We start from the raw sequence: 70766 nt of genomic DNA, 5'->3' as shown, positions 1-70766 counted from the left end.
CATCCCTCCAGAGCTCATCTACATGTCTGCTGAATGGGACATGTTTTAGATTTGAAGCAAAAATCACATTAATCAAGCTTCACTTATGGAAAAGGGCTTATCATTTAAGAATATAATAAATCAAACTGATGATTATAGCTTCCAAACATAACTGTTTGGTAGACAAATTAGTAGCACGAAAGATCGCAAACAGATTTAGAGTTTGGAGCACGATCAGTAGACTGCTGAAGAAACATAGATACAAGCAGGATTTTGCAGTTGGAAAAATATAAAATGATTCAAAACAATGTACTCTATGGTCATTTATCCTTAAAAAACAACCATTATCTTCATACAATTGTCAGGGTTAAAAAACCATTCTGGTATATAAGCCACCTTAACAACATAAGTCCCCTGGAACAAGCATTGATAAGCATGTACCTTATCAATCTTTGATTATTCTTTTGTGCTTTCACAGAAAAATAGGTACTCGATACAAATTTCAACATTTAACAAGTAACATCTTATCTCCTAGCCCGGTAGGTACTCCCAAATACAATTTTGACTTCAACAAGTAACATCATATCTCCCATATCTCCTACCAATTAATGCAAGGATGGACATATACTATTAATACCAATATTCACCTAATTGTTAAGAGATTAAATGGTATGGGAAATTCAGCAACTGATCATGGCAAAATTGTTTATTTACCAAAGTATTAGAATCCTGGATTCATAACTCTCCCATGCAGACATTTGTAAAATTAGTATTTGTTACCAGACAGCCAGGCATTCTCTAGTATATTTATCCATCAACATATAGCCTATAAGCCATTGTTCCTTATAAACACAACAAAGCAAATGAGCACAGCTCAGGCCTCAAGAGCAACTAATCAAGTTCCAACATCACTGCAAATATCATACTGAAACATCTTTGGTCCAAGAAAGAACTCATGTACATCTCACAAAATAGCAAAAGTTCAATTACCGAGAGCCCTCGGCAATTATGTTGCCCGTTAGATGGGAAAAATAAATATGATCAATAATTACTGAGTTTAGCATAGTAAATAAAAAAAGAATTTCGCAAACCATTTATAACACTTTGAACTTACCCGTTTACCTTTACCTTCACATGAGCATAAAAAAATTAGCAAAATCAAAATACGTCTCAGGTGTTCAGCATTCTATAATACAGAACAATATCAGGAATCACGCAAAGGTATCTCATCTCCAAGAAACAAGAATAGTGCAATTTCTATTCAATAGTATAGATATGGCTATGCTGCTTTAAAAACAAGAATAGTGCAATTTTCTATTCAATATTATAGATATGGCTATGCTGCTTTAAAATAGTAACGTGTGCAAACAACATTATAGCAAGTTACCCTGTCAAGTTACCCTGTCGTTCACTCACAATATTTAAAATAGTAACGGCGGGCATGGGGTGGGATTGGGGGCGGGGGCTGAAGAATGGACGGAGGGAGAGGGTGCAGCACTGCGGAAGGAGATCGGAGGGTCAAAATTGGATCTACCGCGACCCAACGGACAGGAGTACCTGGACGTACGGAATTTTTTTCGCCTCTTTGGTTTTTTAAGTAGAAGAAGAAAGCGACGGGTGTAAAACTGCAATCAAGTACGTAGTAAATTTTAGTTGGGGCTGCCTTCAAAATTCCGTATGTCTCAAAAGATGATTTAATTATTAAGTGATCATTAGCATTAAAAATATATTCTAACGGACTAAATGATCAAATATGAGCTTTTAATACTGTACGAATGCACTAAAGTTTTACTTTTACTGCACGAAGCACCACTACCACATAACACTAGCTAATCCATGTAAAGGCTAATTGGAGGTGCCCAGTGTAAAAATACAAGGCAGACTAGTAAACATGGTTAGAAAACTCTCATCCCACGATTCCATATTATATATGTAATAAGGCTGTCAAGATTACATAGAGATAAGTTACAACTTGATTCATAAGAATATGAAGCAAACTAGGTCTATCTCTAGCCTATCTCTATCCAAAAATACCTTCTGTTACATCAATGAAGCATGGAACACATTGAACACATCGGATTTATTTTTAAGAAGGTAAATCCACGTGTGTTTACTGAAGTCATCAATGAAGCTAACATAGTAGGTAAACCTTCCAACAGACATAGGTGTCGGTCCCCAGACATCAGAGTGAATCAAAGCAAGCGGAGTGGAGGAAACATTTTCTGATATGGAATAAGAAAGGTGATGGCTTTTAGCCCTTTGGCAAGAATCACATACAGACTCAATATTTTTATTACTGACAAAAGGTAGATTATGGTCTCTAATGACACGAGACACTATAGGAAAAGCTGGATGACCTAGGTGGCTATGCCACTGTTCTATGGATGGTCTGACTGTAGCTAGCACCTCTTTATTCGAACTTCCTTCTACTGGACACGGCACCAAAGGATAGAGACCCTCTCACATCTTCCTTGATGGAGAATTTTCTTCGTTGCCCGATCCTTGATAAGGAAAAAATTAGGATGAAATTCAAACATAACATTGTTATCTAAGATTAATCGATGAACAGAAGCAAGGCTTTATGTGTACTTGGAACATGTAAGATATCTTTTAGGAATAGATTGCGAGTAGGGGTTTGCAAAATAGCATGACCGACATTATTAATCGTCATACCTTGGCCACTTGCAGAATAAACTTGATCTCGGCCGCCATACTTCTCCTGAATAGTCATCTTCTCCAAGTTCCTAGTGATGTGATCTGAAGCCCCACTGTCAGCATACCAATTTGTATCAATGCCATAAGCTGCTGCTGGACCAGAGTTAGATGCCTTGTTACTGTATGCTTGATTGTCTTCGTCATATCTATACCAACAATCTATTGCTGTATGATTGGCCTGTCACAAATCTGACATCTTGGCTTGGAATTGGTTTGGCCACCGGTCCTGAACTGGTGACAACTGTCACCTCCACCAGTGCTTCGTCCTCCTCGGGAATTTGCTCCACGGCAACGATAGCTACCACGGCCATGACTGTTGTAGCCACCTCCACGTAGCGTGCCCCGGCAGAGCCGCTGGTCTCCGCCTACTAGCATCGCCGCTCGCCCTGTCACCTCGCCTGTAGCGCCCTCGCCTGCAGTGCCCCTTCCTTCCTTCCTGCCGCACGCTAACCGAGCCGCCTCCCCCAATCCGCCGCTTGACGGGACCAGACCCGCGCTTGCCCTCGCCAATCCTTCCTTCCGGCAAAACCACGCCTGCACAAGCTCTGTCTCCAGTGCCCAATGACCGAAGACCCTGTCCCCGAAGCTCTGCTTCACCGGCCAATGGAGGCGTCGACCAATCGCCACCACGGCAGAGCACTCCATCCTCTTCGACCTGATCCTCGTGCTGCCCGGACTCCTTCTCTTTCGTGCAGCTATAAAAGGGAGTACCAGAGCCTCTACCGGAGTTCCCTTCACCATCGTTGCCTTTGCCGCACCTTTCCCTGTTTCGTGCTCAAGCGCTGCCGCATAAGCTCTTGAAGAACTTCCCCCTCTCCGCTCAACACCCGCTTTTCCAAACCCACCAGCCGCTTGTTTCCTCCGCATGGTGCTAGAGCTTACTTGTTGTCCAGAAGAAGCACCACCGCTGTCGGAGCACCGTCGGACCTCGCCACCACCAGAACCTTAGCACCTTAGTCTTTCCGCCTGAGCTTGTTCCTTCCTGACCCCAAGACTTCATCAGTAGGCCCAAAGGTAAGCTGCCGACCCCTTTCCAGTTCGCCTGACCCCTTTCCATCTCGCCCGACCCCTTTTCATCTCGCCCGACCCCTTTCCAGTTCGCCCGACCCATTTCCATCTCGCCCGACCCCTGTCCATTCCGCCCGACCCCTTTTCCGTCTCGCCCGACTCTGTCTGTTTCGCCGACCCTTGTCCGCCTCGCCCGAGGGCTCGGCTGTATCCTTTTCTTTTGACCAAGGGTATCTGTGTAAAATTTTGAGGACTTCTCTGTGTTAAGTCTGAGGACCCCGGTACAGTTATTCCTTAGGTCTGAGGGTCAGATCATAAGTTTTTCCCGATCCGACTCCTTTATCTTGTTCTCTATCAACCGAGGCATGGGATTTCACACCCTTCCTGTAGTTTTGCTACAGTTTCAGAGCTAAAGCTAGCAAGTGTTGTTAAAATAACCATCTAAGTGTTAACCCCTGCATTTGCATTCTGTGTAGAACTAAACCTCGCCGACGGCACATACGAGTTGCACCCAGTGCCAGAAGACGGAGCTGTAGCCGAGCTGCCGACTGCAGGAGCTGAAGCTGAGCACCCAGAAGATCAGTTTGCCTCTGCCCCGCTCGAAGGCAAGCCCCGGAGCATAACCCAACTTTTCTAAACTTGCGCATGCCTTCTTTTGTATGTATGTGCATTTACATTATAGGAGTTGTTTGAAACCTTAGATGCATGACTTAGTTCCCTTGATCTGAACACTAGTCTGATAAGCCGAGTAGTTGCAACGCGTAACAGGACTCGGTAAAAGTTGAGTGATTCCCTGTCACTCACGAGTTATAGGAGTTGCTTGTTCTCCTTTTTGTTACAACTATAAGGACGGTGGACGGGGTAGGGCCTTGTGAACTCTTTTGGTGGTCGGTGGATTGCCCCATCTGTCTACTTGAAATTGGACTAAGGTCGAGATGTAATAGTGTTCGTGATCAAGTGTTTGAAAGTACTAATCTCATACCTAGTATGGGATGGGGAAGCCTAGTACCTGATTGAACCTGGATTGAGCGGTTTGATCCACTATCTCTAGAATGGAGTTTTCCCCTGCGGCAGCATGTGGTGGCAAGTGTGGTCACAGAACGGCAGAGGCTGGGTCTGTGGAACATTGCACCAAGAGAAGTGGGCCCGACACGGGTTAGGGGGATTGATGGGGACGGCCGACACAGGAAGCGACCTTTGTGGTGCGCGGATGTCATGAGATTAGGTTCTCCATGCATGGTTAAGAAACTCGAATCGATTCGTCTGCCTCTCACAGTTTGAGACTGCTTGATCGCTATGCTACACTGAGTAAAGATGGAACATGATGATGATATGAACTTGATGCTTGTTCTATATATATTGTTTGGAAACTATGTTTGTTTAGCATAAGTGCCAATGTAGACTGGTTAATGAACTTAGAATCGGAGCTAAAATATTGAAAGTAAGGAGCTACTGTAGTCGCTTTTGGCAAAACAAACCCCTCAGCCAAAGAGCCTTGCATGTCTAGAAGTTGGTGGAGTAGTTTTTCCCACCGGTCGGTTAAGTCTTGTTGAGCTTAGTAGCTCAGCCTTGCTTGTGGCATCTCTTTCAGGTGTTGTTGAAGCTTCTGAGTGTGCTGCTATTGGCACTTGGCCTCCCCAGCTTCCTCCTGGGTGGACGGTCGAGTGGGATCCCTCCTCGGACGGTGAGGAGAGGGATCATTGATGTCCTGATCGGCCTCATCAGGGAAGATCCGACCCGGCGTTAGCTTCCGCTGATCTGTTTTATCTTTATCCGCTACTCAAACATCTTGTAAAACTCTGATTTTCGAACCAATGTTGTAATAAAATTTGAACTTGTTTAAGGGGTTGATCTGTTGTATTCTCTGAACCACTCACCTTTGTGTGAGCTATGCTAACTTGGTCCTGTAAAGTGGTTTATCGGATGAAATCCGACGGATCGCGAGTTAACTTGATTAAAGCATATGATCGCGTGTCAGGCGACTTAAATGTGTTTTAGTTAAGTTAATCCGAGGTGTTCCGCCACACCAATGAGGATAAAAGATATCATCTCGTCGTCCTCAACTTTCTTTCCGGCGCCCGCAAGCTCGTCAGCGATAGCCTTCATCTTGTTGAAGTAAACTGAAGTTGCCATGTTTCCCTTCTTGAGGGTCAACAGCTGCATTCGTAGATGCGTTACCCTCGCGCGAGACTAGGCAGAGAACATATTTCCAAAGCCGCCTAGACTTCTACGGACGAAGATAAGGTCGCTACTTGTCCCAACACATCTTTTGTGACCAAGTTGAACAAGAAAGCGAGGACTTGCTGATCTTGCACCAGCCATATGGAGTACGCCGGATTGATAACAGTCTCCTTGCACTTGTCTTCCGTGGGGATCTCCAGAACTTCGGATGGAGCCTTGATGAATCCCTCAACAGCTGAGCTCTCCTAATGGGTGGAAGGACTTGGGCCTTCCATAGGATAATAAGCTTCTCGGTGACTTGAGGGTTGAGTGGAGCAAGGGCCGGCGCAGAGGAAGAAGATGACACCATAGGCAATAGACGCTCTCTAGATGAAGAGTGCTCTGATTAGCATGTAAAAATATAAGGCAGACTAGTAAACGTGGTTAGCAACCTCACATCCCACAGTTCCGTGTTACATATGCACCAAGGCTGTCAAGATTACATAGAGTTTACAACTTGATTTACAAGAATATGATTCAAACTAGGTCTATCTCTAGTCTATCTCTATCCAAAACAATCTTCTATTACATCAGGTTCGGACTCTAGTTTCTAAAGACAGAAACTCTATCTTGCGCCATAGCATATCTAGATCAATCCGAATCCAAGTCAGCAGCATGAAATCATGGTTCGTTAACAGTCAGAGCTCGACGAAGAGCACTCTGATTACAGTAATACATTATATCAGCATAAAGACATCCCTATAGAGACACATGGTATAATTCCTCATGCGCAGTCCAGGCCACCCTCAGATCCCTGCTCTTTCTTCTTTTTGTGGCCACCCTCAGATCCCCTGCTCTTTCTTCTTTTTGGTTCTACTGCTGGTTTCTTCTTTGAGAATGTTCATCCTGTTTCCATTTACTCCAACATTCTGTTTTGCTTTGTTTAATAAATTCTATAATTTCATGAAGATCCTATACATGAAAAGACAAGATAACTATTGAAAGAATTGGTATATAAATTTACCGTACAAGAAAAATCATTACCTTTTGTTTTCCATTCCTTGATGAAAAAGTGAAATCCCTTTGGTTATACTACTCACATCCATAACACGTGTGGCACCTATATTTTTACAGCTAATACCAACCATATCAAATGCATCATTAAAAATCGGTTCTCCACCTGCAGTATTTAGGCGGGGAGGGCAGTCATGGTTAAAATAACCCTTAGAATGTCGTGTTTCTGCAGCCCTGCAAACATTTATTTGTATGTTAAGAATAAATATGGGACCAAACACTAGAGAATGCTTTATCATTTCAATATTCACACATCCGTAGTCTGCCATCAAATAATTTATCCCATATATGCCACCCAACCGTAAAATTTAACCTTTCTAGATCATTGTTAACTCTGTAATATAGGCGTAAAAGGACCAAATCACCCTTTTAATCTTCCTCTATTCTAATTTTCCTCTCCTTTCCTGTTCTTAGCCAAGCTGCCGATGCTATCATCAACTGCCAGCAGGCTGCAACCCTTGGAGGACAGCTAAGGGTTTTTATCCAGTTCAAGGGTCATATGCTCTACATGGCACTAGCTAAGGCTGCCATAGTTTTCCCTGACTTTTCTTCAATTCCAGAGGTCGAAAATGCTGCTTTGGATATTTTGAAATGAAAACATTGATATGGGGTGTTAGATCTCACCTCTACTTTGCTGATCACTTTGATCAGAGAGCACTAGCTCTCACACACTCGCACTCACACCTTTGGCTGGGGATGAAGAAGAGGAGAGGAGCAGAGAACTAACACACACGCACACAGAGGCTGGGTGCTGCTCAACGGAGCTGCAGGTGCTCTACTGCCTTTCGTATAGCAAAAGGGAACTTTACAAGGTACGGCCTGCCCATGACTTCTACCACTACCTACTACTGTTGCCATGCTGCAACCACTTCCACCACTACCTTCTACTGTTGCCATGCTGCAACTTGTTGCTACAAGTACGACTACCACTAGCTACTGCTGCTATTCAGCATATGTAACAAGTACAGAGCAGTCCTAGGTCAAAGAAGGTGCTGGAGCAAGGCTAATTACCCATCAATCTTCCCCTAATTTGCTGCTCCTTCTTGATCTCCTCAACTCCAATCTTGATCCTCATCTCCAAGAGACGAACTCAACCAAGTGGCTTTGTGAGGAGGTCTCCCAGCTGTCGTCCGGTCTCGACGTGCTGGAGTTTGATGCGTCCTCCATCGACACAATCACGGATGAAGTGAAATTTGGTGTCAATGTGCTTGCTCTGGTCGTGGAGGATAGGGTTCTTCGCCAAAGCAATGGCAGACCGGTTGTCCACCATCAGGACGGGTGTAGGTGCCTCTTCTCTGGTGAGCTCCTGCAGCAACCGCCGCAACCAAACTCCCTAGCAACAAGCTGTCCCGGCCGCGATGTATTCTGCCTCGCAAGTGGACACCGCGACCACCTTCTGCAAGGACTGCCAGGAGATCGGGCATGCTCCAAGGAAGAAGAGCACGCCCGTCGTGCTCCGCCGCCCATCAACGTCGCCCACCATGTCGCTGTAGCTGGTCAACTCCAGCGCTCCTCCGTTCCGCTCCTCCTTGCTATTCAAGCATTCAAACATGCTATCCTTCTACGAATTTCTACAAATTTCTACGAATTTCTACGAATTTTGACGAATTTTGACGAATTTCTACGAATTTGTAACAATATCCACGTGCGGTGCCTAGGTTGTGACGGCGGCGATAAGGGCGGCGGAGGCGGGACGGCGGCGGTCAGGGCGGCGGTACGGCGGAGGCGGGGACGGTTCACCGGAACCACGGGCGGTGCCTACTAGGTTGTGATGGGCGGCGGGACGGCGACGATCACGGCGGCTACTCGGCGGCGATCACGGCGGCTACAAGACGACGATCACGGTGGCTACTCGGCGGGACGGCGGCGATCACGGCGGCTACTCGGCGATCTCTGTATCAACTCCGTCCCGCCGACCCGGCCGCCGCCGTCCCGCCGCCCCGGCCGCCGCCCCGCGCGCGAGAGGTCTGCCGCGCCGGGAGAGGGTTTTCTTTTTAAGTTAATTAGAAAATTAAGTTTTATTTTTAGATAGAATTGTAATTTTGTTAAGTTAGATTTTTAGATTTCTAATTTTGTTAAGTTAGATTTTTAGATTTCTAGTTAGTTTGTTAAGTTAGATTTCTAGTTAGTTTGTTAAGTTAGAGTTGATACAGAGATCGCCGAGTAGCCGCCGTGATCGCCGCCGTCCCGCCGAGTAGCCACCGTGATCGCCGCCGAGTAGCCGCTGTGATCGTCGCCGTCCCGCCGCCCATCACAACCTAGTAGGCACCGCCCGTGGTTCCGGTGAACCGTCCCCGCCTCCGCCGTACCGCCGCCCTGACCGCCGCCGTCCCGCCTCCGCCGCCCCTATCGCCGCCATCACAACCTAGGCACCGCACGTGGATATTGTTACAAATTCGTAGAAATTCGTCAAAATTAGTAGAAATTCGTAGAAATTTGTAGAAATTCGTAGAAATTCGTAGAAATTTGTAGAAATTCATAGAAATTCGTAGAAATTGTAGAAATTTGTAGAAATTCATAGAAATTCGTAGAAATTCGTAGAAATTCGTAGAAATTCGTAGAAATTCATACAAATTCGTAGAAATTCGTCAAAATTCATAGAAATTCGTAGAAATTTGTAGAAATTCATAGAAATTTGTAGAAATTCGTCAAAATTCATAGAAATTCGTAGAAATTCGTAGAGATTCTTAGAAATTCGTAGAAATTCATAGAAATTTGTAGAAATTCGTCAAAATTCATAGAAATTCATAGAAATTCGTAGAAATTCGTAGAAATTTGTAGAAATTCGTCAAAATTCATAGAAATTTGTATAAATATTCCGGACTTTGTACGATTCATGTTATTTTATGATTTCATTATATACATGTATGATTCCGGACTTTGTAGGACTTTGTACAAATTTGTATTAAGAAGATTTCTATGACTGTCATGTATGATTCCATGTATGTTTCCATCAATAGTTGAAATGGCAGACGATGAGACCGCAAGGTATATCATGGAGCAGATAATCGCTGGTGATGGTAGTGGCGACAACGTTCCACTATCATACACGGATGAAGAGGGCACCCAGGCGGACATGTTCCTCAACATGTCCGCCGATGGGAATGAAGAGCAACAGCCGCAGCAACAACTTGCCGTGGCGGAAGGTTCCGGCAAGGTATATACAACCATTCTTGTATTGTTTCACGCCACCGCTACTACTACGTACTAATTAACGAATCTTGAACTGTTAGCCCTCCGGATCGACACAAGGGCAGAAGACCCGAGGTCGTACAAAGGTGATGGAAGGGAGGCTTGTCATCACCGAAGTTACAGAAGAGGGCAGGCCGGTTGCTCCCGAGAAAGTAGCAAAGAAGTACGTGAGTCAAATCGGGGCAATCGTCCGGGACAACGTGCCTATCAGCATCAGATAATGGAAGGGCAGAAGCGATAATCCGTACGCCCTTCCAGAGACAGAAAAGAATATGCTGTGGGAAGACGTGAAGAGACATTTCACATTCCCCGAAGGATATAGCGAGAAGGATGTCAAAGCGTGGACGCTTAAGAAGATGGCTACTCAATTCCAGACATTCAAGAAGATGCTGGACACCCACTACATCAAGAAGGGCAAAACTCCAGACTTCAACGCGTGGCCAAAGTTGAGGGACCACTGGGATGCATTTGTTGAATACAAGAGGAGTGAAGAAGGTGTGAAAAAGATCACGACCAACACAGCAAATGCTAGTCAGAAGGGCTACCACCATCATTTGGGGCGAGGTGGGTATGGCTCAGCAATTCCCAAGTGGAGGAAGATGGAACAAGATCTGATCGAACGGGGAATCATACCTGCAACTATTGAATGGCCCGAACGATCAAAGAACTGGTACTACGCTCATGGAGGCTCCCTAAGCCAAGAGGATGGGACGCTGATTTTCAATGACACAATACGTGAGAAGGCCGAACATCTCATGAAGAACATTGAAGATTCCAAGGCTGGGAGGTTGAGGGTGGACCGAGAAAATGATGAGCTCACATTGGCCCTCGGTAATCCAGAGCACCCAGGACGTTGCCGGGGGTTCGGGGTGGTTCCGTGGAAGTTCGCTTTCCGAGGCCACAGCGCCTCTTACAGAAGCCGGAAGCGAAGAAAGGAACAGATGGAGGAGAGCTGGCGGCAGATGCTAGAACAAAGAATGATGGATGAAATCAATCGGCGGGTGGCCGACGCAGTTGCGGAGTTGGCGCAATCTGGAGCAATGCCGAATCCTCACACCGCCAGCCCTTCTCAACGCCTCGGGAGCAGTTGTGCTTCTACAGGGGTCCCCGATGCGCAGACGCCCAGGTTACCCGTGGAGGAGCAACGGTTCCCCATGGATGCCATCACGCAACGGACCTCATGTGAGCTGCATGCACCGGTCGACAACCTCACTATTAAGTTATACTTATACATAATATTTATGCAATCTTGTCAATTGATCCAGGCCTCGAGATCGGAGTTCAACTTGTTTACTTCTGCTATATGTACAGGTAGCGTACGGGAGTGCGTTACCAACCCTGGCAGGGCAGAGCAGTCATGGCATGGACATTCCAACAGGCTACGCCAGCGTCTGCGTCGAGCAAATAGTTGATCCCAGTATGAAGGTCTAGAGCTCGACTTCCCGGGAGGCGACGGGGAAAAGACATTGGCAGATGCGCTTCATGGGATCATTCTATGGAAGAAACGCTACATCATTATTCCCCGCACGGAGCCATATCCTCAGACCTCAAGACCGCTCCCCGTAGATCCCCAGCAGCGACCTTCTCCTCATACCTCGAGACCGGCATCTCCTGCTCCAGGACCGTCTCTTCCATCTATATCAAGGTCTCCATCTCCACCACATCCTGGTGCTGGGAGCGACGACGACAATAACAACACCCCTCCCCGATCACCGTCGCCGGCACCAAGAGCGGCCCCCTCGAAGGAACCTGCAGCACCACTCAAGAAGTCACGAGCACCGCCTCCCAAGCAAAGACAGAGAAAGAAGAAAACAAAGGTCGACCCTGAAGTGGCTCGCAAGGAACGCTTTGAGGCAATGTCTCATGAAGAACAGTGGGCAGAAATCCAACGAGAGGCCAGTGAGTGGTTCAAGAAACAAGCCGAATTAAAAAAGGCAAGGGAGATGGAGCCACCGCCAGTAAGTCGGCGAGATTTAAATTTTTTTATCAGGATGGAGGAAGGAGCCAAGAAAAGGATACCACTCTTGTCAAACTATGAACGGGCTCTAGTAAAGGCTGATGAAAAGGATAAAAGGAAAGGAAAATCATCCTCCAGCGGTCCAGTCCCCGACCTCAGCCATTTATCAAAAAAAGATGCTCAACGGGTAAAAGCAATGCCCTTGGATCAACAAGCAAATATATTGAAGTTCATGGAAGAAACAGGTCTGGGACTTGATGAATGCATAGGGCAAGTCGAGACGCCAACTGCACCGCCTCCTGAGCCGAGATGGCCTTATGAGCTAGGCAAACCTCTAGTAAAGCCTTCAATGGTACGGAAGCTATCAACAAAGATGTACGAATTCCATCAATGGTACATGATGGCATCCGCCAACTCGAGGGAGATGATCGGCATGAAGGTAAAACCGATAGATTTTCACGGTGAAGGGGAGAAAGTGTTGTGGCTAGACTTCAAGGATATATACGAAGTGTACCATCATAATGCCCTGGACGTCTCTCTGATCAGCGCTTGGATTCTGTAAGTGTCCGTTTATTATCTCTACATGTAAATTTTGGCGTGCGTCACCGTACTAACTTCATCTTCCATTTCATGTAGGATGCTAATTCAGACATGCCGCCGAGAGGCGTACCTACATATAGGCTTCATGGATCCATCTGTAGTTAACCAACAACAGATACAATTAGCGCCGGAAAAAACCTTTGCGGAAATATACAATTTCCTACACAAACAAACATTCAAGGATTTCATACTACTTCCATACAACTTCAAGTAAGTGTGTGTATACCGTCTACTTTCGATGTCTTTTTCCTTATCTCTACATGTTAGTTAGCTCTAATATGCATGAACATTTTACGCACGCAGCTTCCACTGGATACTTATTATAATTGAGCCTGAAAGAAGCCACGTCACTGTCTTTGATTCGTTAGGGAAAGATCCGGTGGACTACCAAGAATTGCAAGACATGCTAGGCTTGTAATAATTCTGGACCTTTATCTCTATGCAAAAATTTATTTCCTAAATTTTATCCCTGTTACACTATGTCATTCATTATTCTAATCCGCAGCGCATGGAAACAATTCATAAGGACACACAAAGGTCCATTCAAAGAAAATCTTACATGGAACACAGACTTCCCGGTACGTATGAAGTCTGCACATTTATTACATTGTATAACACGAATATTTCATAACTTATTTTTTTCCGCACTGAAGTGCTTAAGATAGGAACCCGGGAATAATCTATGTGGCTACTACATCTGTGAGCACATGCACAGTTTTTTGGGACCCAAGGGACCGAAGATGACGCCGCACAACTTTAAAGTACGTCAAATAAATATATTACTAGTTAATTATTTTCTAGCTCCTTATATATATTTGTTCATTTAACATTCACAAATTTTCAAATTATAGATGTTAAATATTCAACAAGGACTCTTGAAGGAAGAAAGAGTAGCGGCAATATGTGAAGGTCTCATTGGATTCATAATGGACCAGGTGGTAAATCCAAGAGGAGAATTTTATTACGATGGATGACAATTAGACACTCCGATCAGCAACACCACGACGGGAAGATCGTAGGAAGATACTTTGATTTATTTGTATATATAATACGCGCTAATTATGATCGATTTGTACTAAGCTAGTTGATTTGTACTAAGCTAGTTGAATTGTGTAGTGGCTCTCATCCTCATTCTAAGTTTTCATGGACAACCTCTACATATACATATGCAACACCACCATCTGCACCATTTGGTATGCATTGTAACATGTAGGAGCACTCTTTGTCATCCTTGAGAAGCCTCAAACCATTGACAAGCTCTGTACCAGGAAACAACCAAGGCAAAAAATAGAATCTTTATCGGTTATAATCATGTGTCGTTTTAAATTATCAACAATCTCACACATCGAAACCTTTCCCTCTCAATATATGACCAGGCTTCATCTCCACCAACAAAGTCAATTATGTCTCCAAGATGCACAAACTCTCCCTCCAAATGAAATCTCACTGGTAGAAACCAAGATTATCCATCCAACCTGCAAGCCAAAATTACAAAGCATCAATCACACATATTACTATTATGTGCTTGTGTGTGTATAATTAGTTAGTTTTATCAGCATGTTCTAGCAAGAAAAAACACATACATTATGTACATTTTTGTGACATGAAGATTCCAAGAATATATACTATTGGATCCTATTATCTTTTAGGAATATATAGAACAGATAGAACTAATGTGCTACACTAGCAGTCCCTTTTCTTTTTGCAGGTTATTATATGGAGTATATTAACACATGAATCCTAGTATCTTTTGCAGGTATTTTCATGGAGTATATCATTCACGATGGCATCAGACACATTTGTTTATGGCCTACCAGTCCTACAGCATGGCTCCCATACTCTTCATTAGCCTACAGGAAAAGGAATCATCCACCACCGATTAAGGGCCTGTTTGGATAGGAAGTGCTAAACTTTAGCACAGTGCTAAAGTTTAGCACCCTGAAATAGAGTGCTAAAGTTTAGCACCTTGGGCTGTTTGGATTGTGTGCTAAACTTTAGCACATTTGGTGGCAAATGACAACAATGACCTCATTTACTACCCCTCTTTACTCCTAGCTGTCCCTTTTTGGCGCCAACCTGCTCCTGCGCCGTGGCTTTTTTTGGCGCCAAGGTCCTGCCCTGCTCTGTTTTTTGACGCTGGCAGTCGTTTTGAAACTGTAGTTCATGTCTGATATTTTTTTTGGCCGGTTTCATTTGCAAACAGTGAAGTCTAATACATTCAAATTTATTTTCATTGTCCAATGAGTAGCAGTGCATTGTCAATGTCATTACAACATAACCATACAAACAAACTACGATCTATTGTACAAACTATTAGCTATTTCATCACGAAATTCATTCATATTACGGTCTTCGTCCCCTGCTTGTGTATTCGACGCATGTTCTTCAGGGTTTGATGGTTCGGCCATAGGAATAAATTTTCGTCACGATCGCACATATCAAAGGCCGTATCAGCGATAGCATTCTCTCGAATAAAATTGTGAATTGCCATGCATGCTACTATTATTTTGCTTTGCTTCTGAATTGGAAAACTTGGTATGCCTAACAAAATCCTCCACTTCATCTTCAAAACTCCAAAGGACCTCTCGATAACATTTCTAAGCAACGAATGTGCGTAATTAAATGTCTCTTTCATACCTTTTGGCATTGGGCCACTTCGAAATTCCGGGAGATGGTACTTTGTACCCCTGTATGGTGCAAGGTAACCCGGACGATTAGGATACCCTGAGTCTACCAGGTAAAACTTGCCTACAAATCAAGATAACTTTGTTAGGTACATGAACTCGTGTCCATATTAGTACAAATTAATAGATTACCGTATACGAAGTTGTTTACCTGGAGGAGGATGTGGAAACTTGTCACCATATTTGTTCACGGCATCATTAAACACCCGCATATCATGTACCGATCCTGGCCACCCACTAACAACAAATGTGAACCTCATGTCGAAGTCACAAATAGCAAGCACATTCTGTGTGGTATATCCATGTCTTCCCGTATACTGAACCACCTTTTGACTTGGCACCACAACCGGTACATGTGTCCCATCTATAGCTCCTATACAGTTGTTGAAGTACAGAGCAAACCGAGGATTTTGCAATCTTCTGTGCACGTTCTCAAATTCAGGATCCTTCGGACTAATAATTTGTACCGCTAGCTTAAGAACACTAGACAAAACATTATCAAATGTGCGGCTTATTGTTTCCAAAGACCGCACAAACCGATCCTCAACCTGTCTAAGTGACTGCGGCGAACCAATTATCCAGAGGAACATTCCTAAAGCCTCCATCGTTGACATTCCTCTAGTTGCCCTCAAACCATATGACTCGACCAACAAGTCATGAAGTTGATTAAATAATTGGCAAGACATCCTAAACATGTTGTAGCACGAGGTTCTATTTGCAAGTATTTCCTGAACCCATTCTATACCCGATACAGTGGCTACCCTCCTTGGAGCTTTGTGCATGAAAGAGTCATAGTACGTACCAATCATGAGTGCCGTCTGCACCATTTCGTGATTCCTCTTACGATTAATGATAGCCAAATTCAGGACAGTTTGAGCCTCAATTGCAAGCTCCTCATCAGAATCACTTGAAAAATAGTCAACCCCATCCTAATTCAGCAAAAACAAGTCAGTACCAATTATTAATGAAACCTAACAGCCACACATTATAATAATTCAACTTGACATGTCCAAACAGCCATACATAGGACCATATCAACCAAAACAGTAGGAATTATTAAAGGAAATTGACAGCCACAAATTGATTCAAATAGGACCATAACAACTCAACCAGCCACATATAAGTTCAAACATGATGGTTCAAATCAGCCACTTGTAGGTTCAAACATAAAAGTGCAAACAGCCACATAACAGTTCACTCATAATGCTGCAAACAGCCACATAAGTTCAAACATAAAAATGCAAACAGCCACATAGCAGTCCTAACATAACATTAATAACTAGACAATATTATGGTTCTGGCACCATCTCTTCAAGTATGTCATCCTTGCTTCAGCAGAAGGTAGCTGACAGAAGAATTCCCTGTAATATGGGTCTCTACAGATCTCGTTGCATGCAAAGAATTCCTTGCTGTCAAGGGATGCCCCACATTCTAGAGCCAACTGCTGGCAAATCTTAACATCCTCTGCCACTGACACCTTGGGCGTCCTATGCCTCCTCTCACTGATAGATTGATTCAGACTCTCCACACTCTTCAATACCATATGTGTGGCATCATCACATGCAGACATCTTAGCAACTAGGCTACTCATCATCTTAACTATTGGGCTCTTGGACCTCTTTCCAGGACTGGTGGCAGTGGACCTGGTGCTTGTGCTTGACCTTTTCTTGCTGTTAGAGCTCATTGGGCTGTAATCAAGGTCATAAAAAGACCCATCCTGTTCATCATCCTGAGAGTCTGCATCTTCCCCATCTTCTTCCTCTTCCTGTTCAACTCCAGGCACAAATGAGGTTGACCCATCGACTACAACATCTTGGAATATTTCCTTAAGCTGATCAAGGTAGACAGGAGCCCCATATTGTAGTTTAGCACAGTGTGGTTTGCCCTTCAAATCAATTGCAATTTCACATTAGACAAGTGCAAACATCCACACATTCTAAAATTGTAACTGCATGGAAATTAATCCTATGCATCTTACCTTGAGATTTTCTTCCCACCACCATTTTGGGGCAGCTACAGTACCATCAGGATGCTTGCCAAGCCCAGACTCCTTTTGCAGTGCTTTCCAAAATCCTAACATAGATTTCAACTGATATATTCGGTGCCTCAACTGGGATTTGTCATGCCTCAATCCAGTAGCAATACAATATTTGTCTGCAATTATCTTATATCCTCTTCCAGACATGGTACCTTTGTGGCAGTTTCCACATCTAACTTGCTCTACGCACAAATCACACAACAAAGCAGTATTTCTTTCTGTCCATTGAGCTTAGTCACTTTTCCTCTATTAAGAACAGGAAAGACACATTCTCAAATCAGCACTGGAACTAAAACAGGCACACATTGCACAATTGGTAGGACTCTGACTAGAATACTAGTAATTATGCAACAATCTACCTCATCGACATTAACCAAACCATGCAATCGATCTCTAGCAAAGCTACCACATCGAATTTAACCAACCTATGCAATTCAACTCAGGCAAAGATCCTATACCTCAAAATTGTGTAACAATCAAGAACAGCAAAGTTGCATCAGAATACCTTAGAGCCGGGGAAGATAACTTCAACAGGATCTGCAGCATTGTCGCCGTGTTGATCACCAATGTCAACTACATTTTCTGCATCAACGGCCGCTGCTTCACCACCAGTAGTTCGTGGACGACATCCGCGGCCACCGCCACGACCTCCGCTGCCGGCACCAACTTCAGGCAATGCACCACATGAGAACAGAGAGCGCGTTGCACGCCCTCCACCCCCACTGCTGCCACCGCCGCCTCTGCTCCCACCGCCTCCTCTTCCACCGCTGCTTCCTCTGCTGCCGCCGGCCCCTCTGCTGCCGCCAGCAGATCTGCTGCCGCCGCCTACTCTGCTGCGACCACCACCTCGTCCTCCAGCACGAGCCACGCGTAAGCCGAGGGTACGGCTTTCGCGGCCCCGGGGTACTCCGTCAGCGCGAAGGAAATCGGAGTAGGAGTGGATGTCGGGGAACTCCTCCGCCTGAGAGTTGAGGTCCAGGGCCTCCATGCCTTCACGGGGACCTCGGGGATACTCCGACTGCGACAAGAAATCGAAGCCGCCGGGGGGGATTTGTGGATCTGGCTGGGGGAATAACTCCTGCAACCCGTCGTCGCCATGCCCGTCCATGACCACCGGGCGAAGATTGGGGGCACGGTGGCGGACGCCTGGGACCGAGGAGGTCGTGGATCTAGGGGGTGGCGTGGGGAGCAGATGAAGGTGCGGCGGGAGGGGATGGTCTGCGGGTGGGGATGGCGGCGGAAGGGGAGAAGGGGCGGGAGGAGAAGGCGCACGAAGGGAACGACGGGCGGGAGGTGAAGGCGTCGGCAGTGGACGACGGGCGGGAGGGGAGGACCGGCGGGAGTGAGGGGATGACCGGCGGGAGTGAGGGGATGACCGGCGGGAGTGATTGGCGGCGCGACGCGGACGACCGAAGTGAGGGAGGGCCGGCGGGAGATCCTGACTGCGGCGGGACGGGGGTGGGCGGCGGGACAGGGATGGCGGCGGGATGGATGGCCGCCGGGAGGAGATGGCGGAGGGAGATCTGGCGGCGGGAGGGGGGGCTGTGGGAGGGGGATGCGGGAGAGGGAGAGAGAGGGGGAAGCGGGCGGGCTTGCGGGAGACGGAGAGAGAGGAGGATGCGGGAGGGGCAGCAGGGGTAAAGGTGCATTTGGGATCACTTTTAGCACCTTATAGCACCCCTTGGGTGTGCTAGAGAAAATGGGGGTGCTAAACTTTAGCACACCCCTTTTAGCACTCCTGTTTGGGAGCTCAAGTGCTAAAATGTGCTAAAAGGTGGGGTGCTAAACTTTAGCACCCCCTTTCCAAACATCCCTTAATTGAACCACCAATCCCATTCCCATGTACAAGCGCGCGCGCACAGAGGGGCAGATCGGCTTAAATCTAGTAAACAATAATTGGGTTTTGTAACTGTTCCAACGGAAGAACAGTGCCATCGTACTACCCAAGCTAATTAAGGACCAAGGAGATAATGACTGATGCCTCCACTTTCTACTAATAATGAATGGAGCCATAACGAGGATAAATCCACATAATGCAAGAAGAGGCCATCCATCGCACGGACAAACTGATCTCACGGAGAAATTGGTAGAAGATTCAAACCAATCTTTTGGGAGAAATTGGTAGAAGATTCAGACCAATCTCTAGGAGAAATTGGTAGTCTAGGGTTCGGATTACTCACCTCGATCAATCTGCTCGTACTCCAGTATCCACCGGCGTCGTTCCGATCATCCAATTCATGCGGCGGCAAAGAGGGGTGGAAGAGTCTGCGCGATGCGGTGTGGAAGTCTTGGCAGCTCGCCTATTCTGGTATCGTAGGAGATAGGTGGCTTGGCTAAATTTTAGTGGCTCGCTCTAGCAGTCTATGTCATTCGGCTTAAGTAGGTCTAAACACACGTTGACTTGTCAAAACCATTCCACGTAGGCAAATTCGGGGACAAATCCTGCTTAGGGGTTGATTTAAGCCTGTATCAATACAATGAGGCATTAAATTGAGCTGATATTTTTGTTAGGGGGTGGGACGGATAAAGTGAATAGGTGAGGTGAGTAAAATGGACTTTTTTCAAATAAATAGTAATTTTGGACGAACGGTATGTTCTATGAAAAGATTTCAAGATGAATTCAGCAACTCATTGATATATTGTCAATCTAAGTAAAAAATTTTACATAAAAAATCATGAAACGACCGACACAATAAGCAAATAAGAGGGAGTAACTAGTTGCAACAAATTTTAGAGCCGGAGGTAAATATTAAAAATTTGTTGTCCCTTAGTTGCATTCCTCATGTTGGCACGATTTAGATCATTTGCTTAGACCATGTAGTTTTTTTTTTTGAGCAAGCTCGGGCAGGTGCTCTGCCGTTTCATTATAGTAGGAAGCAATAGTTTTGTACAGGATCCCCATGGGCCAATATTTACAAAGACCTAATCAGTTTGAAAAGGAAAACATGTAACAACAGGACCGCGCTGGGAAGCAGCAGTTAGACTACATTTGACTTCGCCAGCTTGTAGGCGGCGATGTCCTGGTTGATTTTGGTCACATAGATGATTAGCTTCGATGGACTTGTTGTCGAATATTCTTCTGCATGTTTCCTTCCATATGTTCCAAGCATTAGACCATGTAGTATACTTGAACCACGTCTACATGTTGCCATGTTATGTAAGCAGAGCGTGTCAGTGCGTGTTAAGATGCGGGTCCTGGATTGTACTTTGTTCAAGAGAATTGGTCGTGGCCGGATGTCGGCTCCGTAAGCATTTAACACAGAACGGATCGAGCACAAACTTGCATCTATGTAGCAGTCTAGTCTAGAACATGTGGTCGTGGAAAAGCGCGCGCACGCTGGTGCCATCGCGCCGGACATGGTGGTCCACGATTCAGACCAGTCCACAACCGACAGCTAGCTCTTTTCCCTGCATAGCTTCGCCCTCCAAGTTCTCCATGAAAGCACCACACCAAGCAATCGCCGACTATGATTTAAATGATGGGAGCAAAATGGATTATTTTTCTATTTAAAATGTGTATAGGGAACTCGCTCATTAGAGCATCCGGAGTGTGCTAAGGGGGTGTTTGGGTACCCCTTGCTAAACTTTAGCAGCTAAAGTTTAGCAACTAAAAGTTGCTAAACTACCAAAAATCCTTGCTAAAAGTTGCTAAAGTTGAGTTACTAAAGTTTAAGCACTTTAGCAAGTTTTTGGTTGCTAAAACTTGCTAAAAGGTGGGGTGGACACCCTTTGCCCCTCTTTTATTGCCCAGTTTTCTCTGTCCCCAGCGGCACCCGCACCCGCACACTCAGCTTCTTTCCCAGCCGCACCCGCACCCCTCCTCAAGAATCCGCTGCCACCGTCGGCTCTTTCAGGCCACCCCCGCTGCCGGTACGTGCTCCCATCCCCGCCGCACCACCCCCATGTGCCATCCCCGCCGCTGTTCTTCGCCCGGATCCGCCATCACCACCGCCTCCCACCGGATCCGCCGTCCCCGCCACCTTCCCCATCGGATCCGCCATCCCCGCCACCTGCACCACCGGATCCGCCATCCCCGCCACCTTCACCACCGGATCCGCTCCGTCAACCCATCCAGCTACATCGCGAAGGGCGGGAGGGGCGGTGGGCGGCGCCGCCGCGCGGTGTAGCTCCGGCCGTCAACACCATCGCCGCGGCCGGGTTCAGCAGCCTCATCCTCACCGGCTCCACCGACGGCACCGTCAAGGTTTGGCGTCGGGAGGCGGCGGTGGCCAGCGGCGACCGGACGAGGCACGTCCTGGAGCGGGTGCTCCGGGAGGGTGACGACGCGGTGACCGCCGTCGCCGCTTGCCTCGAGGCCCGCGCCATGTACGTGGGCTCCTCGGACGGGCTCGTCACGTGCTGGCGGTGGGGCGCAGGCAACGGCGGCGAGCCAAGGCTCGTGGGTGTGCTCGCCGGCCACCAGATGGGCGGGAGGGAGGAGGGAGGAGGGAGGTGGGAGGAGAGAGGAAAGAAGGGTACCTTTAATAAGGGTACATAGGTCTTTTTACAACTTATTAAATGCTGTTTAGCAAGGGTATCCAAACAGCCTTTGCTAAAGTTTAGCAAATTTTGGTTGCTAAACTTTAGCAAAGGGATCCAAACAGACCCTAAATCAAAATCGATGCCTCATTTTGATATGAGCTACAGTGGCAAGCACCATATGCTGTGGCCCATATTAGCAAAAGAAAATACAGTACGTGAAAGCTAACTTAAATATCACTTTAATTTATTCTGTCACCTCATAATATCTCTCCTATCCTTTTGGTCACCTACAAGTGGGGGCCATGTACTTTCCTCTCAAATCGAACACCGAGGTATCGATGCTAGGATTTTCGATGCCTGCAGTGTGCTAGCCTCGAGGTTTGGATGGAAAAGGTGTCCAAGCATCCTTTATTTCCTACACTTGCGACCGCCCTTTATTTGTTTGTTGAAAGTTTAAACCTGTGCGTCCTTCACCCTGTTCGCTTCAGCTTATTCAACCGACTTATCAGTCACCAAACATTGTTTTTCTCTCACAATAAATCAGCCGTTTCAGCTTTTCAGCCGGCTTATAAGCTGAAGCGAACAGGCCCTTGTTATTCTGTCCTCAAGGGAAATTACCAGTGTCGCCGTGCCAACTTTGTCATTCAGAAACAGCGCGGGTCCCACATGAGTAGCACATAGGTGCCATCGGGCCGGACATGGCCCACCATGCTGACCACAGTCCACAATGTACATGCAGTACAGCTAGCTCTTTCCCTACATAACATGCAATGGTCCTCCAAATAGACCATGAAAGCATCGAGTCATTCGATCTCAAACGAGACAGCAACACCATCATGGAGTTCACCAATCCTCGCGATGTCGTGACGACAGCGCTCCTCGCCGTCCTCGTCCTCGCGGCCGCGGCGCGCACCGACGCCGCCCTCTGCAACAAGTTCGACGAGGCCGCCCTGCTCGCCGTCAAGTCGGCCTTTGGCAACCCCTCGGCCCTCTCCGGCTGGAACTCCACCGTCGCCTGCTGCTCCTGGGACGGCATCTCCTGCAACGCCGCCACCGGCCGCGTCACCGACCTCACCGTCTTCTCGCTCGACATCTCGGCGCCGGTGCCCGCCGCCATCGCCAACCTCACCGCGCTGCAGACCGTCAACCTCGCCTACAACCAGCTCCACGGCAGCATCCCGGCGTTCCTGGGCCCGCACGCGCTCCCGAACCTCACCTTCCTCCGCCTCGACGGCAACCGCCTCTCGGGCCCCATCCCGCCCACGGCCACCGTCTTCAACCTCCTCCTCGCCGGCAACCAGCTCACCGGGCAGATCCCGGCCAACTTCGCCGACGCTGTCTTCGGCGAAGTGAGGCTCTCCGACAACCAGCTCACGGGCGACGCGTCGATGCTGTTCGGCACCAAGAAGCAGCTGAACGCGCTGTTCCTGTCGCGCAACGGGTTTAGGTTCGACCTCGGCCGCGTGGAGCTGCCGGAGGTGATGGACATCCTGGAGATCGACCACAACATGGTGTACGGGAGCATCCCGGCGGCGGCGGCGGCGAGGAAGTGGCTGGCGTTCAACGTCAGCTACAACCAGCTGTGCGGGCCCATACCGCAGGGGAAGTACACGCACAGGTTCGGGCCAAAGCACTTCGCCGGCAACAAGTGCCTCTGCGGCCGCCCGCTCGCACCATGCACCTAGAAGGCTAGAACAGATAGCCGCTTAGTGATTTACCACTATTAGCAGCAACTTCATTGCAATAATCCCACGTGCTGCCGAACTTTATTGAATAAAGTGGATGATAGCTAATTATTCTGTTCATCTCTCAGGTTCAAAATTTCGACGAAAAGTCACGAATTTTGTGTTTTTTCGCTAGTGAACGAAAAATCCAAATTTCAGCCTAAAATTTCATTACATATGGTTTTTTTAACCATTCATATAATGTCCATAAAGGCAATTTTTCTTTCACTGGCATATGAGTCCACGCGGTCATGGGAACTAAGAAACTTAACATGCGTTGTGCATATGGTTTTTTAACCATTCATATATACCTTCCTCAAAAGGTTCCTTTTTTTTTCACTGCCATATGGATGCGTTAAAAAACCATTCATATAACGTCCACAGAGGGGCCCTTGTTTCTTTCACTGACATATGGGCACGTTGTTTGGACTCGAGCTAGGCACCTCCCACTATCGGAGAACCAACCTTTCGTCCACTGCATTAGTGCCGGTTGCAACTGGACTCAGTACTGATGTGAGCATTAGTACCGAACCTAACGACTAGTTCCCCAGAAGCCCCCTGTGATCCCCTTTAGTACTGGTTGGAGGCCCCAACCGGTACTAAAGGTTGCACATTAGTACCGATTGGAGCCTCCACCCGGTACTAATGTGCAACCTTTAGTACCGAGTGAAGCCTCCACCCAGTACTATATTCCGTCCTATAAATCCGCCTTCTTCTTCCTCCTGCCCGAGCCATTCACCACAACTTGGGCTTCATCCTATCTATGGCGCCATTGGGGAGGTGCTGCCAGATTGAAGACCATTTCGTGGGGATTTCACTCATTCAAGTGCTCTAAAGGTTAGAAACTTCATCCTCCCTTGATACATGGTTAGTATACTAAGCTTTATGATTTAGAGCTAGAGTAATTTGTGATTTCTAAAATAAGGTACAATGGAGAAAAATTTTATTTATATGCATGTGTTATTTAGAGCTCGTAGTGAATTTTTGAATAAGCTACATTTTTTTTGGATGCTATGTTTCGTAATAGTCAAAGAAATTGATATGAGGTTAGAGGAATAATTTCATAGTTTAGTACTTTTCAAGTATGAGCTAAATAAATTATGGTAAATATGAGTGAGATAAATTGTGGTACCGGTTGGTCTCCCCAACTGGTACTAAAGGCTCCCCCTTAATACAGAATTAGCAATACCGATTGCGCAACCGGTACTAGGTTACAAACCGGTACTGATGGGGCTTTCCCAGCAGTATCCTGGTTGAGTGAAACGTAGCAAACAATTGTGTTATGAGGTATCTTGGGAATTGCTATTGTATAGAATATTTAATAATCACTACATTTAACTTCTTGAAGTTTTGACCTAAACTTTTTTTACATTTTTTGGCGATTTCGCCGGTGACTGAAAAAGTTGAAAACTCAAATGGAAAACCCTGCCATCTCTAATTGTATATATTCCTCTGATCAGTTGCATTGGTGCTTAATACGTTCACGCAAGTCAACGGCGTCCCAGTATCACAGCTCGCAGGAGTTCTAGTCTAATTGTATCTTGCAGCTGAATCTGAAGTTCCGCTCAGCTTAATAATCTACCCAACGCTAAATCGAGCTCTTCAATTTGTGCAATACTCAATCGACCAGCTTCAATCAGTGGAGAGAACGGGGAAGGATAGAACGGAGCGGCGATGGAGTCACGGAGGTGGACTGACGGTTCTGTTTCCTGGTGATGGGGGACGGACGGATGGCCTCCATGTGCGCAGGGACAAAAATGGAGATATGCAAACGAGATACGCAAAAACTACGTCCATAAGGCCTCTCGAGTTAGTCTTAATTCGAGAGCTCCCTATTACAAGGTGAATGAGAAAAAATAACTAAGTGAAGGTGGGCAGGTGGCTGCATGCGGGAGGTGGGCGGTGGCGGGGTTAGAGATTTAGGGTTTCTAGGTTTTGGGCGGCGGTCGAGGCCGGTGGCGGTAGGGAAGAAGAGATTAGGGTTGAGGTCGCGGCTTACCGGAGTTGGAGAAGATGACTGACCATAGAGGTTGGGGCAGTGGCCTTTCCGGTGGCAGTGAAAGGTTGAGGGCGGCGAGGCGAGGCGGCGGGGGTGCCGATGACCGGGTGGTGGACGACAACCGGTGGGCGGAGTCTGCGACGGGGGCGACGGACTTGTGAGGTTAGTGGAGGGCGGCATAGAGGAGGAAGGGGTAGGAGGTGGGTGGCTGGCAAGGCGGCGCGGTAGCTACCGTCCGGGCCTGTGGTCGGGGGGGACGGGGTAGAGGCTGGTGGCGTTCTCAACGACTCCAGCAAAGGTGTTCAAGTCAAAAAGAAGGTTCAGCGTCCAATCTACTACATCAGCGAAGTCCTTAATGACTCCAAGGTTTGCTACTCACTGGTCCATAAGCTGCTCTACACGCTCCTGATTACCTCTCGCAAGCTACGGCACTACTTCCAAGCACACAAGATCCAAGCAGTCTCCAACTCCCCACTCGGCGAGATCCTGTGCAACCGCGATATCAACGACAGGGTCATCAAGTGGTCAATGGAGCTTGGCGAATTTGACATCACCTTCTTCCCAAATAGGATGGGTCGGACCTAGGGCACCCCCCAGGGACACACCTCATTCTAGCCCCTAAACTCACCATTGCTCCTTAAGCTTTGTCGAACAAATCAATACAAGCACCATCGAGCATAGGACGTAGGGTATTATATCTTCAGATAGCTCGAACATGTATAAACCTTGCGCCTCCTGTGTTACCTCGAGCTCCCTAGTATCGCGATTGCCTAGCCTACAAATCAACCACTCAGGTACCCTTTAGACTGCCAGACCCAAAATCCGACACCTATGATGATGAATGTTTGGCTCCTGAACTCCGCCAAGGCACAACCGCGTAGGGAGGACATGGAGGCTAGGGTTTGGCCTAAGATATCTTCTAGACAACTTCGAAGACTTGCGGCGGCTCTCAACTCCCTTTAGTGTTTGCCCTAGGTTTTGCTGACTTCTGGTGAATGGATGCCCATAACGATGGAGAATGGAGATATTTATAGTCAAGAGGTACCGTAGGGCGAAAGGCATGCCAATGGGAGCCAGAAAAGGGCCTGACCGACCGGCCTGGGCTTGCTGGGCCGATCAGCCTAGTCAATTTCTCCACCTTGCCGACCTCAAATGCCCGAACTTTCTATACAAAGTTGTACATCTTCTCGAGCTATGCAATTTAGATACCAAATTCGTCCCAACTAGTGTTCGGATGAGGGAGATATTCTTTGTGCAAGATTTGCTGCTTTTCTGCGGGCCTTCTGACCTTTCAGTCTTGAGTTTTCTTTAGCCTGACCATAAGATTGGCTAGCCAAATCACCACATACTTCGCCTCTAAGTCATCTGGAATGATGATTCCTCGAATGTGGACGCATTTGGAGGGCGAAATGAGTCAGGCCGATCAACCTATGGGCCTTGGGCTGATCGGCCATCCCTCTTTTGGGCTTCGCTAGTGCTCGTCTTTCTCGAACAGGCCCCTTGTGTTATCCAAAGTCCAAGTCCAGCTCGTACAAAAGTCGCATGTTATATCGTATTTCTTGCCATTTTGCAATATAGTCAAAAATACAACACATATGAGAATATAGGGTTATTTCACGTGCTGGGTTAGTATAAGATTTAGTTCAAAAACACCACTTAAATAGCACTAAAAAAAGTGGCAATAACGAGCACCAACAATCCCCCATGCTTAAACCTTACTCGCCCTTGAGCAAATCCAGGATACTTGCTTAATCAGAAAATCAGCATTGCCCTTCATTGTCATCCCTACACTCAGTTATACATAACAAGACATATTGCTCTCTCAACTATTTAGCATTTAAAGTTCAAGTTATAACTAGCTATTTTTCATCATGAAAGATAGACTAGCAATAAAAAAACATGCCACAAGTAAAATAAATGCAATGCTCTTGAACTTTAGTGAGCTTTAGACCTTTACCTTGTTCCATTATGGAGAGTTTTCTAAAAAGATACAAGTCCAACATAAGTGAGATTCTCTTGCAACAGTTCATGGAAACACTCATCTCATCAAGTCACTCAAGTTTATACTAGATTATTTTCGATCTACTCTACTCATATATGAAAGCAGAGGGCTTTTGTGGAGCTTGGTAGGTAAAAACAATCCTAGCAAAATATTTTATATAAAATATTGTTAAACCAAGAAAGATCTATTGAAATTACTGAGACTTATCAAAAAGTCCATGAAAAATAAGTGTTGGAGAGGGAGTGGGATAAGACACACACGTTTAGATAAGTGGACATGTGCAAGTGGCAAAAAGATGATCCCAAGACACATATGAAGTTCTTGTTATCGGATTGCACATGGTTGGAACAATGAGTATGATATCAATGGGCACGGGTAATCATAAAGTTTCAAGTACTGAGGAGTATTTTATTTTTCTCTCTTTTTTCCTTAATCTGCTTTTTTATTTCTTTCCTTTTCTTTTTCTTCTCTTTTTTCTTTTGCTCCTCAGACTTTGTCCAACACAATCAAATTGCACTTACTTCAGCAGTAGTTAGGGTTATGATTGATGCACCAACTCCCCCATGCTTGAACGATACTCGTCCTCGAGCATGAAAAGTGAAATCTAATAGCCGCTAGAGTAAGTATGAAATCATTAGGAAATTTCATGAAAGGTTTTGAATCTTCTCAGAGATGCTGCGTGCCAAAAGTTAGAGAGAATAGGGGCAGCAACCCCTAGGCCGATCGGCCTACCACCTTTGGATGTTCATTTCTTAATTTTTTTTCCATGAGCTTATAGTTGTTTTCTCTGACGATTTGCACTAGTTTGGCATAGAGAAATCCACTGGATCTTCGTCGAAAATATTTCATACTCATATAATGGGTTGTGGTCAAGGAGGTGTCACAAAAAGATGATTTTTGTTTAGGGTGGATGCCCAGCGAAGTTTGTAAAAGTTCCAGTGTAGAAACTCACAACGCATGGATAGAAAGGCTAGCAAGAAAATAGTTTACATAAAGGAGATGACTAGCTTCTAAGTCTTAAACCACAAAAAATCAATCTTAATCCAACTCATTCAGATATAAGTTTGCAATCTAAAGATTTCATCATGAAAGAATTGCATGCATATAGGCTATGGTAGGTAGAACTTTGCAAGAGATTCACAAATGTAGACACTATAAGAATTAAATTTTAAACAATACAAGTTATTAGGTCATCAGTAAACTTAAATCAAAGAGCAACATAAAGTATGTGGGTCTAGATTTAGTCATTTAACCTCTATAAATAAAAGAACCGGTATTTATATCAATTTAACTCATTAAATAGAGAGCAATTAGTCAAGCCATATACAATATTGTATAGGTAAAAGCAAAGCGACAACTTTAATCATTTTTCTATAAGAAAGAGTGTACAAAAATTATATCATCGTGGTGAGCACAAAGTGATGGTGATTAGGATTTATTGAAAACAAAAATAAAACTAGGTTGTCCTCATAGTAGCCATATTATTAGTGGTAGAGATATACAAATGTTGCATCGAGTCTATGGTTGAAGGCTTATACACAGGCATTTAGAAAGAGATGAAAAAGAGAAGGTGCAAGAGAAATTTACCGTTGATTTGTGTTGGCGGGAAATATTAATGATCTCCTAAAAACCGCTTAAAAGAGCAGACGCGAAGGCCCGGGCCCACCCAGCATAATCAAAACTCAGCCTCGCCCGGCCGCGGTCTCAGGGTCGGGAGCGTCCGACCTCCCGCCAACAAGGCACCGCCTCGCCCGACCGCGGTCCCAGGGTCGGGAGCGTTCGACCTCCCTCCACAAGGCTCTGCCTCGTCCGACTGCGACCCTGGGGTCGGGGGCGCCCAACCCCTCGCCACAAGGTTCCGCCTCGCCCGACCCCGAGCACAGGGGTCGGACTCGCTGGGGCCCCCAGGGCGGACATCCCCCTCGGATGCGGACCAGGTGGACAAGATAACAATCCCGTGGGTCCCCCTCGTCGGCCTCGTCATAAATGCGCTGCAGGCCTGGCAGGGGGAAGGATGACCGCGCTCCTCACGCAACCCGCTGCAAGTACCCATGCACAACCATACTGTACAAGCTACAGTGCTCGCGGCTCCCTTCCATTCGCCGCAGGGTACTCATGGCCCGCGCTGACCGGAGCGGAGGGAAGACTCGCCCGTCCTCGGGCCCCGCGCACCCTCGGGTCCCGCGCGCCCGGCAGCAGGGATGTGACGCCCTCTCTCCAAAAGCCATCATCAGGATGGTGGCATCCGCCGTCCACCCCAGCAGACACCGAAGTAACAACGAAACGCCTTCATCGTAACCTGACGCCTACGGACGACGAAGGGGCTATCCGTAGGGCACGACGACAGTTGGCACACGGCCGCTCCCCCTCTCCAGCATGCACGCCGGCGCTCGTCAGGGACCGGCGAAGACGTCGGGCGTCTAGGAACTTGTTCCTCCCTTCCTGCCGTATTTTTTTACCGTACTACGTTTACACTTTTATGGTCCTCTTCGCCCGATCCCAGCTGTAACTCCGACCACCCCCCTTACGATATAAAAGGGGATACCAAGGGCCGGAGGGAGGGATCGGCTTCTTCTCCCACAAGCCGCAAGCACATTACTACGCTCCCAGGGAGCACAAGAACGAAAGAGACTTGGGACCAGTCCCTCTCTCGTTGATCTGTAACCCCTACTACAGAACCCCGCGTGGGCAATACGAGCATCCTCGATACTGGACGTAGGGCTTCCCTTGCCCGAACCAGTCTAACCCGTGTCTCCCACGCCACCATCTGAAGCCTTACGCACATAAAAGAAATTTACTAGTCTAAGTCTTGATCCGCAAATCTTGACAACGACACTTTGGTTCTTTGTAATGAAGCGTAGCGCAACCTCTCCCCTGCTTAAGCATTGTGCTTAGCATAGAAGTAGAAAAATAAGCATATTGTGGCGGCCGTGATCCTTGTACTCCGTTTAGCATTTTTACCTTTTGTCTAACAATTCCTCCCCCTTGCTTAGCATTGTGCTAGGTATAGAAGAAGAAAATGAAGCATTCTAAGATCATTGAAATTCTTGTGCTCCACGTCCGGAGTTTGTCTTCATGCTTCTTCACTCTTGTATCCTTTATTGTCCTTCATTCTCTTCGCTTTTTTTTCTTTGATGAGGGCGCTTCACCATGCCTGCAAAACAATTCAACTGCACATACTACCCTAGGGTGACGGTCGGGAGTGAAAGTAATTGCCAACAAACCAACAACATCCCTAAGACTTTAACTTGTGACATAGCTAATCTAGTAAAATAAAAATAAAGACCTAGTGAGTGTACGATGTGTGCAAGTGTGAATGCCTGAAGTTAGTAACATGAAAGGTGGGGACGAAATTTGATAAAGATTACACAAAGTTTCAAACACCATGTTTACTACTAGGTTGCTGAAATTCTCGGATCAAACACCATGTTAAAGCCATAGAATTCAAGGGCTCCAAAAAATTTAGAAAACCAAACATGTCAACTTAACAAAAGTGTGGATGTTGAAGAAATGCAAAATGCAAATGCAAAGAGTTAGCATAAACAAGTGTTAGCAAGGTTTGAAAAGATTTTCGATGTTGTTATGCAATTAATCGATTCAAAAAGAATTGCTTCGAATGACAAAGTAAGACTGTAATTTCATAAGAAGACAAACATTATCAACAATAAAATTATTAATCGAAAAGACCCAATTCAACTTGCTCCATGGACATCGGATCTAGGTGTCAGAGCCATGGAGCTCAAGTGCCATCACTCTCCTCCTTTCCATGGGTGCTGCATCGCGTGCTGGATTTGGATGGAGGAAGGGGTACGCTGTTGCTTGATAGCGTACCAATTGGTGAGGTGGGCGGTGGGGTAGAGGAGAAATCAATGTTGTAGCAGGGAGGAGTCATACTTACGCTTGGAGGAGTGGTGGTGGAGTGGTGGTTGTTGCCTGATCGGCCGGGTGGAGAACAAATACCAATGCCATGCTTTTGTACATCCAAATAAGAATTGAATTGCGTAGCTTTCTAGATTCCAAAAGCTAATTTAAGTGTCATCCAAACAATATAATTTGAATTGTTGCTTTTTTCAAAACCATGACTGATTCGGTATTAAACCCAATGCAACTCTATGCACTCCCATGTCGTTTCCGCTTGGAGAGCCGAGCTCATCTCAGCTGTTGTCGGCCTCTGTCTGGTCCAGAACTTTTATATTTTTATATTTTTTATTTTAGTATTTTGTAAAAATATATAGTCGGATGAAAAAATTGCAAAACTAGGCTATTGTCGCCCGTTGGGCCGGCCGTAAGGCCCTTCCGCCGGCCTAGGCGGCGGTAAGGAGCGGTTGGGCCGACGGAAGGGCCTCCTCGCCTGCCTAGCCGGCAACAAGGGGTACACCTCTCCGCATCATACTTTCAAAAAATCATAACTAATTCATATCAACTCGGATGGAGATAAAATTTATATAAAACTTGTAGATCTCGACGAGATCTACAACTTTGTAATTAAAAAACTTTTTTCATTTGATGTCATATTGGTGCTCAAATAATCGACACAAGTTTCTGATCAGAAACTTGTGTCGATTATTTGAGCACCAATATGACATCAAATGAAAAAGGTTTTAACTACAAAGTTGTAGATCTGGTCAAGATCTACAAGTTTTATATAAAGTTTATCTCCATCCGAGTTAAATGAATTAGTTATGATTTTTTGAATGTGTGGTGCGGAGGGGTGTACCCCTTGTCGCCGGCTGGGCCGACGGTAAGTCCTTCCGCCGGCCCAACCGCCCCTTACCGCCGCTTGGGCTGGCGGAAGGGCTTTGTCGCCAACCGGCGACAATAACCTAGTTTTACAATTTTTTCATCCGACTAAAATAAAAAATAAAAAATAAAAAAAGTTCGTCTGGTCCACTCGCCACACGAGCCTTGGTATGACAGTAGAACCAGAGGTCCATCTACGTACATTCGGCCCAAGTCCACCAAGAACCTTCATTATCCAGTAACACCCCTCCGCCAGGCGCCACCGCGACAGCGCCTCGCGCCCTCGCCGCGGTGCCGCCTCCTCCTTCCACTCGGACCCTCCTCCTTCCCTTCCTAGCGCAGGACGCCGGCTCTGAGGCCCAGGGGCTAGGGCAAGGACGCCGGCTCCCGCAGCCGCCCGGTGGCTATTCCGACCTTGCCAGCTCGCCTCCTTCCAACGACGGTACTCCACCACTCCCTTTCAATTCCTACCTTTCTTGAATGCTTGATTTGTAGTTCGTGGTATTAAATCTTCTGTCCATGCATTATAATCATCTGTACCTAATGATTAGTGTTGAATCGTTTGCTATTGATGCTCAAGTATTTGTTTGCAACTATTAAAATGAATTATTCTCTGTTATATTTTCTGTTTTCTTGGAACATTTGTTTTCTGAAGCTAGAATAATTTCCTCCTTAACTTATAATTTTATTGTTTCATAAAAGTTTCGTTCTAAGTGAAAAGGTGGAATTGATACTGATGGCTTAGTATTTGGATTTTGTTCCTTTTGCTTCAGGGTTGAAAATATGTCAAAGCGAAGAGGTGATTACTCATCTAGCTCAAATGAGAAGCAGAAAGCTAACAAAAGTCATGGTATGATAAGTGTGTTGTTGTTTCACCCTTTTATTTCATGTATTTACACAACTCTGTTATATCACAACGGCCTCTCCTTTACTAGGAAATTTTGATCTGGATGATTCATCTCACAAGGAATTTGACAGCCTTGATGCGGAGGTAGAACTGCATACAGAAGTTGTGCAAAAATTATCTGAAAGTGTTGTCTCACTGTCATTCATTGGTAATAATACAAACTGGCTTCCTATATTTGCATTTGATCATCAGTTTTAGCTTTCTATAATAATGATCATTTCCAAAACTGAAATTAAAATCTTGTGCAGGAAAAAATGAACATTATCAATTCACAGGCCTTGTTATCAACAGTAACGAATACTCTAGTCGTTTTTTGACTTCAGCAACTGCGATTAGATGTAAGCAAGGTGGCAGAAAGCGTAATATGGATCTGTTGGTTGGTGCTCCCAATTTTTCTGTACTGCATTGCTAGCCTGTTTAAGGTATTGGTGATAATTCTGTAACCTGTTGTCTTGGTTTATCATTGCAGGTTCATGTGAACCTTCCAGATGGGCAAATGATGAGGGGGTACTTGATGTCACTTGATTTTGACTACAATACTGCTGTTATTGGCTTGGGCCCTGTCCATGTTTTTAAAGCAGTAAGTCTGGATCAGCCCGGGGAAGTTGGATATATTAACACTGTAACAGCTATATGTTGCAACAGTACAGGAAAAATAACGTCCTCAACTGGGGTAGTGACTAAGAAATCAAGTGAACTTTATGGTCAAAAGCTTATTATGTCCACATGTATTATTCCTGAGGTGCACTGCTGATTTCTCTCCTTATGCTCTTGAAATTGTGGAAATAAATAATTGTGTTGTGATATGATTGGCTATGAAAAATTCATTTTCTTGTGGGCTTTATTTTGTGCTATAGGTTTAGCATCACCCTTTTTTTCCCTTTTGACAGTTTGGTATTGGAGGGCCCCTTGTCGACTCTGAGGGAAACTTTGTTGGCATGAACATGTCTCAAGTGGATAATGAAGGGACTCTATTCCTACCAAAGGAAACAATTCTTAAGTCGATTGTACCATTTTTTTTACCTAGGTATGTTTGCTATAATTTCATTCTTACTTGTTCAAACAGAGGAGGGACTAGGATTTAGGCGGGGCACAGAAAACCTAAGTTCGAAGCCCAACAAGTAACCAATAGTCTCAGGTCTACTCTGAAACACATAAGTCAAGAGTCAAGACGGATGCTGTTGCACTGTCTATGAGTATTGCTGCAAGCTGGGCTGTTTGAGGGACTGAACATGGTTCTGGCACCTGTTTTCTCCCCTTAGTAATTCTTCTTACATGCAGTATTCGGAGCATTGTTTTCGCTGAAACCTGTTGGGTGGTGAGTCGGGCCCATAATCCCCTAAACAGTTTAGCATTCAAGTTTGATTAGACTGTCGTGTTGGATTCTAGTGAAAATGGTACCAGTGTTTACTGGCTTTATCGGTAATCTCGTGAGAAAGAAAATATGTAGAACTGTATCATTTTTTTTTAGAATTAGAACTGTATCATTTTGCCTAGCTTAGATATGTTCCATGATCTATTTTCCTTTGGAAACAGTACCTTTGTGGTGGGGCAAGCATCCTGCTGCAGGGCTAGTATCAAGCAAGGAAGTGATAACCAAATTGAAAGAAGCACGAGTGAGATATGTAAATCTTCAACTCTTGTTGTTCTTAATTCAGAAGGTGAGAATAGTAGTTACTCGTGTAGACTGCTAATGTGTACTGTTGTGAAATTCACTTTTATTAAGTTTAATTTAATGAACGTTTGTAGATTCTTCACCAGTGGCGCAAGGTGCGTTTCGTGGTGCCCTCTGTCCATAAACGTATTCTGTATTTTAACTTATACATAGACCAAGAAGACATTCAAATGATTAAACCACCCTCAGTTATTATCTCTTTATGCAATATGTATACATGTGAACAAAAGTAAAAAGGTGGATAAGTATTAGTGATTAAGAGTTTAAGAAATAATGTTTTGCAGTATGGAATACCAAAACTATTAAAAAATACCAGTACTTATATTGCTATAGTAACAAATATCGTATGTGCCAACTGCCCACTATGTTGACAAGCTGTATGAGAATGTACTTATTAAGCTTATGTCTCCCCTCACCATCAAAAAGAAAAAGGTAGAGGAAGTGACAAGAGCCCAGAAACGAATCAGAAGTCTTCTGTATCCTCTACAAGTGATTCAGAAAGCGAATCATCACAAGGTGAATCAAAGCTGGGTCACTTCTGATGCTGTTAGATTATCATTGCTGATATCGTGTTATACTGTTATTGAGTATTACTAATACATGGTCATTACTGATTGACCTTGTTGCACCAGACACCAGTGAATTATCGAATTCACCCTTGCCGGATAATGGTGAGTAATTTGCCTTCAGTTTTGCAAGCCATTAGTTAACCATAGTCATTAATCACTTCACCTTGTTGCACCAGAATTCATGAAGGCTTTTACTAACGATCTACTATCCCGTGGTTATCCCCTGCCAAAAATGCTTGAAGGTGAGTTATTGCTTTTGCTTCTGCTGACCGTTCTTCTGTTGCACATTTTTAGTCTTTTCTAGCACACTCAATTGTTGTTCTATGATTCTTCAACCAGGAGGCATGGAGTTGCGTAAAAATTTTGAGGAGGAATTTGCGGGAGACATATGGAACAGGCTCACAAAAAAAGTTGCTTTAGACACATCTTTAAGTGTTGTCTCACTTGCTTCATTCCGTGGTGATTTTGCTGTTATAAGATCATATTACCTTCCCATATTTACTTCTTTTATTTTAATTTCAATACCATGATTGCAACAATGATCTTTGTAGGAGAAACTAGGTTTTTTGCTTGCACTGGTGTACTTATAGGCCGCCACAAATCCATCACAAGAATCCTGACATCAGCGAGTTTGGTTAGATTTGCTAATAAAAACGAGATTGATGGCAGCTTGAAGGTTTGTACTGCAAATCATTCTATACCCCTGCTTGTTTATTTCATATTTTAATTCTAACTTTGTCATTCATTGCAGATTCGTGTGTTACTTCCAAATAAGAAACATGCCACAGGGAAACTGCAACATCATAATTTACATTATAATATTGCTGTTGTCAGCATCAGGAATTTCCATTGTCGTCGAATAGCAAAACTCCACATTGAGAAGCCAGTTTATCCTCTCAATGATAATCAGGTAGTAGCTATAGGGCGTACCTTTGATACAGGAAAACTCATGGCAACAAGTGGGGTGCTGACTGACAATTCAAGCAATCTTGTCAGCGAAGAACATGGAATCTGTACTTGTAAGATCACCAAGGTACACTGCATTGGTTTCTCTTGTGGTGGAATTAGTTGTTGCATCTAGAATTTGAGTAATTTAATACATTACATCTTTATTGCACTAAAAATGTCATCCTCACGTGTGTTAATTTCTATTCTTTTTGTTTAAGGCTGGGATTGGAGGCCCCCTTATTGATTTTTGTGGGAATTTCATTGGCATGAACTTCTATGATGCGAAAAGAACTCCTTATCTACCAAGACATATAATTCTGGAGCAATTGAAGGACTTTGATAGAAAAGGGTATGCCTTTCATTTATGTAGTTTTTCTTGTGGTATATTCATGTACATAATATTATGGTTTAAGGGAACTGCGCTAGTGCACTATACTTATCGACGACTTGTGACCGTTCCCATATTTTCTACTTGAATTTTTGGCATTAGTACCATGAACTGGAAATCATTTTCTAGGTCAGTTTGGCTGTTCTATCTTGGTTGTTATTACTTAGTTTGATGCTCATGTGCAATGTCAAGCATTTTCTTCAATATACCACTCAGTGCTGTTTGCACATAAAAGCATTTGATTTGAACTGATGTTGCATGATTTCGATCCTCTTCGTAAAGGGGGTTTGTTGATATACATAGTCTTGCTGTAAATTCTCCCAAGCCTATGATGTTGGCTTAATAACTGAGCATCATCAGCCACATTAGCCATATCCTTCTAGTTAAGTTGAAATGCTAAGCTGCTTCATTGAGTGACCAAATCTATATGTTTTGGTTAAGCAAGTATCTGAATTATTTGATGGCAACTATTTTTTGTTTATTCATAGGTCTGCTGCTGCTAAGATTAACGAAGACGGTGATCCAAATAGGTAGGTATTATTTGACAAGTCAATACCATTTTCTTGGTTTGTTTCACACAAATAATTCAGTGATTTTCATTAATACATTTTATTCGACATCAGATTTTCTGTGCCTGGGCCATATTGGTGGTATCCTTCCCTTGCCCCGCGCTTTATTTATGAACGCAGGAGAAAGCATTGAATTATCATCGATGCACAAGTCCTGATCCTCCTTGAGCTGGTTGTCAGGGTCCTAGCGTGGAGTATTGAATTGCTTGTTAAACTTCAACTCCCTTGTGAAAGATGATGCACAAGTCCTGATCCTCCTTGAGCTGGTTGTCAGGGTCCTAGCGTGGAGTATTGAATTGCTTGTTAAACTTCAACTCCCTTGTGAAAGATGTAACATGGTTTGACCTCTACCATATTTCAACTGGCCTGCGTGAATTGCATGTGACATACATCCTGAGTCAGCACATACTTTCTGGGAAAGGGATGCGACCTGAATGTTTTTGTCCTGTGGTTATCATATGAGGACTTCAATCGCCTTATTTGTGGTTCTATTATTAGTTCGTTTGTCAGTAAATATAAATCTGAGAATGGCGTGAGAACCCACTACTGGTGGTAGTCCTAATTGATTGATTCTGAGAACTCTGAAAAAGATTATTTATGCCTTGTGTTTGTGACTGTATGCACAATATTCTCTGATCATTTTTTTAATGATGCCGTGAAATAGATTGGTCGTACAAGATCATGTTTGTTTCCACGTGCAATTTTTCTCTCTCACCATTTCCAGGCTAATCGCGCTCTCAGACCCTCACATCCCCAGCCCGCCCCTCTCGCTCCGTAGTCCCAGCATGGGACGGACGTTGGGGAGGCTGCGGGGGACGGCATGGTGCCAAATTAGCACTCTTTAATGAAAACTATATCATATAACATTAGTTTTGAAAGACACCATAATCCCGTGAACAAAGTACAAGATTGGTAAAATCGTAAACAAGATATCATTGGTTTAATAAGTGGATTAGAAATAGTACCCAATGGTTTCTCCAACTACAAACAATTTTATTTAACCTTAGACACTTTCAGCTTGTGCACGGTCTATCACCACGTCAACAGCAGCAAATCTAGCAGAGATAGTTTCTACCAAAGTTTACTTTTTTTTTTGAACGAACAATACTCGACGAGTGCGTTTCTATTGATATAGCTCGAGAACCAGGCAACAAAATAGAAAAAGGCACAAAAACAACACCGGCGGGCTGGATTGGGACATCAATACGTGCCGAACTCAACTCAACTCAAACAACTCAGGCCGGTCGGATTGGGACATCGACGCAAGCCTCACAACTCATCTCCACAAGACAACTCTGTCCGGTCGGATTGGGACATCAACACTAGCCTCCATAACTCTACCCCCGGCAGATTGGATTAGGTCATCAACGCACGCTGAACTAAACACTCCTCCGACACTTAGGTTGGTCGAGTGGGGGTAGAGACACCACCTACACACCACAAACCCACTGCTCAAGAACCAACAGCAGCATTGTCGCTCCGACACAAGGCCCTCAGAGGAAACACATCGTCACCGCCAACGCCATCGATAACGACGATGTCCCACGCTGAGCTAGCCACTACCATGCAGACTTAGTCGCTGTGGTCCATTGCAAGCTGTGTAACTACCATGCATTGGGTCCACTTGCGCCTCCTTGCGAAGATGGCCTACACCGGACTAACACCCGCAAAAACAGGGCTAGTCACCATAGGTTGCTGCAAGCCGTTGAATCGACACAAGAACAACTGCATCTGGATATCAACTTTTAACTGTGTGTACCGAGCTCAGGATGAAAAATGAAGTACCAAGCAACCCAATCACCTCGTCGAAGGAACAGAACGCCGCATGGGGGCTCTAGCATCCAACAGAGGATCACCACCTCGCACCGAAGCAGTCACCGCTCTGCGGGACCGCCCAATGCCTCAACACCCAGATCCCTTTAGGGAAGCAAATCTGCCAGCCACCTCCTACCATGCCAGCCTCATGCCAAGGCACGGCCCCTCCAAACCATCGCCCTCAAACGCCAAGGAGAAGTCTTGCCCTCTGGACACTGCACCAACATCCACTGCATGGTTGCCAACCACCACCATAGACATTCGCACCCCTGAGTCTGCAACTCGGTCTCCATCCACTTCGCCGCAAGACCCAAAACCACCATGGCAAAAGCAAAGCACCGACATAGCCGCCACCAAACGTGACCGGTCACCACCAAGCAAAATAGAGAATCAATCGGCACACCACCCACCGCTATCAATACCGAGCAAAAAGTTTACTGAAACGATGCTCTTTTGTGAGTCACCTAATTGATGTTCACAAGTAAGTAATATTCATAACTGTCATAAATAATCCTTTTCTTTAGGTAGTCACAAATAAATTCTTTGGCATTGTTGCCAAAGCATAAATGTTGGGAGCATGAATTCATTCACAACGTGAAGTAGGGCCTGCGCTTTAGAAAAAAAAACATCTTCACTCCACTAACTCTATATTTTTCTACTTTGCAAATGGCACATCCTTGTCCATATGCCCAAATTTATTACAACTTTGGTTTTTCCTCTTGACAGAAGAAATAATCCCGACTCCAATTAATCCTTCCTCTTTGTACTTCCAAATCAGCAAGCACATGCCTTGCAAGTGCATGTTCGTCTCTCGTGCAAGGCCAGGTGTGCATCTAAGTAGTGTGGTTCCCAGATTTTGCATCCCTCCAGAGCTCATCAACATGTCTGCTGAATGGGACATGTTTTCGATTTGAAGCAAAAATCACATTAATCAAGCTTCACTTATGGAAAAGGGCTTATCATTTAAGAATCTAATAAATCACACTGATGATTATAGCTTCCAAACATAACTGTTTGCTAGAAAAATTAGTAGCACGAAAGATCGCAAACAGATTTAGAGTTTGGAGCACGATCAGTAGACTGCTGAAGAAACATAGATACAAGCAGGATTTTGCAGTTGGAAAAAAATAATAATGATTCAAAACAATGTACTTTATGGTCATTTATCCTTAAAAAACAACCATAAACTTCATATAATTGTCAGGGTTAAAAACCCATTCTGGTATATAAGCCACCTTAACAACATAAGTCCCCTGGAACAAGCATTGATAAGCATGTACCTTATCAATCTTTGATTATTCTTTTGTTCTTTCACAGAAAAATAGGTACTTATACAAATTTCAACATTTAACAAGTAACATCTTATCTCCTAGCCCCGGTAGGTGCTCCCAAATACAATTTTGAACATCATATCTCCCATATCTCCTACCAATTAATGCAAGGATGGACATATACTATTAATACCAATATTCACCTAATTGTTAAGAGATTAAATGGTATGGGAAATTCAGCAACTGATCATGGCAAAATTGTTTATTTACCAAAGTATTAGAATCCTGGATTCATAACTCTCCCATGTAGACATTTGTAAAATTAGTATTTGTTACCAGAGAGCCCTTGGCAATTATGTTGCCCGTTAGATGGGAAAAATAAATATGATCAATAATTACTGAGTTTAGCATAGTAAATAAAAAAGAATTTCGCAAACCATTTATAACACTTTGAACTTACCCGTTTACCTTTACCTTCACATGAGCATAAAAAAATTAGAAAAATCAAAATACATCTCAGGTGTTGAGCATTCTATAATACAGAACAATATCAGCAATCACGCAAAGGTATATCATCGCCAAGAAACAAGAATAGTGCAATTTCTATTCAATAGTATAGATATGGCTATGCTGCTTTAAAAACAAGAATAGTGCAATTTTCTATTCAATATTATAGATATGGCTATGCTGCTTTAAATAAGTAACGTGTGCAAACAACATTATAGCAAGTTACCCTGTGGTTCACTCACAATATTTAAGGCACATCAAAGCATTAGGCCATGATTTCATTAGCACTTGTAAAAACACTACTACTTGCATGAGAACTGGGAAATCAAAGGTTGTATATGAAATCTTGCCCACGGCTGAGTTTATAGATACATCTAATAAGCTATGAGTTAGAACATTCAGTAAGTACACACTATGTTGTCACAAGCAGAATGAGGATGGCAGCTTATATGAGTGACATTTAAATTTTCAGAAAGATGCCATTATAGTGTAGCAGCTGCATTTTCAGAACAATTTCAGGACTATCCATAGCAGCTGCAATTTCAGAATATTTGGTTTCTAAACTATATCTACACATCAACAGTGGCAATTGTTTTACATGCTAAGCACTAAGCAGGCAATACAAAATCGATTGTCAAACCAAGACAGGTGGGATCAATCAAAGAGCTGTGCTGACAGTGAAAGGATATTCAGTCTTGTAAGGTCCAGGTACTCATTTATGTAAAGCAAGAATCAAACTTCTTACATGAGATGATCAAGAACAGGCTGAGTTTCCCCTCACGCTCCTAGCTTGTTCAAAAAAATCAGTTGCTCCTCTGAAGCCTGCACATGACAATTTAGTACCTATTAAATGATAATGAAACCATCAATTTATATCAGTTGCTCCTATGAAAGTAGCAAAAAAAAATGAACCTGCAAATTAAGAACTTCTAAAGGCCTTCTCCTCCACCTTCTCCCATCACTTCCAGGCACATGAAACAAAATAGCATCAGGATTATAGAAAAGAAAGTGCAGCAGGACAGACTACTTGGGAGGGTTTTAATCACTTTTCTATTTTTGCAGTATGAAACCAGAATATTAATAACTGGACAGACCATTTATTTTTTGGGTTGTAGTTCTAACTCAAATGATCATGAAGCCTCTTCTTGTTTGTTGTTGTAATATCCCCTTATCCTTCCACACTTCTACAATAATTTCCAATCAGGCAGTTATTCCTTGTAGGAATTCTTAAGAAATTATTCCTGACAGGAAGGCAAGGCAAAATCAAAATTATTAGCACAAAATTATTGATTAAAATCGAAAAAACTCTGGTGTGAGCATCTTGTTTGCAAGCATCTAATGCAGTGTGTGCTTAGGGCTGATGAATGAGCCCCTTAAAAAATTATATACACGTGCTTAAAATTTTCTAAAGAAAGAAGAACAACCAGCTACTGTATTGATATTAATGAAGTTAAACTACAGAATGATATGATCAAATGAGACATTCTCCAAGTGAGAAAAGGAATTGCTCATACCCAAACTAGTGCCCAGAAGATCTGCTAACCGGAATAGGAAATTTTTATTACTCAATATTGTTGTAGTAACAAGACCATTAGAGTGCCAAGTCCAGTTATGAGAACACCACACAATTGAAAAAATAGGTCCAGATACTATAAAGAGTAAACCAGCATCTTACAAAAATAAATTACCAGGAGAATTCAATATAAGTTGTTCTTTGATATGCCAAATTGAAAAAGATTCCTATGGTTTCCAATTTATATCTAGTAAAGAATTAGTATTACACATGTGCAGTATTACTAAATGGCTGAATCTTATAATAAGCGTACCTCTTTGCTTAAATTCAAATTAAAAAAATATGCACATGGAGCTAATCTCAATACCAAATGCAATTTTATTCGCCACGGCACAAAGCTAGTATACTAAACAACCAACGAATGAAGTTATCACAAACTCTATCCAGCTGCCTTAAAAAACTCAACATTTATATACTAACTAAATTATCGTTATAAGCTAAGCTCCAAGGACGGACCCGACAGCCGCCTCTTCCTGACCGGCAAGGGGCTCTGCACCTCCTCCTCCTCTCCCCACCTCCTCCTCGCTCCGGCAGCTGCCGCTGCCGCCGCCGGCAGCGGCATCAAGTTGAGATCGAAGTCCTTCACGCTGGACCCGGACCCCGACGCCGACGCCGTGACGGACACCGACAGCCCGTCCCAGTAGTGGCACCTCTTGTGCCCGCCGAGCGCCTGCCCCGTCGCGAAGCTCCGGTGGCACACCGAGCACCGGTGCCTCCCCGCCTGCCCGCCGCTGCTGCCGCCATCCGACGACGCCGCCGCGCCTCCGGCAGACGACGACGAGGACGCATGCAGATGTAGGGGCAGCGGCACGGCCGCCGGCGGTGGCTTCCGGTGGCTGGCCTTGTGGCCGCCGAGCGCCTGGTGCGAGGCGAACGCCTTGCCGCAGACGGAGCACCGGAAGCGGAGCTCGTCGCGCTCTCGCGCCGCCGCCGTCCAGCAGGCGGCCGTGTTCTGCGGCCACTGCGTTGTCATGGTAGCAGCAGCTTGGCCACCGCCGCCCGCGGCGGCGAGCGCCATGAGGCAGAGGGAGACGTAGTCGTCGTGGGTGATGGCCATCGATGGCGGGCGAATGCAAAAGCTAATGATGCTGATGGAGTGCACGGTTAGGATTCTGGTTCGCAGGTCCGATAGATGAGCTAACCACATAAGCGTCTGCGTATGTATATAGACAACAAGCCTAGGCTAGGTGCAGCAAAGTGTGTGTGTTTTTTAATGACGGGGATGTTGGAATGGGTGGTCGAAAAGGTGAGGAGGGATGATGGGTCATGGGGTCAAAGAAGCACGAGGGCGGACGCTCCTTGGTGAAACCGTGAAGGAATGATCGATGCGGATGCATGCATCCGTACTTCACTGAATATATATTTATACATATAAGGGACAAAGGGTGCAAGTGCAATAGGCACACGTGCATGCATGGATAAAAGTTGAGCTCATTGGCCATGCATGCATTTTTCATGTGTGATTGGTCCAAACTTTCCTTGTTCCATCCAGAGCGATAGGAAACTGCAAACTAGTTTCCCTTCGCAACAAGTTGTAGGTTTCCTATTGTAAGAGCAGCCACATCATATAACGCAGCTCCATGCATGGCTGGGAGTGGCGGCGTACGATGGAGACGTGTGTGTGAGAGAGGATGCGATCCGACCGCTGGGCGCTGGTAATGAGTTTTAAACAACATGCTTTACTCCATTTGTACATATATGCATGCATGGTAGTACGGTAGTTGTAGTAAATTAAAGATCGTGGTGGCTAAGCAGTAAGCAGCCTCAGTTTATTATTGTGTTGTTTAATGCTTCTTTTGGTCCAAATCGTGGGTGGTTAGGTCCACCTTTTTCTTTTCTTAAACAGACAGATCTTGCGATCGAAGGAGATACATGATATTTGATCGAGTAAATATTCAGTACCACTTCTCTGCCCAAAAGAAAACTCAGCGAAATTGTAAAAGTTACTCGTAAGGAGTATCTAGAAGCTTTTGAAAACGTCAAAAAGAAGAAATCGTGTACCTATGATAAATGAGGTTATTAATTAGAGTGTAAATTAATTTCAAAAATTAATTTCAGTTAAAGAATATAATAAAACGATTTTCAGTTCAAAATTAATTTCATTTATAAGATATGAAAATGTCCAACGGCAACAAGAAAGAGTGTAAAGGGATCACAAGGCACCATACAAACAAAAATGTGATATTAGAATCAAGATTTTGTTTAGATTTTGAACCTCCTGTCCTCCCTCCCAACAACATATCTAGATTTACATATCACAATTTTTGTTGCAAAAGTGTGAAGTTTCAAGGAGGAGTGTAAGAAGTCGGAACAAGTATATGAAGCTCCAGGTTTTTTACAAGTCATAGCGAGTTTCAACTTTGAATGTTTCAAACTTCTCAATAGGTTTTAGTATATTTTTCAAAGTTTTCCCCAAGTTTCATATAGCACATCTCGCTCCAAACGAAATGTACTTTTAAACAAGCATTTCAAAGAATCTTTCAGACAATATTCAAAATAATATGAAAGACCATTAAAAAATTCTATTGAGTTTCAGAGACATAGAAGTTTAATATGGACACTGTTATTATTCTATTTCTGAAACATTTTCTAAAAGAACTGGAAGAGTTATTTAATTCTACTGTACTTCGAAAATATCTCAGAGGCCATGGCTATATATTAATATAGCCTTTGAAACAAAAAAAACTCATATGCAAACTGTAAGACAGAAACGATTTGAATTAAAAATAACTTTATTTCCAACAATGAACAAAATGTATTATAAACAAACATTTTGAGGAGCATGAAAGGGAAAAATACACAGCACCACCAGGTCGCAACACCAGTGCGTGGTGCCAGAGCATACAAATGAATTGAAGGAAATAAACGAATCAAAGAATTGAACAGGTCTATGTTCAAAAAATGAATCAAACAGATTTGTGTTCAAAAAATGAATTGAACAAATTAACGAATCAATGATTGCCTAGATCATTTTTACATGAACGGATCGACACGGATTGATCAGATCAGTCAATCAACATCCTGCGCTTCTTGATCGGCAGTGGACTCTGCACCTCCTCCTCCTCGGCCCACCTCTTCATCCCGGCGTAGCTCTCCGGCAGTGGCGCCAGGTTGAGGTCAAAGTCCCTCACGGTGACGCCCGACGATCCCGTCGTCCCGGACGCGGATACTGAGACGGACACCGACATCCCGTCCCAGTAGTGGCAGCGCTTGTGGCCGCCGAGCGCCTGCCCCGTGGCGAAGCCCCGCCGGCAGATGGTGCACCGGTGCGGCCCCGGCGCCGTCTCGTCGAGCCCGCCCGCGGACGCCGCCGCCTGCGCAGCGGCGGCAGCAAGAGCGGCGGCGCGCTGCTGCTCCGTGGGCGGCTTGCGGTGGCTGGACTTGTGGCCGCCGAGCGCCTGGTACGACGCGAAGGCCTTCCCGCAGACCGCGCACCGGAACCGGAGCTCCTCCTCCCGCGCTGGCGGCGGCGGTGGCGCGGCGATGGGCTGCGGGCACCACTTCCCGTGCTGCCCGAACCCGGCCGGCTTGAGGCCGGTCCCTCGCGTGCCGGCGAGCGCAGCGAGGCAGATGGCGAGGTAGTCCTCCTCCTTGAGCGCCGGCGTTGGCATCGGCAGGGCGAGGGAGAGCGCGGTCGGGTCAACGAGAGCTTCCACGCCGGCAACCATGGCTATAGCAGCAGATGCAGCTGGTGAAAAACCACGTGCCCTAGGGATGACTTTTAGCTCGACCTTGCCTGCGTTCGTCGTAGCAGCCGCCAATCTGTTCGAGAGCTCGAGTTGTAGAACGAAGGGAGACGGTGTGGCTCGCGTGGATATATAGGGACAGCGGTCAGAGAGGTGAAGGAACGAGGTGAGGAAACGAGATGACGTCTGAGGATTTGTTTGGTGGAGACTGGGGAAGAATGAACAGGTCGCACGCAATCGCATGCGCGCTTGGGTCAAACATGCGGGCGGTTGGCTTGCTGCGTTGGTTCCCGGCGCAGCCAAGTTGCCAGTAGGACACCAGGGAACGCATCACTTTGATGATTGATCCAGCAGCCTAGCTACTATCCACACGAGCTTGTGCTACGATTTGTACGCATCCAGTGAACCGATTGGTCAACAACAATGTAACGTAGCAATAGGGGATATATATATGACCTGGCTAAAATGTACCCAGTTGCAAAGCAGATGCACATACCCTCCGCGCGCCAGCTAATTCACACGCCAAGGAAAGCCCTCGCTCCTATATGCAAAACTAAATCTAACAACGTGACGCCACCTCAGAGCTCAACCTACCCACCAGGAAGCATGCATGCAGGGAATTTTTTCTTGATTCCAAATGAAAAAAAATGCGATATCTACTAAACCGCAAGTACGATTTTAGATCCGTTTGAAACAGCTTGTTGGAAACAAATATGATTAACACAACGAGATCCATGAAAGGCTATATCTAATCGCGAATTAGCCTCCATCTGTGCAATTAGTTTTGTAATTAGCCTATATTTAATACTCCTAATTAGTACCAAACATCCGATGTGACAAGGGCTAAAGTTTAGCCCATGGGAGCTAAACAGGTGTTGCAGGAACGTCTACAACCTAATTGCAACTTGACAACCAACCACGTGGCGCCACCTCATAGCTCAACCCACCCACCAGGAAGCATGCATGCAGGGGATCTTTTCTTGATCCGAAATGAAAAAATGCGATATCTCCTAAACCGCATATCCGATTTTAGATCCGTTTGAAGCAGGTTGTTGGAAAAAAAATGCTTAACACAACGAGATCCATGAAGGCTATATTTGATGAAGCTTTTTTAAGTATGTAATTGCAACTAAATTGTACTTTAAGTTGCAAGAACATTTGCAACCCAATTGCAACTTGATTGAAGCATATTTAGCACTTGTTACTTATGGTTGTAATTATTTAATACTCAGTTGCAACCCAGTTGCAACTCTAATTGCACCTAGATATGCTTCATACTGAATAGAATTGCAACCAGTTATTACCCAATTGCAACCAGTTACTACTGATTGTAATTAGTTACTACTCGGTTGCAACACGGTTGGTACTCTGGTTGTAACAAGGTATGATTGCAATTCAGAATTGCAACTTGACATGATTATAGTGACCAGATGCATATAATACATAGAGTTATAACTAGTTGCAATTCGGTGGTAGACAGAGTTGCAAACGGTAGTACATTGATATGCAACTCGCTTAAATGATAAAAAAAATATATTCATATTGGATCTAGTCTTGTTAAGCATATTTTTTTGAGTTAGATGCAACAAACGGTTTGTCAATCGGGACTACGATTTAGGAGAAATTTTGTTTCAAATATTCGAACCAACATTCTATGTATGCATGCTGTCTGGTAGGATTTGTATGCTAGGTGGTTTTACGTGATAGGTGGAAGATACAAATTAACTTAGGAAGTACGCACCGCATGTTCGGTTGGATGCGCTGGTTACTCCAATTTGATGCGCCTGGCCACCTAGATGTATTATAGCAAAACAGTATATATACACTTCTTTCGCTGTCCTACGGCACTCTTGCAACTTCCCGGAAACGGCAAATCGGGAGGAAGTTAATTATTTCATGAGAACGACGGGTGGATAGAGTTGATAGCACACTTCGTTCTCTGTAAACCCGGGGGCATGTAACACGTGTTCTTCACGCATTTCTGCGGGCTACTAGCTTTTTGCCAAATTCGGATGAATTGGAACAGCTGACATGGAAAGCACAGGCGGTCAATGAACGGGCCAGCTTTGGACTGCGCACTTGACCGGGGGATTGTTTGCAGAAGCCGGCCGGCGCTCCACGGTTTCGACTCTCTCCATATATTTCGTCTTCGTCCTCAACTGATGATGTGCATGTTTCGTCATCATCGCAACTTTTTCCCCCATCCATTATCTTTTCCTCAAAATCGACAATCTCAATCTGCATGACACACTTTTCAAATGATGGCGCTGGATGCTTCATTTTTATTTTTTGAGATTACAAGAAAACAGCTGAAAAGGATTGTTTCATCTTTTAGGATATGATAGCTAACGTTATATATATAAGCAATTTCCTCGTTCGATTCAGCCAGGCAAGAAATTTCATCATTACATTTAACTGAGTTTCTGTAAACACAACCACCCCTCACCATCATTAGCTGCTAAGGATATAGGTACCCACGGTCCCCACCAACTAGAATATTGGCCGGCCTCATAAGTGGGACCCATCTGACCTTGGCAAGGCATGAAGCTGCGTGAAGCGCAAGCTTGGAGGCCAGGCAAATAGATTTTCACCTGGATAATGCGGGATTTATGCTGTAGTCCGACTGAGATTGATCTCCTTATAACAACCAACTAGAATTAGATCCTATCCGACTTGTAATCCTAGGTTGTCGACCTATATAAGGCAGCTAGGGACACCCCCCGAGGGTAACTCATTTTATACCAGCAATTCAACCCACCGGAACACAGGATGTAAGGTATTACACCTCCTCGGTGGTCCGAACCTGTCTAAACCTTGCGCCCCTATGTTACCATTCAAGTTCTTGCTCTTGCGATCTTCCCGCCTACAAATCTACCATCCGGGTACCCTCCAAGTGGACTATCGGATACTAAATCCGACAGTTGGCGCGCCAAGTAGGGGTGATCGTGAGATTCTCACCAGTGAACTCGATGGCATCTCACCCCGGCGTCATCTTCCACGAGAGCATAAAAGACTTCCTCGCTGACTCGATCGAGCTCTGCTTCGGAAGCATGCTGGTGGATTGCAACTCCACCGCCACCTTCGCCAGCTCGGCATCCGTCGAATCTGCATCAACAGAACAAGGTCTTCACCCAAGGATCATGGCTCCAATCGTCCAGCAGGTCAGTGATCTCTCTTTCGCGCGGAGAGAGTTCCGCACATCCTCACGACAATCCGCCCAACCACGCCCTCCGATCTAATCGCGGGGCTAGATCTCATCAGTGCTACCATCACTGAGTGCATCACCCTCTTCGAGTCAGCTTTACGTCCCGGAAGGTCGGACCATGACCCTCCACGCGCCCCGTTCAGCCTCAGGAATACGGCTGTTGTGTTTTCCCAAAAACTCACGCAGTCGAACCAGATCCAATCTGATGACCCACCCGACCCACCCAGTTTTCGGACTGCGGCGAGTTCCAGAACCCTCGCCTCACCTTAACTCCAAACCCTTACGACAAGGGTGATGATGGAAGCTTCACTTCACCAGACCAGGAAGTCTTCGTCTTCGCCAATGAGCCGTCCTCCCCGGAGAGGCCGAAGCACTGGACGATGTACATTGACAGCACCCTCAACCTTTAAGGGGCCGGCGCCGGGGTCCTCTTCGTAACCCCAAAAGGCAAGCAGCTCAAATACATCCTCCAAATCCACTACAAGGACACCAACAATGGGGCCGAGTATGAGGCTCTCATCCATGGGTTCCGCGTAGCCGCTTCCCTAGGAATAAAGTGCATCCTGGTACAACATCGATTACACATGAATCAATTTGTTAGTCCAACCAAAATTTCACGCTCTACATAACTGTTTTATGGAAACATAATCAATGCTAAGCAAATATTATAATTGTTTATAGTAGCTTCTGTCGTTGTATCGCTTGACAATATTTTCTTTTGCCAATGTACACACTCTAATAATAATCTACATCCATAAATACTAAAGTAGTACTCACGCTTTAATTTACTTATTCACCTATTTGTATATAATATCTAGTTAGATTAATAATCATGTGTTTATAACAAAATGTTACATCAAATACTCCATCCATCGAACCCAACTTGATTTTCTAAAAAATACAAAATACATACTGTGTAATTTCATACAATGCATAAGAAAACGTAAGTTTTTAGATACTATGGTTTTCAAAAACTATAACACCCAAGAAGAACATTAGCCACTTCATCACATTTTAGTATGAACGGAGACAAAGTTCCCCTCCTACAAAACTCAACCTTTTTCTCTATATAAAAGTAAACTAACCTTTATTTGTTAGAGACATCTGGAGATTAATTCTTTTTTTTTTGTGGTGATGGTGTGGGTGGGAGCGTTTGGGATGCAATTGGTACATAGAGAGAGCTTCAGGCATGGTTGTTCCTCTTTAAGATGTACCCCCCTAGATTATCGCTATAATCATGAAGATCATGGCACATGGAGCAATTTGGTGCCGTGTCTAAATCAACATGCCTCTAGGTCCAACAGGATTAGCTGCAGTGGCACCTCTGCACATTGCTATTGATCTCATTAAAGGAAATCATCTTCTATTTTGTGCTACCGATTGACCTCGCATCTGTCAAGGTGTGACAACACTTTACTAAACATGATTCTTCTTAGTTCTCATGATTAGAACTATCATATCTAACAATTCTTGTAGACACTTTGAACAATTAATCGATTGATATACAAGAATATTTAAACGTATTGTTGTGCTACCCTATGTCTAAGAAGCTTCATCTTGTTGATCAAAAGCAACTTAAGTAATTACTAAAACTAGAGAGAATAAAATTCATTCATACCAAAGGGTACCTTATCTAATTTTTCAGTGGAACTTTCCATTCGTAAGAAGTTGAAGATCCTCAAAATGGAGTGGATCATTTCACATATGAATATAAGCAACGCGTTCTGAAATCAACCCGTAAGTACATCCATCTTCAATTGCTTATCAATCCTGATTGGTCTATTGAGTCGATCAATTACACTACGACTCAAGAACGATTATCTAACTCTAACTCTTCTGTCAAAAGTAGGCCGGATGTTCAAAAGCTGGCATTAATATTATACTAAAAATTATGTTGACCATTTGAATGGAGCATTTTTCAGGTTTTGTGTTTGATTTCTTAAATTTTCCGTTTAGACCTAACTGCGGAAAGCTTCAAATATGGTAAAACACCTGATCCTCTGATAATTTGCGGTTTGTTCCATCTAGTAAACTTTTTTCTGATAATCTCATCAATCAAACGAAAATTTAAAGAAATACGAGAGGAAGTAAACATTAGAAATGGCACGCAGCACAATCATACATCTCGCCGCGTTCTTAATAATCACAATATTTGATGGCAGGAAAACGAAATAATTTATTAGTGTCAATAAACGAATCAATGAATCAAACGATTTACATGAAGCACCGACGGACACACGAGGTCAGCAGCTAGTGAATTAATCCGACATCCTGCGCTTCTTGATAGGCAGCGGACTCTGCACCTCTTCCTCCTCAACCCACCTCTTCATCCCGGCGTTCTCCGGCACGGGCATCAGGTTCAGGTCGAAGTTCCTCACGGTTACAGCCGACGACCCAGTCCCGGACGCCGACGCCGACGCCGACGCGGACAGGGAGACCGACACCGACGAGCCGTCCCAGTAGTGGCAGCGCTTGTGCCCGCCGAGCGCCTGGCCGGTCGCGAAGCCCCTCCGGCAGATGGTGCACCGGTGCGGCCCGCCGGCAGTGCCAGCGGCCCCTCCCGACGAAGACGTCGTCGTCTCCTCGGAGTCCGCCGCCTGCTGCGCTGGGGCGACGGCGGCGGCGTACTGCTCCCCCGTGGGCGGCTTGCGGTGGCTGGACTTGTGGCCGCCGAGCGCCTGGTACGACGCGAAGGCCTTACCGCAGACCGCGCAGCGGAACCGGAGCTCCTCCTCCCGCGCGGGCGGCGGCGCCGAGGCGATGGGCAGCGGGCACCACGTCCCGCCGGGCGGCACGAACCCGGCCGCCTTTAGGCCGGTCCCTCGCGTGCTGGCGAGCGCGGCGAGGCAGATGGCGAGGTAGTCCTCCTTCTTGAGCCCCGGCGCGGCCGGCAGGGCCAGGGAGAGCGCCGTCGGGTCGAGAAGGGCTTCGAAGCCGGCGACCATGGCTGGCAGCTGACGAGAACTCTGGTGGTGGTGGTGGCGGTGGCGGTGGCGGTGGCGGTGGGGTTGGACTTTTAGGTATTGGACTCGGGCACGCGGTGGCAGCTGGAGATGGGTGGATCGGAGATGGAAGACGAGGGTGGAGTCTGGAGTGGCTGGTGTGTGTATATATAGGGAGCGGGGAAGCAACGTGTTTGGTGAAGAAGAGTGAAGAGGTCGAGTCAAACATGCGGGCGGTGGCCGTTGCTGCGTTAGTTCGCGCCTTCGCGGGGCAGCCAAGTTGCGAATAGTATATTGAGCTCAGCGGCGAGCGGCGGCGACTCGGCGAACGTGAGCGGTTGGGTCGCGGGTCGCCACCTGAGCCGGTGGAAAGAATGGCAAGGCGTTCGGCTTCGGCATGTGCAGTGCGGGCGGGCGCCACTGGACGCCAAGTAGGCGGCGTGTGCACACTGGAACAAGCGCAGCTCACTTTTCCACGAGGAAAGCTGAAAGGTCAAAAAAAAAGGAAAAAGAAGTGCACTGGATTGAGCTATTCATGCGCGGAGCAAACTACGAACTTGGTCCGCATGCAGGCCCACAGGCCACAGCTATAGCCGATTTTCAGCCCCACAGCAACACTCGATGAGCTCTCGTCTCTCTAGCTAAGATAAAAAAAAAATGGTCGGTTTATAGCTCACCCGGATGAAACAGAATCTTCCCTCATTCGATTTTTTGAGCCATCCGATTTACATCCGACGGTCGGCGCTGCTTCTTCTACCTCCCAACCTCTTCTTCAACCTCCCGCCACCCGCCACCTAGTCCGTCACCCACCGCCCGCGCCGGCCACCTCCCTACCCCTCCCGCCACCGCCTCCCGCCGCTGCCACCGCCATCGTCGTTCCCCCACCCCAGCACCGCCCAACCGCCCTCCACCCCCACCCGGTCGGCGATGCCCCCGCGCTCGCCACCTCCGCAGAGCCGACCTGTCGCCACCGGCCTTCCCTCTAGGGCCGGCAGTGAGCACCCAACCCGAAAACCCCGAACCCCTAACATCGGCGCCCCTAATCTCGCCGGAATTTGACCGGAGTTGGAGAAGAAAGGAGGAATGGGGGTGAAAAAAAATTTAGGTGAGGAAAGCCTCTGTTTCATCCGGGTGAGATTTAGCTTTCCAAAAAAAAATTCGATACCAATTTTATTTGTGAACACATTACATGAAACATCCAATTTTGGAATTTATTTGCAGCTTGCATTTGATTAAACATTTGTCTAGAAACGTGTATTTGAGGCTCTGACATCCAGATTTTTATTACACCATCACTAATGAATTCATTAGTTAATTGTAACTAATTAGCTGCATACATTAACCGCAAGCGAGAAACCATGATAAGTCGGAAACTCAGACTCGGGCGTGTAGCTTTCATCACAGCGAACCTAACCAAAAGATTTTTAATTATTAACTTTAAGACCAAGTTGGTGTCTCTAGAACAATACTAATTTATAGATGTGATCAGATAGACCACTCTTGTGTTAAATGCGGCTAATTAAATTTGAAAAATCTAAAGCACATGTCAATTTGGTATTATGCACTTTCTCCAAAGAACTTAGCCATCAGATAGCATGGCAGTTTTTATACACACTTTGTCACTATTAGCTGTATACTCGTTTCTCAGTAATGTCACAATCTAGGTGAACTGATATCCTGCTCGGAGGGGGTTGTCTATGGAATACTCGAGTGTTGGAGGGCCTTCCCGCACTCGAATGTTTGGGCCACCGGATCAAAGATGGATGGCCTGGATGAAACCTTCCATCCCCTTATCTCTTCCCCCACGCGAGACCTTATCCTCACGCAGAAACTAGCGAGGCGCGTCTGCCCCGCCGCCATCGCCACTCCCCCGCCGCCATCGCCACACGTAGCTCCAGCGGCGCCTCCGCCGCCGCCCTCCATCGTCGCCGACGCTAAAAAATTGAAGCCCAACGCCCCCGCCGCCTCCACCGCCCAACCGGGGACCCCCGCCACCCGGCCGTCTCGACCATCACCGCCGCCGGCCGGCAAGCCACCCTGAGCTTCCTTCTAGGCCCGGAGGCTACAGGTAAACCCAACCCCCAATCCCCAAACGCAAACCCCGAAATCCAACCCTAAAGGTTCGTCGACGCCATTGCCGGACTTGGAGAAGAATAGAGGCGTGGCGTTCATCGATTGGTCCAAAAAATCGTGTGTAAGAGCTCCTTAAAATACTCGAGTGTGATATAACTTTCCCCGCTGGGAAACATGATCAACGAAACAGCAAGTATTTAACTAAAAGCTAAGATCTCAACTCCCTGAAAAAAAATGATATCGACTATACCGGAGAAGACAGCCATAGCCGTAGGCCCAGCATCTAGATGTGATGTTCTCCTACTTGGTGCTTTAAGACCAGTAGCAACTTCCCGGAAATGGCAAATCGATCGGAAGAAAATTATTCCAGAACAAATAATTCACACGTGTTCTTTGCCGCATGTTAGGCTTGGCTTTCCCACGGCGGATAATAAGAACAGCACACACAAGCCATCAAAGACCAGACCAGTTTTTGACTGCGTACTTACTTGACCTGTTGCCTAAATACTCCACGTTTTAGACTTTCACCGTGCAAATTCCAGTTACACGTCAGTGTCTCGTCCATCCATTTTTACCCAATTACACCGATCCACGATTTAGCTAGCTAGTGGCCCGATCAGCCAGCAATTGGTACTTCTTTCATGGTATTTCCTTTATTCCCGTCATTTTATTTCTCAAGATGGACGGCTCTTTTTTTTTTAATCACTCTAGAATCTCTCATATATGTGTACATATTCTTTTTGGAATATAAAGCATCCAAGTATTTAAAATTTATTCTCATATAAAGAGGGTCGTCAGTCAAAATTTTGCAAATACAAGTTGCACACAAAGTAAGAAACTTGTGATACTTGTGATTCAAAGACTCACGTTATGTATTTATTATATGTATTCAAAGTGGTTTAGCGCGCGTGATACTTGTGATTGATAACTACAGCTTAGCAGCCTTCACGTAATCACGTGGAAAAAAATGGATATCGATACTAGTTTTCTGTGACCACTTGTGTGGTCACAGGAACTGCAGCAGCTTGCAGGCGTATGCACGCATGGCTCTTTATTCTTGTTAGCAGTCTAGTAATGTGAATTGACCGAACTTGGAGTTCGCAGCGACGAAAGTTCTTCACGTTTTGATTGGCCATTCACAGTGCAAGATTTCACGTTTATATTTCCAAGAATACCACATAAGCATAGTAAGAGTGCATTTAGTTCATGGATGAAATAGCTCATACAATTCATAGTTTCATCCTTTGTTATTTCCAAGCAGTAGCGGACGCAGGATGGATTTTAGAATTGGGTGTACGGAGATTCCAAACATTATACCTCCATAAAGAAGGAAAAAAATCCGCATAAGCAATTATAACACAGTGTACTATACTTCACGTCTAGGTGATTGTCGTTGCTACACGATTTACACTTCTCTTGAAAAATCACATCCTCAAGGTTGTCATGGCGCTATTGCAATATATCTTTGTCTTGCAATAGCTTGCTCGTTGAAATCATCATAACCTAACATGGCACATAGCACTCATCTCGCCCACGGTCATACAAAAGCTTATCAACATTATAAATTGTCTATCATCTTCAAAAATTTAGTCATATAGTCATGTTAATCTTCATGAATTATCAACACCACATGTTGTCACTTTGTCCTTGCAATTTCAGTTTCTCTACCTCAATGTCGTCATTATCCATTTGCAGATGAAGATTAGGGGAATTTCAAATTTCTTTTTTGCTGATGTACAACCGAAACTAGCAATTGATATTAATGAGTAGCTATTAATCGTGTACCAACTACAGCCAGACGTGGTCATCACGGAGGCGCAAACCTTCTATAGATGAGATGCTAGCTGATGCCCTTCCCTTCCTTTCCTCACTTCCACTCGTCAAAGAACTAAGAATCCACAATGACCTCGGTGCCTTCTCTAAGCTTACGGGCGGCCGCCGGCGTAGCAATCCGCGCGTGACAGCGTTTACTCTCTCCCGCCGATGTTGGCCTGCCCCTAACCTCGGCGCTAGCTCGCTGCTCGCATCTGGCCTGGTTTCGACAGCGCGCCTGCATGACGAGGTGGCTTTTGTGCAGACTGCAGATGTGGGCAATACTAACAGGCCAGCCCATCGTTGCATGTGAGAGAGGCAAAAGGAGGGTGGAGGGAGTTTGGGATATTGGCTGGGCTATTTCTAAGTGCTCAGGCTCAAATATACACGGTCTTGACAAACTGTGAGTATACATACAAACTGCTAGTGTTTTGCAAAAAATATTGGGTGTACATCTGTACATCCATGTCCCTATACTAGGTCCGTCCCTATTTTCAAGGCTACATGCGAGACACAACTATTTTGAAAACAGTGTACACATGGTTTCATCTCCATAAAACTAGTTTCTTCCCTCATCTCGTAAATATTGTGACATGTCATCACAATTGCATACATGGCAGCTCATTTATTGTCCATGAAACCTCCATCAACAATGGCCTTAGAAAACATAAAGGAAGAAAATTTGAAGAAAATTTGTTCATTATACGTTGTAGTTTAAAACAGTGTAATTGCATTGGGACATCATATCATTAATTTCTGGAACATGCATACGCCAACGCCATCGCCTTGTGTGACTATTGTATATACCATCGTCTACTTCCACGATTAGTTCATTAGGATTTAGGACATGGACATATGGTTTATAACACGACAATTTGGCAAGTAATATCTATGAAAATATATTATTTTAGATATAAATATTTTTTATTATGAAAGTGTTTCTCTGAGATAGATTAGTAACGTCATTAATCTTTTATTATCAATCTATTTGATTTTTTAGTTTTTATTTGTTAAAGTAAAAGTTATTGGCCAATAATAATCTCGAATAGACTTATATTGGACTCAGATGTAGAAGTCATTAAGTGCGTGAAAATACCCTTGACCAAATCATTTTTAAAGATGCATGATGCATCCTTATGGAAAGGAGGCCCTACCACCACCACTAAAATGCATTTGCAAATTTGGGTATTTGTTTAATGCAATTTGGTGAACGTCGTCATAGAGAAACAACAGCATAAGCTTCCTTGATAATAGTAAATAAAATAGGAAAAACTTAAACAACAGCCTGCTGTTAGGCACACCTAAATCAACATGAAAATTATGTAAGTAGATTTGTATATATGAAACGCACCGTACCTTCACATATTAATAGTGGTCATACCTAGTTTCGTGGACTGGATCTGTGGCTGGAAGGAGCATACAAAAGTCATAACAATCTTTCTTTTTATGTTGGCTCTGTGAGAATATACTGCCACAGTTATTTAAATCATGTCCATGATGTGTAGGTGTAGAACAAAAATCTGCTCAAAGTCAATCTGTTCAATAAGCCTGAATCTGTTCAATACTTCTGGCTATGAAAAAAAAGAAGCATCACTGCATCCTTATGGTGAGGCTGGCTGAGTCTCAGCGACAATCTTAATCACTTAGCTGCCATCTGCATCTAGCATCTCTTATGATTGTTGTACGGAGGATTACATCAGATTAGGTGGCGGCGTCTTACCAAGAGTCCAACACCATGTGCTCTTGATGATACTAACGCCGTCTCTAACAAGTTGTTGATGCTGACGCTTCAAATCAAACCAATCGAGCGACCAAAGTACACGAAAATATCATAAAACTATTGCTAGACCTGTTTCCTAAGAAGCTTCATTTCCTTCATTAGGTGCTCGAAAATCAACCACTAAAAGGGTAGACAAACCAAACGCACGTGTACTCAACTACAAGTGCTTTATTTGCCTTTTTCACTGGGATTAATTTATGTACCGGTTGAAACAGGTCCAAGATCCAAAATGGACAGGATCATTTTCAGATCCTACATGAATATTTCCACACGCATGGATCCTTTTCACTTTTTCAGCAGCAGCAATACTTCAACATCTAGTCATCTACCATGGGGAACAGCAGCTGACCTTTTGCTTGCATACTAATCATGCTCGATTTGTCAAGAACTCAAGTAGAGTCAGTTACTAGGATCCATACTTCACCGCAGCAGGTCGTCTTGCTGACACCTGCACTCTGCTTGGTAGCATCATGTTCTTCCTACATATAATTCGGGGAAGCTTCTTACAGGGAAAAAGGCCAGATCAGCCGACAAGTTTACGCCAGATGTTCAAGCTGTCTGGTGTGTCCAAGACATTATACTAGTATTTCTATCGTTCATTTGAATGGAAAATCTCTGAGATTTCGTGTTTGAATTTAGTTTTTACACCTTGCAGACCTCACTTTTCAGAGCTACAAATATGTTCAAACACATTACGCTCTAATCCTGACTCTTGGTCCGTGGCCTATGGTGATTTCACAAATGTGCCCAGTCGTTATACTAGTATTATTTTACTCATTTGAACATAATACTTTTTCCCTCCCTGATGCTCTGATGCTTCCTCTTGGTCCATTGTGCGGTCGTTTGGCAATGGATAGTCTTCTTTTTGTTTGTTCTTATTACTTTTTGTGGGAGTTTCAGGCAATTACTAAATCACTACTTTTATTTTGATTAAGAAAAACTCGAGTTATGAAGGCAAAATGCATTACAGGTGATAGGTCCCATAATGTCAATTTAAAACTTGTAATGAGGTTTACAGATGAACGAATAATTGAATTATCCAACATCAAAAGTAAGCTAAGAGTTGTTGATGCAGACGCTTCAAGTCAGTTAACCAATTATCGTCTACAAATATATTGAAGTATTGCAGGACTCCTTCCTGAGAACATTCATTCTGTTCATCAGAAGCTAGCAGATAAAATTTACAAAAAGATAAGACAGCCAAATGCACGGGTATTCTACCAAAAGTACTCTGAATTCATGTGCCTTGTTTTCACTGGGGTTTACCAATAGAAACAAGTCCACGGTCCACAATGCAGAGGAGTTTTCAGTTCTTATTAGATCAAGATGAATTCCAGAAGCCCTTCCAAGGGGGTAAAAAACAGGAAGATGAATTCCACACGGCCAGGTGTCCATTTCAGCAGCAGGAATGTCAACATCCACGCATGGGAACAGCAGCCACCATCAGTTGCACACTAATCATGCAAGCTTGATGTGTCAAGTAGGTTCAGGTACGAGTCAAAAACGATTCGTCCCTCAGTGTAGTAGGTCTTCCTGCTGACCTGTGCGCTCATGCTTCGTCTTCTTACTGATAATTCGTGGAAGCTTCTTGTACGGGAAAAGCTTTGCCCGGGTCAGGAGTGAGAACAGTATGGCAATAAAATGGCAGTTTGAACTTATCCTACACTGGAATCCTTCCGAGAAGTTCGTTCAAAAAAAAATCCTTCCCAGAAATATTTGGTCATCTATCTCCGCCGACGAAATTTGGCCAGATGTCTCTGTTGTCTCCCGGTTCTTTTGTTCAATTGAATTGGGACAACTTTGAGATCTTGTGTTTTGATTCATTGTTCCTCCTTGCAGACGAAAAATTTCAAAGCTTCACATATGCTCGGACTTCAGACACATGGTGCTTCCTGGGAAGAGGAAATTACCCAACAGGCATGCACAATTTGTTTCCCCACTCAGTTTCTTCCATTTCCGACAGTCTGATTTCCTTTCTGGCAACAGGACAAATTTTCCCTCAGTCACACTAATATGTACCTGTTTTCATGTAATTTCTTGAGATCATTAACAATAGTTTATGCACTAATAGTTAGTTTATGCTACTTTCAAACATGGCTAATTGTTTCTCAGCAAATGTTAATGGGCCTATCGGCCAGTTATAAACGACGGGCCTATCGGCCCATAATGTGGGCCCAAACGTCTTGGGCTAACCCACATTGAAGCAGGCCTGGGCCGTGGTCTAGTGGACAGGGGCAGTCAGCCAGCTATGGGCTAAAAGGGGCCCATGTATGCAATTGATCTTATTTTTGCCATTTTATTGAAAAAAAGACTTTCTTCGGGTTTGCAGGTGACTTCTAGAGTTCTAGTTCAGACAGAAATACCGTGAGCATTTTTGCCTATGCTGAACCGATTAAAAATAAGAGCTGATACATTGTCTTCCAATAAGATCCTCCATTAAAAATAGTTCTTATAAACTGAATTCTGGGGGAAAATCAACTTGAAAGAATGAAAATAGTTCATTTTGGTAAACAATAAAAACAAATTTATCTCAACATTATCCTTCAACAGTGATCCGTGACCACACATGCAGCTGGTCTGATAGTAGGACCAAAACAATAGTACAGCTGGGAAATAAAAATAGGCCACAGAAAGAGAATTGCATTCTTGTAGAACTTCAGCATTTTATAGGTAGCAGCGACCTCTAGGAGCACAGCGACCGATAACAACCTGTTACAATCAAGTTCGGTATACAACATAGTTGAATAATTTGCATTTACATTGTTTATTGGAGGCCTGGAAGGAGTCCCTTCGTAATTTGATCCAATCCATCTACTTCACAAAGAAGCATAGAACTACAGAATCATATCCTTCAGTCTAAACTGGTCATAGACGCCAACATATACAACAGGGCAGCAGCCTCAGTTTCATGGGAAAACAACAAAATGACATGAAGAGTTTCTGAAGAACTTAAAGATGTCAGAGCATCCAACATGGTAACCTACATTAGACGGCAAATGGATTACACAGACATATATACTACAATTTCCACCGCCAACACTTCACAACACCATGGAAATCTTATTAGAACATCAAACAGATGCAAATCCTACGTTGAACAATTAAGTGGGATACAAATAGACAGCAGACAGTTTCGGATGCTCATCGTCTTGAGGAATTGTTGCCCAACCTAGACTGCAATATCATGCTGAATGTGTCGAAGCAAGACAGGAACGACGATGTCTGGAGAGCTGAGCTGAGGGAGATGGCCTTCAGATGGCATCACCTCAACAATAGAATCACTGCCGAGGTGCTTGTGCAGGTACTCAGACACAACGACTGGCACTGCAAGATCCTTGGTGCTCTGAACGATGTGGCATGGGACACTAACGAGCGGGAGGAGGCTGCGCACATCACTCTGGAAGATCGTCTGGGCAACACTAAGTGCAATGTCTGGACGTATGTTGAAGAGTGTCCGGCTAAACTCCTGAACTGCCACCGATTCCATGTCCCCTCCAACACATAGTGGTGCAAAACCTGAGCACCATGCCTTGTAGTTTGATCGAATGGCCTCAAAGAGCTCATCAAGCTCATCTTGCTCAAAGCCTCCATAATAGTCCACATCATTCAGGTACCTATTTCGTCAAAGACAAAATGGAATTGATGAAAATAAATAAAGATGCAATTTATACAAAAGCAAAACCATAAAAGACATAGAACAATAGATATTTAATCGAGGAATGAAGTGCTTCTATATCTACAGGTGTATCCTATTTAGCAGATATTCAGCATGCAAACATGGTCTTCAATTGCATTTTTAATGGAAGATAAACTGCAGAATTCAGGTGATGTCTGCTACACTAACATCTTCTTATTCAAGAGGATGCATCATTTAACGAAAGAAATTTGTCAAGTAGTAGATAGAAGTATAATTGATTTCCAAGTTTTAGAAGGAAGGTTCAGATGAAGTTGTGACTTTTACCAAAAGAAAAAAAGAATTTTAATGCCACTCAAACCTAACTTGTTCCACTGAACATCAGTATCAGATTATAATCATATAAAGAGGGATGAGTGAGATATAAAGTTAATTTTTGGATCAAATGTCCATGCTTCACCACAATCTGACTTTTTGCTCCAAGAATTCTACATGATCAGATCCGAGTACCTTTAGAAAATGACACCTAGAACATGCGCAAAAAGGTGATAAGGGTCAGGTCATGCATCCAGTTCCAATTACTAAACATTGAAATGTTTTGTTTCTCCAAAGGAAAAATCAGTTTAGACCCTATGTTTTACAAATTTGTCACTCAGTCTTGAACTTGAGAACTAAACTTGATTGAGACAAACCCAATTCAGCAGGCAAAAGGTGGCACGGCACCTTAACTAGGTCCAACATGACATTTCCGTATTTCATATTTTCATCCAAGTAAAATATGGAAGATTGGGTTCCTTAATCCAAATAGAGGGCCATGAAAACCACCATAAACTTTTAAAAGTTTATATCTGGTGTAGCCATATGAACCATGATTCACAGATCAGGTAGAAATAACAAGCTAAGAATTCACTAAGAGCATAAATTCATCGACCTCTGTTCATCCCATGTTGCTTATATCTCTTCTCTAAACAAACCCACTGTCTATATTTAAGAAAATATTAATTGAAATTATTAGTGTTATTTGGGAAAATGGGACATGAGACAAGGAGGGCGTCTTAAAAGGGTCCAGTTATTGATTTACACAATGAAATGAACTTCAAACATCAGCAATATCTAGGAAGCTTGCAAGTGAGACTACAAAGTTGAACTTAAATCTCAGACCGAGCCCATATGATTTCCAAGTTCAACTTCTATGTGAAGAAAGTGTGAATTTTCTTGCAATTTTCACCTTTTGCTTGGAATTTGGAAAATGTGAAAACTGCTGTGATAGCAATACTCCCCATTTCCCCAAAAACAAGTATTGTGCAAGCAAACGACAAAATTGATGACTCGACTTATACTCGCAAGAATGTACAAGATTCTAAATTCATAATCCCATGTGTACTAATATTACTATCAATTAAGATCCATTAAATCTTAAACAGGATAAGTTTTCCATCTTGAGATATAAACAATCCTTGTTTCAAGTAAGTGTGTTTGGAGCAATGTATGTCAAGAATAACAAACCATATAACAAAAGGCTATCCTTAACACTTACTTTTTCATTATATTTCAAGTGGTCCCCCCTTGTCATCTACAAACATTTTGCACACTAAATACTTTGTACGCATATTAAGCCCCGAATTGCACTACATACATTTGTCTCTCTTTTCTATTTTTTCATCATTAGTTAGTCATATACATCTGATTCAATGGCAAGCAAGATCATACACAGGAGATACGAAGTAGTTGCCTTGGTTTTTGAATTATAGCATCTCTAGTTTAAGACTGTTTTCTTCAAAATCCTAACACAGGCCATGCTTTTCCTACACAATGTTCAGGTTTATTGCTTCAGCAACTATCCAGCTATGAGCATAATGTATTGTGATAACTTTTGGGTTTATTCTCCTGGTAGTTTGTGTCCAGTGTAGCAGTTAGAATGGAACTATGGAAAGCAGATTACCAAGTCTCCTGGTAGCTTATGCCCAGTGCCATTGTGCGGAGCCATCAAAAGGATTGCCCAATGTGAACACATTTTTTACTGTAATTAGAATTCACAATGCACTGAATAATGATGTGGATAGAATTCAGGACACTGCAACTACTGTATTCAGCAGCATGCTCATCGTAACTGAAAACCAGATCCAATGTGCTGTGATCTAATTAACTCCCTAGCTCCCTTAAAAAGCCTTACTCCACCAATCTGTATACACTGTACCACCAAGCTTCAGTTCTGCTTTAGTAGGATATCAACTACAATACAGTGTGCCCTACAATTCTACACATATGTCAAGGCCACTTGGGTCATAACATTTTCACCATATTAAGACAAGAACATTTAATAATTCTTAGCTGCAAGAAAATTGAAAAATAGATTCTGAAGGGCCAGATATGCATCACCTGACATTTTCTTCGAACAGCCTTTGTTAATTTGTTCTTTGATTCAAATCTCTTTTTTTTTTGAACTAAGATTTTGATTCAAATCTTCGCTAGGAAATTATTAGCACAACAAAATGATAGTAAGATGCCCTCTGCAGTTTAAGGTGAACAATAAAGCCAAACAATGGTCAATTGCACGTGTAATTCACTTGGTGCACCTTATAATGGGATTAGCTTTCATAGTACTAGTTACAGTAGGAACACATAGATTTTTATTCTTCTCCAAAGCTTTGTTATTCACTATATGAGTATATGTGACCTCAACAAGGTTGATTTTGCAGGGAAATCAGGTGTCTAAAAACTATTTTTCTCATATCCTTTGTAATAGCATAACTCTGATTACAGGCTAATTTCTGGAGGACTGCTGGTTTTTCATATTAATACCACCAATTCCCAAGAGTTTAAAATCCCATCAAACAATGGAAGTAGCATTTCGTTTCTGTAAATTCTAGTGACAAGATCAATATTAAGCTAGAGGGTAAAAAAGCATGCAGTTAAGTAGCCACATGCAACAACGACCTTGCATAAATCAAGTACAGCAGTACAGCACCTTATCATGATCATTAGTTATGTCGGTATGGCCCTATTTCCTTCTCAAATCAACTGTTTAATTTCAGATCCAACAGTACAACACTCAACTGCTTTCCATAACCAAATTAAAGTAGCATGGGTCATGTTACGGGTACTTGTCCATGACTGATCACCATCATCCATAAAGGTTATCACCATTTAGGCAACGCACACAGGAGTAACCGGACCACCTGATCTTGAAAGGTGAGTGCAATATGCAATCCAATTGAGTAAATCGATCACATGGTATTCTAGTGACGGACTCACAGTGAACCACAAGCCATGCATGCTGACAAGCATATAGTATAGATTTCCTGTTTCAAGTCGTCCCCAAAAGGGGCTAATTTCCCCATAGCGACAAGCCACAGTATGCGCCCAAATCCAACAGTTTCCTTCATGGGGGTAGGAGTCCGTACTACTACTGCTAGCATGTACTAGTACCTAGAGTGCAGCTTGTAGCTCAATTCTCAAAAAAATTAAAGCACGGCAGCCGGCAGTCAATTTTGGTCCTTGATCGATTCGCAATCAAGAGATGTAGACAATGAACAAGGGGAAGGAATTAAAGCATGGAAGCAGGGGGGGATTATTACCTCGGGGAGGCGGAGAGGAGCACGAGCTTGGTGAAGAGGTCGGGCCTGGAGATGGACGCGAGCAAGCCGATGACGGCGGAGACGGAGTGGCCGACGTAGATGCAGGACTGGACGCCGAGCTCCTGGAGGATGGCGAGGAGGTCGAGCGCGTAGCCCTCGAGCGTGGCGTAGCGGCCGAAGTCGAAGTAGTCCGGGTTGGTGGGCCCCGCGCCCATGGTGTCGAAGAGCACGACGCGGTAGTCGGCGACGAGGTGCGGCACCAGGTGCTTCCACACGGACTGGTCCGTGCCGAAGCCGTGCGCCAGCACGATGACGCCCCGCTTCCCCTCGCCCACCACCCGCAGGTTGTGCGCCTCCTCCACGATCCCCATGCTTGCTGCCGCCGGGATCCTCCTCCGAGTCCCCTCTCCCTCTCGCGCGCACTCCTGCTCTCCTTCTCGAGGCACGGGAGATGATACGGGGAGCAGAGGAGCCGAGCAGGACCGAGGACGGACGGGACAGTGGGAAACGGATGAATGGTGGGCGTTTTAAGGGAGGAGGGGGGTGGACCGGATTCTGCCGGTCGGGGAGGGGAACGCGGGCGGACGCTGCCGCTTTGGGCTTCGGCGACACGGGGGCGCGGCGGGGATCGTCGCTGACGGGCGGGGTCGCCGGGGGCGGTTTGGTGGGGGGACGGCGGCGGTGGCGGATTGCTGCCAGTTGGTTGGCTTGCTCTGCACCTCTGACTGTTCAGCCCTGGTCGCCCGGTTCCGCTTCAATTGGATAAGCAAAATAGGCATTGTGCTCAACTTTGCACCTAGCATCTAGGTAAACTCGTCGCTCATCAACTTTCAGATTGACCAATTAATCTTTCAACTTCTATTTTAGATCTGAGTTTTGGGTCAAACTCAGACTTATACTGATGTGGTGTTCTACATTAATATGAGATTAATGTGAAAAGTCACTTCTTGTAGATCGAAACATGTATGTGCTCATGCTTCCTTAATACATATGCACATCAATATATTTTTTAACTAACACAACATATGATTTCTAAAAAATGTATCTGCGTGTGGTCATACGAATTTGATATGCAAAATGTATGTAATCAAATAAGTATGTACTCATATTATTTTGGTATATATACAATTCAGTGTATGTACGCATGCTTTAAAATTAAAATTGACATGTGCTCACATACTTATGGTACGGTATACATGATCCACATATGTATTCATACTCTCTCGATTAACACATATGTGCTCATATTTATTTTGGATCATACACTTCTATCGGTGGAAATTGAAGAGGGAAAGGAGGAGCCAAGGGTATAAAAGACTTTTCGCATCAGTTTCATACTAACATGGAGCTTCATATCAGCACAAAGGATGAGTTTGATCCAAACAAAAGTTGAGAGATTAGATTGGCCAATATAGAAGTTAAAGGACGAACTTGACCCTTAGTGCAAAGTTTAGGGACCAAAATGGTTATTTTGCCATTGGATAAAATTTGTCTGCTACGTCCTCCAAGAGTTTGGGAAATTGCAGATGCGTGCTTGTGGACGGGAGAGGAATAGATGATGGGTCATTTGCAAGCAACAACCGGGATCAGTTGCTGGGAATCACGTTCATAATTGCTCTTGATCGGATCTGATCATGATCTCCATCTCCTCTTCGGGCCTTTGACCTTGAGGGCGCATGCACCTCGCTGTTGCTACTGCTCCCTTCATTTCAAACAATACGTCCTTCCAACTTTTCTAGAAGTCAAAACATCTCAAGTTTAACCAAATTTATACAATAAAGTACTAATATTCGTGATACCATATTTTCATAGTATATCTATTTGGTGCTATAAATCTTTGTGATCCTCTCTATAATTTTGGTCAAACATAAAATGGTTTGACTCTCCAAAAAAATTAAAATGACTTATAATTTGGAACGGAGGAAGTATAATACTGCAATTATTTTTCAAATGCCCACCTCCTATGGATACTTAATAGTAGATACTAGTGGATAGCAGTAAGTCACTCTCTTCACTGTTCTTGTTTTAGAATCTAGATTAGTCTGTATGGCTGAGTTTTGAGTTGACCCAATAAACTTGAAAAACAAAATGAAAACTTGTATCTCCACAATATTTCTTTTTTGTTTGAGAATTCATCGAACTCACCCGGTAACATCTTTCCCTCTAAGCCTAGTTTTTTCTTCAGCTACAAAGATAGGTAGAAGGAGAAATAAAAGATTCGCAAAGGGTGCGAAACTTTGCTCAAAAGCAAAATAAATTGTTGATTAGATATATGCCACTGCAATTTATGAGTTAGAGATATGGCACCACAAAAGATAAGCTTTAAGATATGCTTTGCTGGTATTTAACACTACACCCTATTCCCCCCATCACCCGCCGGATCCAAGATAGAAAGGCATTAATGCCATTAGTGCTGATAATGTGATTATTTGTCATGTCTCTTGGACAAGAGTAGTTCAGCCTTGGATGTGAAAATCCATTGCTCTCAAAGTGACAAAGTGACAGCACTGAGATAGCCTGGATCCGTCGTCTATTCCCTGCTGTCAACCACTTACTGCATATTTCAAATTTGGAATTTATCCACGGCATATATTTGCAAACAGATATATCTCCGGTGCAAAACATAGCCCCTAGTTGCAATTGCATCATTTTGTTTGTATATGTGGACAAAATTTCACTAACTACTGCCTTTAGGGAGAAGATTAGTTGGGCGGTGGTCTTAGGAAGGGCGAACTGTTACCAGAGCGCCCCAGCGTTGCTCTCTCCGAGCGGCTCGGACGGTGTACGAATCCGCCGCCAATAGGCCCTCCCCCACCACTCTCAGACCTGCCGCCGCCGAAGCTTGACGCCGGAAGCCCAGTGGAAGGCAAAGAAGGCGGCGGTAGGCCTTTCTTCATCTCGGCCAATGGTGAAGGTCTACTGCGCGGGGTGGCCGGCAACCTGTGGGGAGGCCGCATAGGCCGGTGGCTGGGGTTGCATATCCAGCTTCGATGCAGGCGGATCCGGCGTTCCCCTGCCCGGATCTGCGGCCCTCGCATCTGGAGCCGCTCACGCGTGAGCGGGGCACGGCACGGGCAGTGGCTGCGCGTGCCCTTGGCGGCGGGGTCGACGAGCTTCGCTCCTGATCTGGTGTGATAGGGCTCGCACGCGTGGCCAGCCTGGGCAGCACGCTCGCTAGTGCCCCGGAGGGGTTTGACGACGATGGCGCGTGAGCCGGTGCAAGGCCGGGTGGACGGCGTCACGGCGGGCTTACTCGCTGGCGATTCTAGGCAAGGCGAAGTGGCAGCCAAATGGGCGTCGGGTGTGGAGGAGCCGACGGGCAAGCCCAGCAGTGCGTGGGTGCGGAGTCAACGAGGCGGCAATGGTGATGGCTGCGAGTGGATGCGTCAGAAGGCGGCCAGCAATGCAGCTACCGCTAGTGCTGGTGCAGGCGTGTCGGCGGGCAGCACAGCGCGAGGTTGAGCAGCGTCGGCAAGGATGTGCGCTTGAAGGCTACGAGGCGAGGCCATGGCTGCGTGGTGTTGTGGCGGTGCGAGCTGTGCGGTGGTGCACGGTGTGGGTCTTGACAGCGGTCCACGACGAGGAGGATCTATGTTGGTGGTGGAGTGGCATTGCTATTGGCGTTCGACTATATGTGAGGTGGGTTGTGCACAAACGCTGACGAAAGCCTTAATCGGTTTTATCGATTATGATACGGTGACGCCTTTGGGCATCATTCTCCTCCTTGAGGCGTTGTCTTGGTGTTTTTGCACACACCCTCCTCTGGTCGACGTTTGATACGTTTCGCCAAGGTGATGAGCCATTGTCTGTGGAAGCTTTGTGTCTGCGCACGTGGTGCAACTGAGATTCCGGCGGTCGCAAGGTGGAGGTGAAGTTATTGGAGCAACTCGGTAGCACCATGTCACCCCCGGCGGAGCAGCGGAAGTGGCGAGGCCCTCGTTCGCTTTAAGATGATGTGTCCAAGGAGTGGTGTGCGGCGGTGGATGTGGCTAGACCCCACGCGTTCGAGTTGCCTTGGAGGGTCAGGAACTGGTGAGGTGTTTTGGTCGTTTGGTGTGTACGGTACTGCAGCGGTGCTTCGGTGTTGGATCCTACATAGCAGTGGCCTTTTTGGTGTGGTGCCGTGTGCTCCTCTTTTGACTTCTACCGACGCAAGGTCGTGGATTGGGAGATCGACGACTGTGTGTGCGTGACTAGAGGATGACGGCGGCATGGTGGAGGTGTCATGGTAGCTACACGGCTTGCAACGGACTGCGGCGGCTAGTCCTGCGTGGCAGCGACTGGTTCGGTGTGGGACATCATCAGGGATGATGGTGCCGGCAATGAGGGCTACTTATCAGCCTTTTCTTCTAGGTTGTGGTGGTGCAGCGTAGTGGTCGGCTTGTGTCAATATCCCAATCTGACGGGTCACGGAGTTTGTTTTGTTTTGATTTGAGTTGAGTTCGGCGCGATCCATTAGAAGTTACTTTTGTTGCTTTGTTGTTGTACCCAATTCGAGCTTATTCTTTTTTTAAGTATAATTGGGGCTCTCCTACCGGTTCGATTAAAGAAAGAATTAGTTGGGCGCGGACAGGTGCTTACTAGCAGCCCTGTCGCAATCACTCTCCCGTGCCTGCGCGAACGGTTTCGTGAACGTGATTAGCAAAGGGAGACGTACGTATGCTGCCTGTGGGCCCACGTGGATGGGTGATGTGTTTGTTTGGGTCTTAACACCTTGACCGCGACTTGTAATCGGTAGTGGACCGCTATCTGTGCAGTTCGTACAGCCATCCATACACAGTAGGGGCGGCTGCGTGATTGAACTGTTTGGTGACTTCACCCTCGTCTTCTTGTCCGCCGATTGTTCAGCACCACATACAGTGCAGTGTGCAGCTCCTATGATTGGTCATTGTTTAGCAAAAGATGAAGACATGGTTGAAATTATTGTCACTTTGCCCTGGCCCCACAAAAAAAGAAAAAAAATCATACTTCCTTTGGGATAGGATAGAGCAACAATATTCGCATGTCGCTATATCTTTTTCTTTACCGGTAAAGGAACTATACTTGTGTGGTTGCTGCCTCCTCGTCAACACATACGTATACGTATCTTGTAATTAGTACGGTAATACCAGTGTTTCAACTCACTAACTACGCATACTGCAACAAAGCACTCTAAACCATAATCCTCAAACAGTACATGCATACTGCAAGCACTCTATATGTAGTCTTATTGCTATGGTTATTTCTCGTTGTTTTATCTTTTTAACTTTAGTGCATTATGTTGACAGTATGTTTACATTATGGTTCAGAGAAATATTATTGTTGAACTAAGAGAATTTGATCTTAAACATTTATCTGAATCAAATACAAGAGTAACATTTCGGGCAAAAAAAAAACATGTGTAACAGATGGTAGAGGGATCTATAATGGATATCATCATCACACAATAGAATTTGATGAGTTCTTTTACATGCAAACATAGTGCTGTATTTTGGGTTTTA

The 70766-nt window shown here is 44.8% G+C and overlaps 7 protein-coding genes across 9 annotated transcripts; 2 read left to right on the top strand and 5 right to left on the bottom strand.

Moving 5' to 3' along the window:
- Positions 1–13813: 13813 nt before the first annotated feature.
- Positions 13814–15974, bottom strand: LOC117835651 (protein ALP1-like). The gene is made up of 2 exons (XM_034714998.1): positions 15521–15974; positions 13814–13944 (listed from the first exon to the last, which is right to left on the bottom strand). The coding sequence occupies exons 1-2, from the start codon at positions 15972–15974 to the stop codon at positions 13814–13816; spliced, it is 585 nt and encodes a 194-aa protein (XP_034570889.1).
- A 6659-nt stretch (positions 15975–22633) lies between these two features.
- LOC117839798 (polygalacturonase inhibitor 1) lies at positions 22634–23694 on the top strand. Its single transcript, XM_034720218.2, has one exon. The coding sequence runs from the start codon at positions 22660–22662 to the stop codon at positions 23572–23574; it is 915 nt and encodes a 304-aa protein (XP_034576109.1). The 5' UTR covers positions 22634–22659; the 3' UTR covers positions 23575–23694.
- Positions 23695–32600: 8906 nt separating this feature from the next.
- On the top strand, positions 32601–37889 carry LOC117840097 (uncharacterized). 2 transcript variants are annotated; one of them, XM_072290645.1, is made up of 17 exons: positions 32602–32796; positions 33128–33204; positions 33290–33409; positions 33510–33637; positions 33731–34003; positions 34152–34288; positions 34798–34922; positions 35011–35031; positions 35363–35452; positions 35569–35607; positions 35682–35747; positions 35845–35964; positions 36057–36181; positions 36257–36538; positions 36672–36802; positions 37330–37371; positions 37465–37889. In XM_072290645.1, the coding sequence occupies exons 2-17, from the start codon at positions 33138–33140 to the stop codon at positions 37541–37543; spliced, it is 1845 nt and encodes a 614-aa protein (XP_072146746.1). In that variant the 5' UTR covers positions 32602–32796; positions 33128–33137; the 3' UTR covers positions 37544–37889. The 2 variants fall into 2 exon arrangements, with proteins under 2 accessions (XP_034576445.1, XP_072146746.1); XM_034720554.2 differs by lacking the exon at positions 35011–35031 and having other exon boundaries at positions 32601–32796.
- A 1959-nt stretch (positions 37890–39848) lies between these two features.
- On the bottom strand, positions 39849–43894 carry LOC117836831 (zinc finger protein 36). Of its 2 annotated transcripts, XR_011897257.1 has the most exons (4): positions 43033–43894; positions 42098–42244; positions 41916–41964; positions 39849–41825 (listed from the first exon to the last, which is right to left on the bottom strand). XR_011897257.1 is itself a non-coding variant. In XM_034716346.2 (1 exon), exon 1 carries the CDS (start codon positions 43721–43723, stop codon positions 43007–43009), a length of 717 nt encoding a protein of 238 aa, XP_034572237.1. In that variant the 5' UTR covers positions 43724–43894; the 3' UTR covers positions 42788–43006. The 2 variants fall into 2 exon arrangements, 1 of the variants encoding a protein (XP_034572237.1); XM_034716346.2 differs by lacking the exons at positions 39849–41825; positions 41916–41964; positions 42098–42244 and having other exon boundaries at positions 42788–43894.
- Positions 43895–45446: 1552 nt separating this feature from the next.
- On the bottom strand, positions 45447–46494 carry LOC117839947 (zinc finger protein 36). The gene has a single exon (XM_034720390.2). It carries the CDS (start codon positions 46242–46244, stop codon positions 45582–45584), a length of 663 nt encoding a protein of 220 aa, XP_034576281.1. The 5' UTR covers positions 46245–46494; the 3' UTR covers positions 45447–45581.
- Positions 46495–51618: 5124 nt separating this feature from the next.
- Positions 51619–52560, bottom strand: LOC117839768 (zinc finger protein 36). The gene has a single exon (XM_034720181.1). It carries the CDS (start codon positions 52410–52412, stop codon positions 51726–51728), a length of 687 nt encoding a protein of 228 aa, XP_034576072.1. The 5' UTR covers positions 52413–52560; the 3' UTR covers positions 51619–51725.
- Positions 52561–60909: 8349 nt separating this feature from the next.
- LOC117838035 (probable esterase D14L) lies at positions 60910–65853 on the bottom strand. Its single transcript, XM_034717901.2, has 2 exons — positions 65287–65853; positions 60910–61688 (listed from the first exon to the last, which is right to left on the bottom strand). The coding sequence occupies exons 1-2, from the start codon at positions 65655–65657 to the stop codon at positions 61244–61246; spliced, it is 816 nt and encodes a 271-aa protein (XP_034573792.1). The 5' UTR covers positions 65658–65853; the 3' UTR covers positions 60910–61243.
- Between the last annotated feature and the right edge of the window lie 4913 nt (positions 65854–70766).

This window comes from Setaria viridis, chromosome 9 (genome assembly GCF_005286985.2).
Source record: "Setaria viridis chromosome 9, Setaria_viridis_v4.0, whole genome shotgun sequence".
In the NCBI taxonomy this organism is placed as follows: domain Eukaryota; kingdom Viridiplantae; phylum Streptophyta; class Magnoliopsida; order Poales; family Poaceae; genus Setaria; species Setaria viridis.
The sequence above is the reverse complement of the archived record's forward strand: the minus strand, read 5'-3'. Positions and strand labels throughout refer to the sequence as shown.

Coding starts and splice junctions, on each gene's coding strand:
- LOC117835651 (XM_034714998.1), bottom strand. CDS start 15,974: ATGGAGGCTTTAGGAATGTTCCTCTGGATAATTGGTTCGCCGCAGTCA. Junction 13,945..15,520: donor GTTTCCACATCCTCCTCCAG/GTAAACAACTTC, acceptor TTCCTGGTACAG/AGCTTGTCAATGGTTTGAGG.
- LOC117839798 (XM_034720218.2), top strand. CDS start 22,660: ATGGTCCTCCAAATAGACCATGAAAGCATCGAGTCATTCGATCTCAAA.
- LOC117840097 (XM_072290645.1), top strand. CDS start 33,138: ATGTCAAAGCGAAGAGGTGATTACTCATCTAGCTCAAATGAGAAGCAG. Junction 35,453..35,568: donor AGAAAGCGAATCATCACAAG/GTGAATCAAAGC, acceptor TTGTTGCACCAG/ACACCAGTGAATTATCGAAT. Junction 37,372..37,464: donor GAAGACGGTGATCCAAATAG/GTAGGTATTATT, acceptor ATTCGACATCAG/ATTTTCTGTGCCTGGGCCAT.
- LOC117836831 (XM_034716346.2), bottom strand. CDS start 43,723: ATGTGGTTAGCTCATCTATCGGACCTGCGAACCAGAATCCTAACCGTG.
- LOC117839947 (XM_034720390.2), bottom strand. CDS start 46,244: ATGGTTGCCGGCGTGGAAGCTCTCGTTGACCCGACCGCGCTCTCCCTC.
- LOC117839768 (XM_034720181.1), bottom strand. CDS start 52,412: ATGGTCGCCGGCTTCGAAGCCCTTCTCGACCCGACGGCGCTCTCCCTG.
- LOC117838035 (XM_034717901.2), bottom strand. CDS start 65,657: ATGGGGATCGTGGAGGAGGCGCACAACCTGCGGGTGGTGGGCGAGGGG. Junction 61,689..65,286: donor CTCCTCTCCGCCTCCCCGAG/GTAATAATCCCC, acceptor TTGACGAAATAG/GTACCTGAATGATGTGGACT.